The sequence below is a fragment of the Saccostrea echinata genome, unplaced genomic scaffold, assembly GCF_033153115.1.
Source record: "Saccostrea echinata isolate AGI-Se365-2 ecotype Australia unplaced genomic scaffold, CSIRO_AGI_Sech_v1 ptg000009l, whole genome shotgun sequence".
NCBI lineage: Eukaryota > Metazoa > Mollusca > Bivalvia > Ostreida > Ostreidae > Saccostrea > Saccostrea echinata.
In genome coordinates, this window is record NW_026889758.1 from 22,779,024 (window position 1) to 22,851,112 (window position 72,089).

At 34.6% G+C, this 72,089-nt stretch overlaps 2 protein-coding genes and 1 pseudogene across 2 annotated transcripts; 2 read left to right on the plus strand and 1 right to left on the minus strand.

Moving 5' to 3' along the window:
- The first annotated feature begins 3,939 nt into the window (after positions 1-3,939).
- LOC133182541 (uncharacterized) lies at positions 3,940-15,330 on the plus strand (annotated as a pseudogene).
- Positions 15,331-22,182: 6,852 nt separating this feature from the next.
- Positions 22,183-46,908, plus strand: LOC133182542 (phospholipid phosphatase 3-like). Its single transcript, XM_061317389.1, has 6 exons — positions 22,183-22,285; positions 30,621-30,784; positions 30,988-31,253; positions 45,114-45,171; positions 45,260-45,442; positions 46,804-46,908. The coding sequence occupies exons 1-6, from the start codon at positions 22,183-22,185 to the stop codon at positions 46,906-46,908; spliced, it is 879 nt and encodes a 292-aa protein (XP_061173373.1).
- Positions 46,909-48,295: 1,387 nt separating this feature from the next.
- On the minus strand, positions 48,296-54,975 carry LOC133183466 (uncharacterized). Its single transcript, XM_061318426.1, has 5 exons — positions 54,830-54,975; positions 54,567-54,752; positions 51,702-51,786; positions 50,482-50,760; positions 48,296-48,971 (listed from the first exon to the last, which is right to left on the minus strand). The coding sequence occupies exons 1-5, from the start codon at positions 54,971-54,973 to the stop codon at positions 48,742-48,744; spliced, it is 924 nt and encodes a 307-aa protein (XP_061174410.1). The 5' UTR covers positions 54,974-54,975; the 3' UTR covers positions 48,296-48,741.
- Between the last annotated feature and the right edge of the window lie 17,114 nt (positions 54,976-72,089).

Here is a 72,089-nt window from a genome sequence, read left to right on the forward strand (position 1 = left end):
AAGCTTGGATCACCGACACTCCCCTGTATTTTGTATAGAATCGTGCTGTTATGATTCTCTTGTTGATCGATGTCCATTCCATGAGTGATTTCACTGCCTGCTGACTGATCATTATGGCGACTCCTCCCTAATGCAATTCTTCATCCCCGCTGTATATGACGGTCTGGCCTGAGACCAGTCTCATCCTCCCAGCTCCTGTCCATCTGCATTCACTGATTCCAAGAATGTCCAGCTGGTATCCTTCCATTTCTCTCGCAATCTGTGCTGAAGCCCTTCCTCTGTACATTGTTCGCACATTCCAGTGTCCGATGGTGAGTGTTTGTTTGGGTGTCACAAGGGATCTAGTCGGACGCTGGGCTTCCCTAAGGCTTTCACCCCTCGTCGTCCTACTGCCACTGTTGGTGGTCCCCGCTTCATCCAGTCTTCTTTGCTCTTTGATGTCCATTGTTTCTGAAACTGTGTTTTTTTTCCGGGAGGAGGTAGTCGGCCTCCTGCCCAACCCCCAAACTTGGAGAACCAGTGGTTTTCTGTCAGGGTGTCCTTCCCTTATGCTGCGTTGGTCCACGGCACCTTCTTCAATTTATCTGGTGCACCCATAAATAAGTGAGGGATCCCCTATCCGCCACCCCAGGGGACGCGCCTCCTAGACGTGCAGCCCCAGCCGAAAGAATCAAGACCAATACCTCAAGGAATTGAAGGAATAACAAGGGAAGTGCTTTAGTATTGCCTGCCCATATACAATGTGTTCTTTTAAAATACTGAAATAAAATTTGCAGTTAATAACAAATCTGAGGCTTAAGAATCAGGTTAAAAGAACAAACTTTATTTATTTCCATAGAAGTTATCACACCCATTCAATAGAACAATCAAAAAAGATAATTTACTTGTGACATTTGGCGCGAAATGATTGTGTCACCCCTTTCGTAGAAGACAAATGGACTGATCCAGTAGTTTAGAAACGCAGAAAAAATGTTACACGGGCATGTCCGTACAAAGAATCGCTAATAATAAACAGGCGCATGCAAGAAAAAAAAAGAAGGAATTAAACACATCATTATTTTGCATCAGTAATATGATTCTTTCTTCTGCAAACTGTATTTGTTTAAATTAATGCAGGTAACAAATTCCGATGTAAATCAGCTTGCACAAAATCTAGCTTATTAAGTATGATCGCTTAGTTTCGGACCATGGAAAAATTGATCCTTACACTGCCTGACGCACGGAGTCAGCACATTTTCTGGATAGGTATATTCCTGTTTGGAGTTAAGATAACAGCTTCATGCGATTAGTAAAAGCAAATCACACCGAGTAAGAGTGGTAGCCCATAGATTCTTTCCATCAACTGCAAGAAATCTCTCTCTCTCTCTCTCTCTCTCTCTCTCTCTCTCTCTCTCTCTCTCTGAGAGGTATTTTATTTTGCAAAATGTTTGGACGCTACGAAATAGATTAAGATGGACGGAATTTTTGGCACTTTGAATAGAATTTCAAGTCCAGAAGATTCTCCAATGAGAAAGTATTTCTGAAGAATTTTGTTGGCAGTAAAGTTCCTATACATTTATTCAGACTTTCTCTCTCCTAAAAATGGATGGAAAAGTAATGAACGTCAATTAGAAACAAAACACGGTAAAGAAAATATCTGCGTTTAATTGGATATTGTCATGTTATTTTAGGATTTATCGGATGGCAGTAAATACTGGATATTGTCATGCTGTAATTGTTTTATAATATTATAATTTTTGGATTAACATGTGGCAGTTAATACTAAATTTTATAATGTAATTTTTGGATTTACCGGGTGGCAGTAAATACTGGATATTACAGTATCATGTTGTAATTTTTGGATATATCGGGTGGCAGCAAATACTTAATTTTATAGTGTTGTAATTTTTGGATTTACCAGTGAAAGTAAATACTGGATATTACAGTTTTATGTTGTAATTGTTGGATTTACCGGGTGGCAGTAAATACTGGTTATTGTTGTAATTTTTGGATTTACCGGGTGGCAGTTAATAGAAAAATTACGTTGTCATATAATTTCTAGCTCACGTGAGCCGAAGGCTCAAGTGAGCTTTTCTGATAAAAATTTTGTCCGTTGTCTGTCGTTGTTGTTGGCGTCGTTAACTTTTACAATTTTATCTTCTTCTCCAGAACCACTGGGCCAAATTCAACCAAACTGTGCACAGAGTATCCTTGGGTAAATGGGGTTCAAGTTTGTTCAAATGAGGGGCCACATCCTCTTTCAAGGGGAGATAATTAAGATTTAGTAAAAATTGGGCCGGGTCATTTGAAAATCTTTCTCAAGGATCACTGGGCAAGAAAAAATGAAACTTATATTAAAGCCTCCTGTAGGGTGGGGCCACAATGGGTGATCCAAGTTTTACATAGGAAAATTTTTAAAAAATATTTTCAAGAACAGCAAAGCCATTATTGGTCATATGCATACCGAAACATCTTCAGGTAGTGTGGATTCAAGTTTGTTCAAATCATGACACCCGGGGAAAGGGTTGGGGTACTATGGGTGATCAAAGGTTTATATATGAATATATAAGAAAAAAATCTTTAAAAAGCTTCATTACAAGAATAGCAAAGCCACGATTGTTAATATTCATATTGAAACATCTTCAGGTAGTGAGGTTTATTGTTTGTTCAAAATCATGACCACGGGGGTAGGAAGGGACCACAGTGGGCAATCAAAGTTTTAGATAGGAATACATAGGGAAAAATCTTTAAAAATCTTCTTTTCAAGAACAGCAATGCCACGATTGGTCAATTTATTTCGAAGCATCCTCAGATAGTGTCGATTTAAGTTTATGCAAATCATGACCTCCGAGGTTGGGTGGGGCCACAATGAACGATAAGTTTTACATAAAAGATACTTTCGAAAATCTTTGAAAATCTCCTTCTTAAGAACAGCAAAGTCATGATTTGTCCTCTTCATTTGGAGGCATTCTCAGGTAGAGAAGATTCAAGTTTGTTCAAATCATGACCTCTGGGGGTAGGGTCGAACCACTTATATAATTAAAATTTTCAATACTTATCTAATTTCTGCTTTTCTCTAACCAAAGTGTTCAGGTGAGGGATGTGGCCCATTGACCTCTTGTTTTATATATTACCATCTGGTTTTAAAAAACCCTTACGATAATAGTCAGAGCTTGAGAAAATTCAACAAAATTAAGTTTCTGCTAAATAAGATATGTTGATGTAATAGGTCATACTTATGCTTCTAAAGTCCTCTTGAATCAAAAATCAAAGAATGAAAAAAATAAGGCTGGTTTGATAGGAAAATTTGTAATAAATACATGTACATGTATATGTTTTAGCATTTATAAAACCTGTACATGGTGTGTTAAAAATTTCTATAATATTTTTTCAGTATCCTATGTCCTTAAGGCTGGATACTCTGAGTTAGGATTAAATATTCTGTGTTACAAATCCAACTGGTCCTGTGTTATTGACGTGTATATTTTAAGATCACTTAGGACCTAACTCCAAGAATTCCTGAAAAATTAATATTGTTCTATATCAGATATTTCTAGAAAAGTTCCATGCTGCAGACAAAATATGGAATAAAAAAAAATGGAAGCATTATATTTTGAAATTCTTTCTCTTAAGTTGTTATCGTACAATTCTTATTTGTCTCGTACAAAGAAAATTCCACTGGGCCTCTTATCAATATCAGTATTGCAAGAGTGCGTAAAAGTCGGATATGAACATTATTATTGTTATGAAAAACCTCTTTTGTGAGTTATATGAAAAAAAAATATGCATATTCCGTGGTTTCCTTACGTTTTTCATAAAATCAATATTTTTCTTTTACCTTTCAGTTTGTCTACTCCTTTTCTCCTTCTCCAAAAGATGGACTCAAGGTGAGTGTACTTAAAGACTGACTTGTAAGTAATTCAATGGGACTATTCTATCATCTTATTAGTTAATAATACCATGGGAACAATTCTATTGTCTTACCAGTTACCTGTAGGTGAGTGGTTATGTTCTTATACATAGTTTTAAATAATCAGTGAGACAATTTTATCATCTTACCAGTAACTTTCTCTATAGTAATGAAATATGGAGATAACGAACAGAATTCTAGCTCAATATCCATTTAGATAATACAAATCGAGTGCGGAGCAAACACGGACCTTCAAAAAAACATCAGAGGTGAAAACAGGGGGCCATGGAGGAGTGAGCATCCACTGCCGACCGGTCACACCTGCCGTGTGCTCCTTGTCATGATCGGGAAAAACGGAAAAATCCGTAGACAATTCAGTGTGTAAGTAATGGCCTAACAATTAGTATGAAAAAAGTCAGTCAGCATTTGACTTAATGATAGGTTGTATTTGCTGACAAGGTCATTGTATCGACCATAAAACTTGCAAAATGATGGCTCCAAACGGGACTATTGACATCCTTGTTTCATCAACTGTTTGTCAATAGCTTGCCTCGATTTAAAAATTGTCCATACGTAGAGCATGCTCTTGCGTATCGAATCAACTGGGAGACAAAAACCCCATATGCAGGTGATTTAGGTATAAGAAGGTAAGGAAAGTTGACGTTAGAAAAGTTGAAGTCATCATGTTTATCATAAAGCTTCGTTGTTAGGTTACCATTGAAGTCTTTTTCTAGTAAAATATCCAAATATGAAACAGATGTGTCAGAATCTGTGGTATCTTTTATTTCAAGCTTATTGGGATATATCGAGTCGTAAAAGTTAAAGTTTTGTTTTTTTTTAAAGAAAAATTTTCCTTAATGTTAAGCAGTGAGGGTTTATGTTTGTGTGTCTGTGGAAGGGGGGAGGGGTACTTTTTCATACCATGTTACATTTATTGTTCGATTTCCCTTCAGGTTTGACTTGTCTAAGATGTTCTGACGTCACTGAGCCCAGACTATGCAACAAAATAGAACACTGTAATGACGGAGAGGTATGATCTAATTGCAGAGATGAATTTAATTTTTGAGAATTCATGATGATATGAACTACGACGCTTCACGCCTGTATATTTCATGAAGTGCGTTAGCACTTCATGATAAATATGCAGGCGTGAAGCGTTGTAGTTCATGCACCTCATGAATTCTCAAAAATTAAATTCATATCTTATATTTACATTATTTTTCTGATGACTAGCCACATATTTTTGTCATTCAACGATCATTTTTGAAAAAAAAAGTTTGCACTATATTTTTGACTTCAATCATCACATCACAATGGAAATATTCTTACTCATCCCATGGTAGTTCATGAGAACATGACTAACTTGCAAAGAATCTTAAGGAAAAATATTTGGAAATGTAAATATATCATTGTACGGTAGTCCTGTAATGAAATAGAACACTGTAACCACAGAGAGGGAAGATCTAATACCGGTATCATTATAAGGTAGCCCAGACTCTGTAATAAAATTGAACAATTTAATAAGGGAGAGGTAAGTTCTAATATCAGTTTAAGGTAGCCCAGACTATTTAATAAAATAGAACATTGTAGTAACAGAAAGGTAAGATCTAATATCATTGTAAGGTAGCACAGTCTTTAACATTCTAAACACACTGCTTGACAGGTGTGTGCAGTACAACAGTACCGAGCAGATAATGGTGATATAGGATACTGGACTGGATGTTATCCTCAACAGGTTTGTCTATTTCTCATTTTAAAGACTATATCTTAATACTCGAAGTCAAAATTGGTTTCGTCTGTGAGAAAGACAGAGAAAGAGAGAGTATGTTTTAAGTTGTCTTGGTGTATTTTCTAAGTGAAAGTTGTATACTGTTGGAGGCAGTTTACAAAGATCAGTAATAAAATTCAAATCAAGTCAATGATTTTGAAAAGTCCCTTTTAATATTTAAAAGATGTTTTAGGAATGCACAGCTGTGGATAATAGAACAGTTGTCAGCCGAAAAAGAAGTCAGTACATAGATGGCGTGGTTCAGTGTCGAGACTGCTGTACATCAGATATATGTAACGCCTACGGATGTGGTTCTCCAAGTCAGTACATTTATTTATACACTGTGTATGACAGATTGTCATACGAATTATCATTGAACTGGTATTTCAAAATAACTTGAAAGTAATTTCTCACTTACTTACATGCATGTACTACATTTAACAGATTAGTTATAGACGTGTTTAGATAAAAGGAAACAGCAGTCAAAAATTAATTCAACGGATAAAAATAATCCAGCTGGATTCAAAAATGTGTGAATGTTGTAATGTGAATACACAAAAATCATGATGATTTCTAAAAATTAATGAGAATTTACATATTCAAAGATGTCACTTTTTATAATTGGTCAAGATGCTTAAGAACATTTACTATATATGTAGTGGATAGAGTATACTAAAAATAACCCAAGATATAGTCATTCCATTATCTTTACCACAAACACCTGACGAATGGTTAGTGTATCCCCCCCCCCCACTTCCTTCTGAGTAAGCCCCGCTTCGAGGGAGATTTCAACGTGAATACAGCATAACCAATGAAATTTAAGTGGCAGTTCAGGGGGATATTGTTTTACAAGCCTCTTACGTTTACACCCTATCAAAATCATATATTTGTCCTAATTTCGCGTTTATTTAACCAATTTCCTTTCACTGGCAGCCAGATAGGAGATTTTGATTATCGGTTGTGGAAAACATCCAGGCAAGAAGTTCCGATTAGATATCTCTGGATTTTTCATTACGCTAAATAAAGTAGAACTGACCTCCTGATTGGCATCTGGTAAATAATCCCAAATTTAGGAAAAATACAACATTTTGACCGGGTGTAACTATAAGAGACTTACAAAACAAGATCTTCCTGAACTGCGTCTTGCATTAATTTCATGGGTAATGTTGTATTAACGTTGAAAATCTTCCTCGAGGCGGGGCATCCAGTGTGTTTACAAGATTTTGTTTCTTACCTTTAGTATTTTTATATACCGTAATGGGACAATCTCTAAAACTTGACAAAAACGGAAAATGAATCAAATATCGAAGTATTAGTATGATAAACTATGAATTTTTGTATATTAAATTTGCTAAGTTATCGTGTCTAAAAAATTCTCAGAAGGAAAGGGGGGGGGGTGTTACACCAACCATTCGTCAGGTGCCTGTGATAATAAAAATACCGTTTGATAGAATACCCAGACTCCCGCGGACCTATTTGTTTTGACTGTGAAGATGTGGCGGATCCAGCTGATTGTCACACTGTCACCCCGTGTAACCGTAACCAGGTAAGCTTAATGTTTATATGGAATATATTTATTTAATATTAACCCGTTATGATACACGTATTTAAAGCATAGTAAATTCATTGATTCAGTGCAAAGGATGACTTCACTTAACGCCTGTTTTTGGGTCTTTTTCGGTTGCTTCTGTTGGTTTTATATCTAAACCTTCTCTCACATTTGTATGTTTATGAAAAAATACTGTCAATTTGGAACCACATTTAAATCTTAAAATGATTTTAGACTGTGATACAATAAAATGATTCAATGTTTTTTGTCCTTACTGCTTTCCAAATATAGTGAATTTACACTTACCTGCCCTTGATTGAACATTAGATATGCATGAGAGGTGGAGCTAACTTTGTAAGAATGGCTCTAAAATTAGACTACATAAATAACAATGACATGTTTGGAAAAACGAACGTGATCTCTCTTTCCAATCGCTCCATCTCCATTCTGTATGGCACTAATACACTTCTGACAAAGGTTTCAAAACGAAATTAACAATATGAGCACGTCAATGTAATTAAAGCAGATTTTATATCAATGCCAGATGACTTAACTTGTTCGAACACATATTCCTAGTTAGCACAAAACATGCTTCCTTACAAGTCACGTGACGGAATTTAGTATTCACAAAGTTAACTGAGGTAAGAAATCACGTGGTGAATTATAATATTCAACATGTCACAATCCTTGGTTACAACACAGAGAGCGAATGTAAGAAGAAGCAGTTTTTTTTTCTCTTTTTAACCATGAGCGCATGTTTGCCTATTAATCTCCTTTTGACACATCATTATTTATGCAAATATACAACTACTGTTAAACGTACACGCGCTGACTATGTATAAAGTCAGTAAAAAAAGTGGGCGTCCTCATTATCGAACGGAGATTCAAGAAATTGTGATGACCCCTGCCTTTGAAAACAGATTCGAACTTCGTAAATACACACTTTTATTAAACGTAATTACATAAAGTTGTAGAATGGATGTTGACCATTCTTGCAATGAAAAGAAAAATGCTTGTTTTGAAAGTTTATTTTGTCGCAAATTCTGCATGTCCTTAAGTGCAGTCATCCTTTCCCTGTTGTGTTAGATAATCTATCATTCAAATATCAGCCAAGTACTAAGTACTGAAATGTATTGTAAGCGTCACAAGCCCTTTCTCTAGATTGTGTAGAAAAAAATTATCCAAGTAAACAGATTCTTTGTGAATTTAACATATTGAAAGATATATTGAAACTAGCTAGAAACTTAAGAGGTGCACTCAGTGAATATTTTCTACATTTATTTCCTCAGAAATGTTTCATACTCGAAAGAAACATCTTTGGACAAAAGTATTTCACTTCCAAGTGCGAGTCCCTCATGGTATGTTATTTCATTTGCATCTTTCAAATATATCGAACAATACAACATTATATGTCACAATTGTGAACTTGCGGTTGAATTTAGGGCTGTCTACCACATTTCACGGGACCAATCGTCGGCAGGAAGCGTGATTTGCCGGGACTATGTATGCACTGTTGTGATGGTGATCTCTGTAATGCTGATTGCTCTTCAGCATCAAATGCCACCGTCAATAAACCAACCAGTCCAGGTATCAAACCTTATTAACTAACTTTGAACTAATGTAGAGATATTTCAACAAACAATACTAAATGCAAATAAGAAGAGTCTGAACTTTTATGTCACCCCGAAAAAAAACCAGAGGTCGGGGGATATGTTGTCATTATCATACCTATAATGTTATCCGCAGGCGTTTAATTACGCATTTGATTTGGACAATTTTATTGAAACTTGAAGTACAGATTCCAGCTACTGTTTATAGCATAGTTTCTGTCACTGAAGTAAAATGCAGAATATTCAGCAAAAACAAAGTTCACCTGTAATAAAATAAATATGTTATTTTTTATAATATTTGTTATAACTAATGTCAGAATTGAAAAAGTGTCATTCAGGAGAAAGAACAAGGCTTATAAATCATTTTCTATGCCTGATATGAAAAAAACTAATTCTTTCAATTTGATTTTTTTTCTTGTTGGATATTTGTAGTGCCACTGGGTCCCGTTGCCTTTCATGCGGTTGCTTACAGTGACACAACTGTTGGAGTCATTAGTTTTGATCACGTGATAACAATATTGGTAGCGGATACGACAGTAGCTCCGGAATTTTCACTGTACCGACCACAGGACTGTATGTGTTTTCTTGGAGCATAGAGACTTATGGACAGTTGACAGAAGGTGCTCTTTTAGTGAATGGATTGCAGCAGGGAATGTCAAAGTCCGACCAAGCCTCATCATACTACGACACAACTACCTCTTTCGCCGTCCTTAACCTTACAGTGAATGATAAAGTCTGGGTTAGACTCAAAAGCGGACGTGCAGAAGCAATGCATACCATGTTTTCGGGCTGGATGATAAATAAAACAGGTAGAATAACTGTTTTGAAACTACAATCCATAATTAAAATGTATTATAATTTCCTTATACTGATGATATTTTTTCTGGCAGCTCTCCATATCTATAATTATGTTAATGTGTAATGAATTCTGTTTTTTAAGCTGCTTATAGATCATCATTTTCCTATTTTTTTTCTATGACTATGATTATTTTCTATTTCAGATAACACAGCGTTTTACACTTCCCTTTCACATGATGTAACTGGTTCTCACATTGTCTTTAACAACGAAATCCTAGACACCGATAATGCTTACTCTACATCTACCGGGAACTTTGTTGCGCCTCGTTCTGGACTTTACGTTTTTATGATGTCAGGACTTATCTACGGAAGTTATGAGTTCAGTTGCAAATTTTACTTTAGTAATGGCAATTCTCAGCCGGATGTTTGGGTGGACTCAAGTAGCGGGAAATATGACAGCAGCAGTTATATGACATTTGCCTGGATGAACACGGGTGACTATGTGTATGCCAACGCAAACAGAATGGTGACATCTTCTGTGTTTGCAGGATGGCAGCTGTTGGATGATCCAAGCGGTAAGAAAAATCGTCTGATATTGACCAAATCTTTATCTCTTTACTCTTTAGTTGTGCGTCCTAAGATAACTCGCTCATAGGATAATGCACCCAAGCAAGAACTCGCCCACCGCAAGAGAACTCTTTACATTCACTAAGAAAATTTTACGTGATCAACTTACATGCAATTTACACGCATTTTTATGTTGATAACAACAGATATGATACCGATATATATTTTATTAGCGTATACTACTTCCAAATCTCCACTTGTGCACATATATCTTACTTAGTAAATAAAAGTACATCTTGCTTTTCCACATGTATACTGGTGTCTCATTATATCGCGGTACGTAATTCTTTTGCATAAAAAGTGTAATTCCAAATTTTTACTTTAACCTTTCATTAAATGATATTCATAAACCTAACTATGGCCTAACTTTTTAGTGTCAAATTATTTTCCAAGCTTACATCGTTTAATTTGTAGTCTATTTTTAAAACAGGAAGTCTTGTTTACCTCCTAAATTGGAGAGTCTCATTGTATAGCGGTATGGAAAAGCATAGAAGCTTGTAGTTGACAAGGACTTCAATTTTTATTTTTAAATTTACGATGTAATTCTACATGAAAACTAAACAATAATACAAACTTAAGACTTTCAAAATATGATTTTTATTAAATGGATTTTACAGGTTATGAATTCAATGGTCTAAAACGGGAATGGAAATCTGTAAAATTACGTTTTATTTGAATAAAAATTTTTCCAACGGATGTTCCATACTTTTTAATCATAACAAAAGTCAACATTCAGACGACAGACAATTAAGATAGTCCATCAACAAAAAGGATATGAGCTATGTATCCGATTTTTTGAAATATACCGCGATACAATGGAACCCGCGATATAATGAGAAATGAGGATACTATAGTTTTCTATATGTATAGTAGAAATATTTATATCCACCAATTAAGATGGGGATGCCTATGGTACAAACTTAAAGAGGACCAAGAATGAAGGGGGTCATGGGGGGGGGGCGATATTTGTTCCGATTCCTGACGATCTTATAAAGGCCCAAGGGCCTTAATGGTCACCTGAGTATAATACAACAATTTAGAGGATCCATAGAGTATAAAATTAACTGAAAGGCTTTGTTGCGCAAAAACAAGAAAAATAGGGTGATCAGGATCAACAAAATAATTAGTCTTGTGTTCATTAACAGTTCATAAATTAGGTTCTAATCTGTCCCCCATTTATCACTATCACCATACAGTATATTAAACTATCAGCGCTTCTGTACTTTTTTAATTCCTTGTTTAAATCTCTTACATTGGACTCTCTTGGTCATTGATAAACATTGGATAAGACAAGTTATTTTTGTCTCATTTTTATGTATCTATTACTTACAAGTCTACCTGATCATTAAAACTATGACAGTACTTTTTGTATTATACAATAAAAAATCTTGCATAATTCTCTTATTCTATTAACCTTTCAAGTACATTATTTACAGTGATTAATTATCAAAAGTAAATGGCAAAGGGGAATAACTCCTCTCAGTAGAATACAAATTAATAGAGCCCTGGCCTGGACCAGAACACTTGACCAAATGGTCCAGATGTTCAAAAATCTTTATGAAAACTTTTACTCTTTTTGCCTCTGATATGCCAAGGTGCAGAGAAGATTTTCAAAGAAATAATGCATTTTTACTACAGATTCACTATATTATCAATAGCCCCCCCCCCCCGTCCCCACCGAGAAACACCAGAGCCTCTCACCCTGGGACCAGAAGTTTGCTCATCATACATGTAAGTAATCACTTTGTTTATCTGCTTAACACAAAGGAGCAGACAGGATTATTTAACAGAATTAATGCATTTTCACTATATTATTAAGAGCCCCACCCTTACACCAGCACATCTGACCCAGGGGTGATGCAATTCACTACTCTGGAAGAAGCAATCTTGCTCATCATAACTATACACTTAGCTTCTTTGCTTTTTAACCAGAAGCAGAAAAGAATATTTTCAAAGAAATTTTGCTTTTTCACTATATAATCAATAGAGCCCACCCATCCCCTTTTCACCAGAACCCTTGATCCTGGGGCCATGAATTCACAATTTTGTAGAGGCAATCTTGCCTATCATAACAATGTACTTAGTTTGTTTAAATAATACCCAGGGGCAGAGAAGAAGATTTTCAAGGAATTAATACATTTTCACTATATAATCAATAGAGCCCCGTCCTAACACAAGAACCCCTGACCCTGGGGCCATCAATTTCACAATTTTGAAAGAGGCACTCTTGCTCATCATAACTATGTACTTAGTTTATTTAATACCAAGGAGCACAGAAGAAGATTTTTAAAGAATTAATGCATTTTCACTATATAATCAATAGAGCCCCGCCCTAACACCAAAACCCCTGACCCTGACCAGTGGGACCATGAAATTCACAATTTTGAAAAAGGCTTTCTTACTCATCATAACTATGTACTTAGTTAGTTTATTTAATACCCAGGAGCAGAGAAGTTTTTCAAAGAATTAATGCATTTTCACTATTGATCAATAGAGCCCCGCCCTAACACCAGAACCCCTGACCCTGGGGCCATCAATTTCACAATTTTGGAAGAGGCACTCTTGCTCATCATAACTATGTACTTAGTTACTTTATTTAATACCCAGGGGCAGAGAAGAAGATTTTCAAAGAATTAATGCATTTTCACTATATAATCAATAGAGCCCCGCCCTAACACCAGAACCCCTGACCCTGGGGCTATCAATTTCATAATTTTGGAAGAGGCACTCTTGCTCATCATAACTATATACTTGATAAGTTTATTTAATACCCAGGAACAGAGAAGATTTTCAAAGAATTAATGCATTTTCACTATATAATCAATAGAGCCCCGCCCTAACACCAGAACCCTTGATCCTGGGGCCATGAAATTCACAATTTTGGAAGAAGCACTCTTGCTCTTCATAACTATGTACTTAGTTTATTTGATACCCAGGAGCAAAGAAGATTTTTAAATAATGCACTTTCACTATATGATCTGTATAGCCCCGCCCTAGCACCAGATCCCCTGACCATGGGGCCATGAATTTCACAATTTTGGTAGAGGGTTCAATGCTTATTACAATCATGCCAATAGTTTGACTGCTTGATGTCCAGGAGTAAAGAAGAAGATTTTTAAAGATTACATTAGTTTTGGTTGTTTTAGCCCCACCCCTCAGGCCCCAGGAGAGCAGGGACCATGAAATTCACAATTTTGTTCCCCTTTACCAATAGATGCTTTATGCCAAATTTGGTTGAAATTGGTTAAGCGATTTCAGAGAAGAAGCTAAAAATGTTCAAATGTTAACGCACGACGACGGACAAAAACCTGAGTGACTCAGGTGACCTAAAAATAAGTTCAACATCTACATGTATTATACATGTATCATGATACGTGAAACCATCTTTTAATTATTTTACGTCTCAGCTTGAAGTCTTGCTCTAGGTTGAGACGACATCTTAGGGAAGGTTCACTCTAGAACCATTCTTTCCCCTTCTAGGGGGAAAATTCACTCTAGAACCATTCTTTCCCCTTCTAGGGGGAAGGTTCACTCTAGAGCTATTCTTTCCCCCCGGAAGTTGCGTTCTAGAGGCAGACCTTCCTCCGGTTAACTTTTTTTTTTTGGATAGGAAAAGGGTAAAACAAAATTTGTGGTGTAACTTATCTTTAATAAAGTAGATATGGTCACAGGGTCAAAGATACAGAGTGATCGATCTTACCAGAAGGGATGATATGAAAGGTTCCTTCGAAAACTTACAAAAACAATACGCATGATTAACTCTTTGATATGTGTGTCAAAGTCACAGTGGCAAAGATTTTGGACTAAACATCCAATGGTGAGATTCTTAAAGCTAAGGAAGATATAAACAGAAGCAAATTAGAATTTGACTTATGATTTGATTAATTTCCATTTTTAAATATATTCTCTTGTCTTTGATTAGTGATTTGCCCAAAATCATTATAATCATTATGCATAATACTGCATAAAGTCTTTATCTTGTCAACACACTTCATAAACCGATTGCAGTACTAGTAAGTGCAAGATCAATTGAAGGGGGAAGACCTACTATGTGGGAATTCTGACTCTAAAACTATAAGTAAAGTAAGGTTTCCCCTAGGAAGTGTTGCTCTACCGTGAGATTTTCTCGGTTGTTCTCCTGCTCTTTGCATACGTCATTGGTCGTATGCAGACTTACATTCTGATTCTACACACAAGTACTCCGAGGTTGATATTGAAAAGATAAAGTTTCTCATTGACAATAACTATGTGGTTTTTCGATAAGATGTGATTTTGACTGAGATATTCGTTAAAAAATAATGACATAAAGATTTCTCTCCTTTGATTTTATTCTGTTGATTTATATAACATTATCTTGAACATCTTTACGATAAATTTTGATCCTCTGTTACGCAATTAGGGGCCATAAGTGACCAGAATGCTAAATCTTTGACGCTTTATATCTCAAAAAGGGGAAACATTTTGATAAGCAATACTGAATAAAGATTTTCAAGATAATATCATATAAATCAACAAAATAAAATCAAAGGAGAGAAATCTTGATATCATTATATTTTAACGCATATCTTAGTCAAAATCACATCTCATCTTATCGAAAAATCGGCCGGAAGACCTTCTTGTTGCTCGCAACAAGATCTCATCTAGTTATTATTATTACTATTAATATTAAGTTAAACATATTATAGTGTCCAAATCAACATATCCAGCATTCCTTGCTCATCTCTATGGAGACACTACTCAAACACCTGTGGTTTTCAGTAAAACCCACAATGGATATGATCATGGCTATTCAAGTACTACCGGGATATTCACTGCTGATCGTGACGGAGTTTACCTTTTTCTGTACAACATTGAGGCACAAAAGGAGCGTGTGCGCACTGCACTGAGAGTCAACGGAGTGGAAAATTTTGAAACGATGTCAGATGGCCGCCATTCTGGTTATGACGACACTTCCGCTGTCACTGTGCTTCAGTTATCCTCAAACGACAGAGTAGATATTGCAACTAAATACGGGACTGTTGATGATGGCCAGTCCCTATTCTTTGGCGTCCTTCTCTTTGAATTATAATTTTTAGTGTTTCTTCATTTATTTAAAGACCAATTTTAAAAAATAAATGCATGAAATACATGTATGAATTCAATGTTGTGTATCCTGGTTAATGTTTACAAACTGGAGTATTATTTTCCCTTCACTCCATATTTGGTAAATTGTTCACTTCATGACTTGCTTCATGAGTGATAAATCGTGATCTTGTGGACACTGGGACACTTCTAAACCCTTAAATGGGTGGATCATGAAATCTTGCTTATGAGTAAAATATCAATTGGATATTTTCCATACTGAGTAATTAATATCAATAATACTAAATTATATACATGTATTGTCACCACAGCTTACTGTCTTGCATGAAATGACTTTAATATAAGTGTTCTGTCTAATGCTTAGTAATTAATTTAACCTGGAGAGCATGGCAAGAATTCTATGCATCAATTGATAATCTCTCTGGCTTAAAATTTTCTCCTAATCCTTTTGCTATTTGGACTTTTTTCTGAGACAGTTTGTTGTTTTTAACCAAAGAGATTCCAATTTGCACAATAATTAAATCCAGGCAACAATTCACCCAAAATAATACAGTAAACAATTGTAATTTTGTGCAATATTGATTCAAGGGCATATAGTGTTTGGTCAATCTGGTTGTCCGCAAACCTTTAACCTTGGCCATAATGTTTGAAAGGTCGGTGCCAGGGCTTTCACATTTCACATGTGTATTTCTTGTGCCAAGACCTTCTTTGGCTACCAATATTTTTTACTTCATTACCTTGACCTTGGAGTTTTAAAAAAGCTTTTAAAAATTTTTCTTTGACCATAACTTCTGAATGGTTGGAACTAGGGCTTTTATATATCATATAATTATTCACTGTGACAAAAACCGTTTTTGGGTACCAAATTTTTTTTTTACTTCTTGGCCTTTGAGTCTGAACTACTTTTGAAAAACTTCAACCTTGTCCATGAGCTGTCATACGGGAGCATCAGTGTTTCGCACTTGTTTTTAATCAAAATGTGTTAATATCCACTCTTTCCAAAAACAAAACAAAAAAAAACAAACAAATTCGCTTCTTAATCGACTACGTTAAGTTGAAAATATAGATGTTTAAAGAGCGTGTACTTGTGTAGATGAACAGAAAAGTTCCTTCAGCTGATAATTTATTGACTCTTATTCTTATCCTCCACAACTGTCATACCTCTCTATCTATTCACATAGCGATTTTAAATACGTTCAGTGTTGAATATATATACATGTATTTACATCCACTGAATATTATCTCCTTTATTTCTTTAGAAAACCGTGGTCGTTTTTCAATCAGTAAACACCACTATGCATACATGTATCCCCTATACAGATTTCTGGAGCAATGGCTCTTCCATCAAGCTGATTCTCAAAGTATAGTCTCACTTTAAATAATGTACCGTGTTTCAAGGAATATATCATTTTAAATAAATTTTATTTTCTGCTAGTCATATGAACCATTGTTTGTTGTTGATTAAAATACAAAAATTGTTTGTTTAAGTTTAACGATTGTCGAAGGAGAAAATCACATTTTATAGCAAAAATCGATATTTCCGCTACTGTCGCCGATCATTGTGTTGTTTTTATTTTATCCACCAATAAACAAAAACCATTGAAAAGAAGCTTGAAATCGTTACAGATCTTTTTCTTAGTTACATTGTCTTACATTTGAGCTATATTATCTGAATATCACATCTTTCACACATATGCGTGTCACAATTTTTAAAAAAAATAGTAATCGAATTTTGGTGTCACCGCAAAACAAATACTTTTCCATACGCATACATGGACTTGTAGCCTTGCTGAAATGATGCAATATGATTAAGTTTTAACTTTTTAACTTTTTGAACATTTCTGCTATCATAACGTATGTAATGTTATAAAAGACCCTGTTATCTGTATTTATCAAATATAGCTCCCCTTTTATTATAAATCCAGTGGTAAAAAAAATTCGTTGACATTTACGTGTTAATATTTATTCACAAATTAAGTAAGAGAACAACATTGTTTCTTATGGTTCAAATTGACCTACACTCAAGCAATAGAATATGCCTTTAATTAACAGTGGAATAATTAAACAACAACATTAAATACGATAAAGCTCATAAAAATGTTTACGTTACCGATATTTACGTTACTACGGAAGCCCGTAGGTGCCAGGTAGAAAAAAAAATTATTTTAATTCTTTTGGTTTCCAATTATGGTCCATCGACATCATGTATATATTTTTTTAAATAAATATCTTGGTGAAAAATTAGCTTTCTAACCGCATTCAACAAAACATAGCATGAAATATGTAATTCAAATTGCGACTTTTAATAATTATACACTACCGTGTTTCAAATGACATATAGTAATGTTAGTTTCGATTCACATTTTCTTTTAACTTTTCCACAGGCCGATCGCGATTTTGCACTGTAAATTGCGTGATCAATGAAACCTACATTGACGCATATATTAATAATACAATATTTAATCTACTTGATCCTACTTTAGACGATTATTTGTGCAGATATAAATATAAACAATTAAATGTCTTTCTTTGTTAGTTTAAACAATGAAATGCTTTCTTTGGTTGTTAGAACGGGAATTTTAAAATGTTGCAGCTGGATTTAGTAGATGAAATAGTGTATTATTGATATGTACGTCATTGTACGTTTCATTGATTGAACAGCCTCTTCTCAAGAAATTAGCGGTGTTTACTGACTAATAAATGGCAGTGGTTTTCTTAAGAAATAAAGGAGATAATATTCAGTGGATGTATATATATATATAAATATATATAAGTGGATGTATATATAAACTGGTATTTCCATCCTCCTCTGATGTCATAGGGTTTTGCAAAAAAACCTGTTATTAATCTGAATTCATACCCAATAGAAAAATATTTTTGGAAGTATGCTTTTCAATAGATGTAATGCAAAAAAATTGTTAAGTGAAAGAAATATAAATAGAGGATATTCGATGTTTTGTAGTTGGATATGGAATTTATTTCTAGAGTGGGACAGGATTTTTTGATATTTTCACGAGTGCAAAGCACGAGTGAAAATATATAGAAATCCTGTCTCAAGAGTGAAATAAATTCCATATTCAACTACAAAACATTGAATTTTCTTTTTATTACATTTTCTTTGATTTTCCTTTGCCTCTGTCTTTTCTTATAACACAGTGTTCTTACCACAGAGGCTGTGATGTCTTGGTTGAGCAGTTGAAACGTCATAGATTAGCAAATTGTGAGATTGAAAACATTGTAACATGGGTTTTAGCTACATATTTGGGAAGAAATTGGCATTTTTAGTCTCTATATTATGATGTTTAGTTACTAAATTTATCTTATGAAAGGCCAGAAGTTATGTTTTACTCATTTTGATATCCTTTCACACTGCGACAGAATATCACTTTGGTATCCTTTCACACTGTGACAGAATATTACTTTTATTCAATAAATAAATCACAGTATTTCACTGTTGAAAATTTATTTAAAATGTATATTTCTTAATTTAATCAATTATTTAAGCTTGAAAAAATGTTGCTAAGGGGAATAACTCCTTCTCAAGTATCTTCATTCAGATATTTTCTTTATTGTACTTAAAAATAAAATGGTTTTCCCGAAATTCACAATTCAAACATATTTATAAAGAATCAATTATTTTGGAACTTTCAACATTAGAATTATGTATTTGAACCAGTTTTTACATAATTTATAAAATACTGTTCACTATAAATATGTATGATTTTCACTTCTGTTTAATTATACCTAACATCTTAAAAAATATGGCAACCTATACATTTTTTGCTATCATTAGTTAATTTAAACTATATATATTCATTGAAAATAAATGCAGTTTTTCTACTTTGAACCATTAAAATTTTGAGGGTGGAAATACCTTAAAACCCTTTGTGAAATATAGAGATTTCCATAGATTGTGTGTTTGAAGTTTCAGATTCCAAACAGGATTAGATTAACCTCTGGTTTTGACGAAATGTCACACACGACCTGTTGTAATGACAGTACAATAGGAATCCATGCATAACATTCCCCGTCTGTTACACCTTTACTATGTTTCAGTAACCGACAATAATACCCCTCTACCTATTCACAGTCCTCTTCAATCTCTAAATCCCTCCTTTTATACCAGGATATCTTTAAAAAAAATTACAAACATCTGTAACTGGAAGGCTGATATAAAGCAGGGAAGGTGGGTCTCTCTCTCTCTCTCTCTCTGAATTATTTTTTTTTATGTATATAAAATTGGATCTGATTTATTCCAATACACTTATTAAGTTTCATGTTCAGAAAAATTTATTCAGGTATTTACATTTTCACAAAACAATGACAAAGCACAAAATCTGCTGAAATTCTATTTTTTACAAAGTATGGTAGCTGTGATCTGTCAAATTTGACCGCCAACAGGTGGCCTTGAAATTTTTAAGGTGAAATACCAAAGACAGAGTTATCTGATGAATCTTTATAGAACATATAACTCATCGTTGAATATAATAAGTCTTTAATCTATAATCTTGGTTTATACTAGTATTTCCCCCCAGAAAAAATGGAAGTTCTGTTTCAGATAAGTCACTTTAGAGCTTGAATGTTTTACTATAATGAATGTTTGGCATTTCCTTGAATAATTATAAAAATACTAGTAAATAATGAAATGAAATCTAAAAAAATATTTAAATTTATTGGTTAACAAGAAAATATAAGGATTGAATGTACTTTAATCGACACGTTGCTCACTCAAAAAGGATTTATTTCATTGGCCACTGACCGTGACATTGTCCTTTGAGATCTATATGACATTAAGTCACACTTTTAGGAGTCAAAGTCATGTCATCACACCTTAAAGTCATCAGAAACAAATTGTAAAGATGTACAACATATTTGGGGGATTCTTGTGACTTCAATTGTTAAGGTTAAAATGACGAGCGATACGATCCCGGTGTATTTGAAAGGAAAAAAATGGAACTGGGGGCTTCGGTTATTGTTTCTTCATGTATACGATATTGATAATTTGCGTATTTGAATTAACCCCCCACTCCCTTTTCCATAAAAAAGGATGAAAAAGAAAGATTATTCCTTAAATTCCATTAATTCCATATATAGTATTCGTGAACACACCATTAAAAATCTTTATGGTACGTTGTTGCTTTCCCCATTAAAATTTGGCTACATAATATTTATATAACTGGTCTTTCTTATGATTATGCAAATAAATATTATTTTGCTTTTATTTTATAAAAAAAAAATTTAAATAATTAACTTTTTTCAATTTATCGATCCCATTTTCACAAGTTCACTGATCAAAGAGGAACAACTCTGAAAATGTAGGAGGTGTGTGTTTATTTTCCCTCCCCTTAGTTGAGTTGTTCCTCCTGTTTTCCAAGCTGCATTTTAGGTCAACTCGACGAAGTCGATTTGAGCTTATGCTATACCCCGATATCGGCGTCCCGGTTAAAGATTACGGAGCAAGTTCATTCTCAAGTAACTATAAGCCCTACCTGGACCAAACTTGCATGAATGATGAATGTAGGGATGGACACTACAAGACTTGCTTCGAATGCTGGATTTGACCTACATTTTCCAGATGATTGACCAGGTTAAAGTTTTTTGGAGTAAGTTCATTCCCAGTAACTACATGTAAAAGCCCTACCTGGAGCAAACTGACATGGATGATGCATCTATGGATGGATACTACCAAACTTACTTCATATGCTGGATCTGACCTACATTTTTCAGATGCGAGAAAAGGTTAAAGTTTTGAAACAGGTCCATTCCCAAGTAATATAAGCCCTACCTGGACCAAATTTGCATGAATGACGCATCTAGGGATGGACACTACAAGACTTGCTTCGGATGCTGGATCTGACCTACATTTTCCGATGATTGCCCAGGTTAAAGTTTCTGGAGCAGGTCCATTCCCAAGTAACTACAAGTCCTGCTCAGACCAAACTTGTTTGGATGATGCATCTAAGAAAGGACACTACCAGACTTCTTCGGATGCTGGATCTGACCTACGTTTTTCAGATGAGTGAACAGGTTAAAGCTTTTGGAGCAGGTCCATTCCCAAGTAACTATAAGTCCTTCCTGGATCAAACTTGTATGGATGATGCATCTTGGAATGAACACATCCAGAATTGCTTCGGATGCTGGATCTGATCTACATTTTGGGGATGAGTGACTAGGTTAAAATTTTTAGAGCAGGTCTATTCCTAAGTAACTAAAAGCCCTACCTGGATCAATCAAATACTTATAGCAAATTTGCATGGATGATGCTTTTAGGGATGTTTCGGATTCTGGATCTGACCTATATTTTTCAGTTGAGTGAATATTAGCCTTACAAGAACCAAAGTAGTATGTATGATGTAACTATTAGTCCTATGTAAACCAAACTTGCATGGATATTGATGCACACCAACTAAAAAATGACGTTAGATTTTAATCTTTGATTACCTGCATGTTTTTTTAACGGATGTACAGATACATTTACAAGGGAAAATGTTTTTTTAAATTCAAAGTTTTCTCCTCTTTGGTAAAACTAAGGCTAATAGTTACTTTGGAATGGACCTTCTCCAAATCTTTAACCTGGTCACTCATCTAGAAAATGTAAGTCAGATCCAGGATCCGAAGTTAGTCTGGTATCATCCCTAGATACATCCGATTGATCTCTTTCATGTCATGCACTGTTATTTACCAGCATTTTCAACAGGACAAGATATCATATATATATATATATATATATATATATATATATATATATATATATATATATATATATATATATATAAAATCATCTTCAACTTTTTTCTGCAAATTGCAAATATGGGATTAAAATGTTAAAGTGTTAAAATATTTATAAAACTGAAGGTCAATGGAGACAAACAAGCACAACATCGTTGAAAAACTTCAAAAGGAGACGACTTTGAGGTCTACTGTTGTGAAAGTTGTTATTGAAGTTGGATTATACGTCATTCGTAAGTCTTTCTTATTTTTCCCTGAAGAATTTGCCTATTCCCGAATTCCCAAAAATACGTTTTTCAATTTCATCTAACTCATATTTTACTTTACTGAAGAAAAATCATCATTTGTTATTAATGGTTCTTTTTTTTATTATAAGATATCAAAACATTCAATACTAAATTATTTATTTTAAACGTCATTATAATTATTTTATACAACGCGTTTTCCGATTAGTTCTACACAGTCACGTGACAGGGATATAAAACTTCATTTTCCTGTCCTTTTTATTTTTAATAAAAATTATGATTATATCTCTGATACTTATTACTCGAGGTAAAAATTTTTTGTTATTATTTATCTGTGATGATACAAAATTATTGTGTTCATAATTAAATATTAATTTTAGTTGTTTTTATTACTTGTTGCATGTTGTAGAAAATATAACAGGTTGATAATTGTAGCCAGGTATTGTTTCGGTATAATAGTGTTAATAATACACAATTTAAAGCATGAATGTTTGGGAGCTATCAATAAAAACCATATTCCTGTCGGGGATTGCCCTCGGGAAATATGATTTTTCTTGGTGAATAAACCTTCATATCTCCCATACTTGAAAATCATGCAATAAATGCAAAGTATACATGTATACAAAAATATCAATCTGTATAATACAAAATACATGTTCTTCATATCTCCCACAGCATTATATGCAACTTTTGCTATTTTCATATAAAAGATTGTTCTTTATATCATTTATATTTACAGACAAATGTATCGAAGGGATTGTTACCATCTGATATGGCATGTAACGTGTTAAAAATATTCAATAAGGCTGTTGTATAAAAATATTTAACGTACTTCTTCAAAATATTTTTAATGTGCAGAACCTTTAAATAAAATAAATCTGAGGGCGGTCAGCTATTATTATAGCAAAGAAAAACAAGATGTGTTTGTAAAACACTGATGCCCCTGTCTGGCAGCTGAAGGCCAAGGTTTAAGTTTTTTTTTTAAAAGGTTAAACTCCAAGGTCAAGTTCTTGCGGTCATAAATTGGTACCCAAAGAAAGGACTTATTACAAGGAATATAACACAAGTGAACTTGTGATGAAATTTATTAAAAGATAATTTACGAAATATAAATGTAGAAGTTTGTATATCCGAAAATAAATCGAGTAAAGTTACATAAAACAAGGACGATTTGAAATGCTCACACACGGACACACACACAAACGTTTTGGTAACTCGGAATAGTCCAGAGTAAAATTGTATTTTCTTGATGACGGAATGTCCAGTACATCTAATATTCACGTCCGGGGTTGTCCACGGCGGTTCTAAAACTGCCTCTCTCACACAACACATGGCATTCACTCAAACTTCAATTAACACATTTACACAATTATCACACATACGAGTCGGGCGCTCTTTGAGGCAAAGGATTGACACTAATTCCTTAAATAAATATTGAGTGACATTTTCCTTTTTACTGTCTAAATATTAATTGTTAGATAGATAATTTTAAGCATATGTCAAAAAGTAAGTATTTAAAATGATTCTTTTTATAAAATCAAATTGTAAAACATTGTAAATTAATTTTGTAAAATTTACTATGTGACAAATACATATGTGAAATATGAAAGCCCAAGCACCAACCATTCAGAAAATATGGCCAAGGTTAAAGTTTTTCAAAGTAGCTCATACTCCTTGATCAAGGTCTTGAGGTACCAAAGAAAAGGTCTTTTCACAAGACTTACATAAGTGGAATAGGAAAGCCCCAGCACCAACGAAAATTATAGGCAAGGTTAAAAGTATTTTCAAATATAGGTTAACTACTCCATGATCAAGGTCTTGAGTTCAAAAAATATTGATACCCAAAGAAAGATCTTGTCACAAGGAATACACATGTGAAATATGAAAGCCCCAACCATTCATTATGGGAAAGGATAAACTTTTCGCGGACGATCAGATTAACAGAGAAACAGACAAACAGAGGGGCGGACAGACCAAAAACTATATGCCCCAATCTTCGATTACGAGGGCTTAAAATTCCACGGATAGTAAGACTGATAGAATAGCATTTATCATATAAAATCTGACATTCAAATAGAAATATGATTCCCCAACCGTTGAAGCTAAATGAGTGATGAAATTGTTAGAAATAATTATATATAATATTGTATTATTTATAATGATCGCTGCTCGCGAAGCGAGCTCAATAGACTAACGTGTAAGAACAGAGGAAATTCGGAATTACATATACGTCAGGCAAATTTTGGTGTGAAACCTTCCCAGAGTTCCCTCACTACCAGGATTCCATGCGATAATGGCGAATATAAAAAATAATATGAAATAAAAGGCCTGCAGTTTGCAGAGAGCTTAAAGGCAACAAAAAATAATTACATCTGCTCTACAATGTTTTTCATTAAAAATTGCACTAGGTCTGTAGTCTATGGCATGTCAAACGTTGCAATATTCGATCTTTTCCATTTGTATTGTATAACTTTCCATTTGTATTGTATAATTTTTATTTGTATTGTATAATTTTTCATTTGTATTGTATAATTTTTCATTTGTATTCTATAATTTTCAATTTGTATTGTATAATTTTTGTTTGTATTCTATAATTTTCCATTTGGATTTTATAATTTTCCATTTGGATTGTATAATGTTTATTTGTATTCTATGTTTTCCATTTGTGTTGTAAAAAAAATCATTTGTATTGTATAATTTTTCATTTGTATTCTATATTTTCCATTTGCATTGTATAATTTCTTATTTGTATTGTATAATTTCTTATTTGTATGCGATAATTTTTCATTTGTATTGTATCCGAGGATTGTTTATTTATTTCGTTACGAAGGATGTCATTGGTCATAAAATTTAGTCTGTATAAAGGTCTCAGGTGCCCATCACAAACTTAGTCTGGTACCCTTCCCACAATTCCGATCGCGCACTCTCTACAAACACAAACTCGGCTCCTCTATTTGCGGTGCATGCTAAGGGACGACCATTTGATTCTCGGGGGGTGTCGAATCCGATTATTTATTTTCATTCTCTCGCAGGAGAGAATATTTATTTCCAATATGACCAGAGACAAGGAGAAAAACAAAAAGAAGAAAATCCGCCCAAACCCGAAAACTCAGTTTTTTGGGGGTGGGGGTAGTTACCACCACTCAAGGTCAATTTATTTATTTTCTCAGTCAGCATTCCTAAGGATAGATTATTTATTTGCCATCTACCAGCTCTCCCTTTTTAGAATCCAGTGACCGTCTAACATGCACGCAAATACATATGCCGCCGAAATATGGCTGAAATATTGCCGACTCGGCGTTAAACAATAATCAATCAAGCAAGAAAGCAAATACATATGAGCCCAGTTTGCTTTGAGCATCCGGAACATCTTCAACCCGATACAGGCTGAAACTTGACCAATGAAATCCTTCGTAACGAAACAAATAAACAGTCCGCGGATACAATACAAATGAAAAATTATCGCATACAAATAAGAAATTTTACAATACAAATAAGAAATTATACAATGCAAATGGAAAATTATAGAATACAAATAAAAATTATACAATACAAATGAAAATTATACAATACAAATAGAAAATTATACAATACAAATAAAAATTATACAATGCAAATGGAAAATTATACAATGCAAATGCAAAAGATCGAATATTGCAACGTTTGACATGCCATAGTAGTCTCGTTCAACCAAACGTTCGGCTATCTCCGTAAATTCCAACGTCATGTGACATCACAGTCTAGACTGTGTCTCAAGCGGTTTGAAGTTTGAAGAGGCGGATCGAAGTTACAAGTGTAAACTGTGTAAATGTTTTTGATGGTACAACTGCGCTCGCCCCAACGGTCACAACGTAAAACATATTAATTCATTTTATTAAAGCGTGTTTAATCTAACAATCCTCCAAAAGAGATTTCAGTCTGTCCTTAATGCAATTATCCAATTATCAGTCTACAACGGTCCTTTTTTGGTATATCGATTCCGATGTATTTGCATAGTATCAGTTTGTATGGTAACTGTAGTTTACGGTCTCATTAGCTCATAAACGTGTGATATAAATACTAATTAAAAATTGCCTCTCAAAATTCAAAAGACATAAGTGAAATCAATTTTTTGCCAAGTAGGTCAAAGATCAAGTAGACTGTAACGCTGGTATTTTTCATGATATTTCATGGCAACAATGCACATGCTAAATATCATACACTTACCTCTCAAAGTCAAAAATATGCTGTATGTCGACACAGTGAACTACTAGTATTTTGAAAAGTAGATCAAAGGTCAAGATCAAGGGTCACGAGGTCTGTAACCATGATGGTATTTTGCAAGCCATGTGTGCAAAATATCAAATCCATATCTCTTACAGTTCTTAAGATATTGGTTGTGGCAGACAGGCGGACAGACACACGACGGGTAGAGTGATCCCTAAGTGTCGCTCTATTCTGCAGGCGACACAAACATCAGCTTCCAATACAATTTTATCAGTTGTACATGTATTAAGCCGTTTGAATTCATGGATGTGTATTATTGCAGCCCGGAGGACCGGGCTGCTCTATACATATAAGTTTAAGTTTTGGTGTATGGGATTGAGGTGGGAGAAGTTATTCAGAATTAAAGGTTAACTATACTTAAAAAAGATTATACAGCAAAATGTTCTTTCACTTTATAAATTACGAGATACACAATTTGTTTACTTCCATGAAGTACATCTTTAAAAATTTATATGTTTTTCATATGTTATGTACAAAGTTTCTTATCATTTACTATCGACAAAATGACAGATCCTTTTTTTTTAGAACATTAAATTTTACTTAACGCATAAAAACGTACGGTACACAGTTTGTGTTTTATATTCATTAAGTCAAATATATTTTTGATGATATGTGATACATATGTCTGATTCTAATTTATATTTTATGCAGCCAACAGTTACTTGAAGAAATGATAAAGTTTTTAAAAACGGTATCGTTTTTGTTCGATTTTCATCCAATTAGAAGCTTTCCGTAAATCTCGACTATAGTCTCATTCAGACGTATGCCTTTATACATAAATCAAAGCGGTTTGAGGATCAAGATTTTACTTCATTTATTTCCTGGGCGACAATTTAATGGCAACATCAATGTTTTCTTGTGCTTGTTACAATAATCGCAATCATGTCTGTAATCGCCCGCAAGGTTAGAGCGTTTGCTCTAGATTCGCGGCGTAAGGAGTTGATTCTTACGTCGCTGATTCGAATCTAGTGTAGAAACCGGTCCTTTGGATGAGACCGTACAAACCAAGGTCCCTTGTTGCAGTAGATGCTGGCACTTAAAAGATCCCTCTCTGCTCAAAGGCCGTAAGTGCCGAATAAAGGTCTAAAGCAGCCCTCCACCGGCAAGTGGTGGCGTCTCAATAGGAGTGAAAAATTCGCGAAGGGACGTTAACCAACTAAACAAACAAACAATACCTGTATGTTTTAGTATTTCACAATTAAAACCATTTATGAATTGATGTGAGGAGTTGCTGTGGCCTTGTCACACTTGTCTCTATGTCTTAATAACCTCTATGACATGCAGGAATGTCATGTTTCACCGTAAAAAGACTAGGAAAAGAAATCCTCACGAATTATTTCCCAATTATAAAACACATGCTAGATTACATGTACCTCTGATTTCGTCAAATTATGTGGTTTTAGAATTTTCGGGAGAAAGACCTTAGTATTTACTAACTTTCTGCCTGTGATGCCTTTGGTGTATAGGGCAGTATCAAAGGTTCTCCATCCTAACTTCTGGAGTGTGCATTAAACTTCTCTTTTGTTCCTTTATTTCGGTTTCCACTGCCAAGTGACTTTGGGCCTTCCTCTCTTCCGTTTTCCCTCTGGTGTCCAGAAGTGAGCTGGCTTTATAATACCAGGCGCGGATCCAGGATTTTTTCCGGGGGGGGGGGGGGGGGAGGCACCCCAGTCAGAAAAAAATTCCAACCCCAAAATTACTTGACAAGCAAAAAAACAAAAAACAACAAAAAAAAAAGCAAAAAACTAAATTCCCTTCCCAAACATTCCACATTCCATTTCCCAAACGTGAAAAACACCTATTTTGTGGTGATGATGGTGGGGTCCACGTTCCATGTTTTCTAGAGGGGAGGGGGGGGGCAAAGTCATTGTTTATTTGCTTCAGTATATACTTTTAATAACTCTGCAACGAACTCCCCCCTCCCCACTCCAGATCCGCGCATGAATACTGTCCTAGTCCCTTCTAAGTACATGGCCAAGCCAATTCCAACGTCTGATGATGATGATTGTGGCCATGTCCTCTTGGAATTCGTTCTAGGGATTCGTTAATTTTTCTGGTTACTTACATTTTTTCGGTTGAAAAATCAGAAAGGGACATTGGTATTTTCATTAGGTCTTACGTTCACAACGGAAGACCTATAGTGATTCTACTGTTTCTTCTTCTTATTATTTTTTTGACAATCTAATTTTGTGCACGCGATTTCTCGAAGACTATTGGATGGATTTACATGAAATTTTCAGGAGTAATGTGTTGTAACATTAACTTGATCTATCTGAGAGAAAATTTGGAAATTCACTTCCGGTGCCAAGTTACAGATCATTTTCTGATTTCAAAATGACATTTTTTTGTCCGCGGATAATCTCAAGAACGACAAGAGATATCAATGTCAAACTTTCAGGGATTATAGTTCGTGATAGATACTACTTTGCGTTCGTCGTCGTCACTTCCGGTCGCTTACGGAAGTGATCAAAGAAATCGTAAAATTTCAACTTTCCCTTTTTAAATCAATACTTACATCACATTATTGCATCTGTTTTGTAGTTTCGAAATATGTTGGTCCCACCGGAAACAAAAACGTCAACTTCCGGTTATAAGAGAAAAACTACATAATTTGAGTATTTTTCTTTCCCATTAATATTTTTTGTAGATAAAGTATTTGAAATGATTTTTAAGTGTGTTATTCAGACTGCAAGTGTCTAGAGTAACGTCAAATATCTTTGTAAAATTCACTTCCGGTCGCGTGTTTTTCTGTCCTTAAAATGAGAATTTGTCTGAGCAATATCTCGGAAACGGTACGAGATTAAGACACCAAACTTATAAGAGCAACAGACCTTAAGATGTAGGCAAAACCAGTTGGGTTCAGAGCGTCAGCCGTCACTTCCGGTCGTCATAGGAAGTGATCAAAGAAATCGAAAATTTCAACTTTTCTTTTTTTAATTTAAAATTGCGTCACTTTATTGCATCTTTTTCGCATATTCGAAAGATGTTGGTCCCACCGGAAACAAAAACAACTTCCGGTTATAAGAGAAAAACTACATAATTTGAGTATTTTACTTTCCCATAGATATTCTTTATAGATTAAGTATTTGAAATGAATTTTAAAATATGTTATTCAGAGTGCAAATGTCTTGAGTAATCTTAAATATCTTTTAAAAATGAACTTCCGGTCGCGTGTTTCCCTGTCCTCAAAATGAGAAGTTGTCTGAGCGAGATCTCAAAAACAGGTAAAAGATTAAAACATCAAACTTTTTATGAGTAATAGACCTTGAGGAGTAGGCGAAAACATTTGGGTTAAACGCGTCACTCGTCACTTCCGCTTGTCACAGGAAGTGATCAAAGAAATAAAAAAAAAGTAACTTTTCTTTTTTAATTAAAACTTGCATCAATTTATTGCATCTCTTTCGCTGTTTTGAAATATGTTAGATTCCACCGGAAACAAAAACGTCAACTTCCGGTTTTAGGAGATAAACTACGTTATTTTGATATTTAACTTTCTCATAAATATGCTTATCGATAAAGTACTTGAAATAATTTTATGTATCTTGTAGATACTGCAAATGTCTTGAGAAAAGTCAGAGATTTTCATAAAATTCACTTACGGTCGCGTGTTTACCTGTCCTCAAAATTAGAATTTCTTCTCACAATATTGCTCGGTAACAGTAAACGACCGAAGTTTAAAACTTTCAGGACTGATAGTCAGTCAAGTTTATTTGAATCGTGAGAAAATCTTGTATCGACGTTATATACTTCCGGCCGTGACAGGAAGTGATGCAAAAAAGTGAATGGTTAATGGCTAGCACGTTGGATTTTCACGCTGACGACCAGGGTTAAATCTCCAGAGTGTCTGAATTTCTTTTATCACTTTTTCAGCTGGAATTTTCGTTTTTAATTTCAGAATCGGTCGGAAGACCTCTCATTGCTCGCAATGGGTTTCTAGTTATAATGCTCTTTTGTGACTTTCGGTGAGAGTGTCGATAAGTAAGAAGAATACAGCATACAGTGTTTTCATGTTTTATTTATCTAGATAAACATACACAGTATTATATTCTTTGCATAGTGGCGACCTTTGATGTTCTACTGGCCTACAATAAGGTTGACTTTTTCTTGCCATTTCGACGAGGCTTCTTTTGCAGCGACCTAAATCTGATGTTTCCATATAAGGATCTGTCCGTAAAAGAAAGTCACGTTATACTGATTTCCTTTCTGCCCACAACTTCAATTGTGAGTCACAATTTTTATATAACTGAAACTTTCAAAATAATGTCAGATTTTTAACATTTGAGGTCTGATTTTAAAAATTTATGGAGTCTTTTATACACCATTAAACAGAAGGTATGTTTTTGTCAGTTTTTTTTTTTGTTTTTTTTTTTTTTGTTTTGTTCTGTTTTGTTTTGATTTTTTTTTTTTTTTTTTTATATATATAGATTTTTATCACCGAAATTTTAAGAAATGGTCGCAGATTGAAGAAATATTGCTATATTCAGCTGTATTATAGAATAATTGGCACCATGATGTTTGGCTTTTCTCTGTGCATTCTCTTTGTTGAATTGACTAAATCTTGTGTGGGCAGTCTTCGTCCATATTTCTTTGCTGTGTGTCAACCAAACATGACCCTGACAAACTGCACAGATCATTACATCACCGATTACGTTTGCAGAGGAGTAGATGGCGCTGCCATCATTGATGCAAGGTATTTCAATCGTTGCATAAATGGTAAATTGATACTCAGTATAAGGTTATAGTGTATATTTAGTGATCGAACTCTTTAAAACTCCTTCCTGACCCCTAGTGGTTCTAACCATAGGCGCTTGGGTCAAGGATAATGTATATTTTCTATACAGAGGGCCGACTTCATTTATTACAGATCGGCGTACGCCGAATTGCGCCTGTCATATGACCGGTGTAAAACGCCTAAGTGGCAAATGAAGTAAACCGACGAAAACAAAAAATAATTATAATAAATAATAATCAATTAATTATGATCTGTCACTTTTTACATTACGTCTTAGCGAAAACAATGTTGAATTATTCAAAATTCAATGTAAAAAAAAATCATGGACCTCATGAAAAATTTTAATTTCGAAAATAACAACAGATTTTAAAAATATATGAATGGCGATTTGTTCAAGAAATGCAAACAATTAAAGAACATGCCGAGTTGGTAAAAAGCGTCTGCATTTTATCTTCCCGCCATATTTCTAAGACCGGCGAATCCGTCCGATGCCGGTCATTTCAAACCGGCGAGATCGGCATACGCCGGCTAGCCGGGTACGATATCAAAGGTCAAGCGGCGCATTCGGCGTACGCCTGTTTGACAAATGAAGCTATTTTCGAGGAAATTCGAACTGTATTCGTAACATTTTTTAAGCGCACAGTGGTTATTTTTTGTAAATCTTTCTGCTTGATATACACTAGAATATCACAGAAGTTTGATATTATGCACGTTTTAAGAATTGCATATTCCTACTGTATCCCCTACTACCGGCCAAACTCCGTCACCATATTAAAGCGGAAAACACGCCAGATTACTCTCTGAATTAATTTTTTATTTGTTTTTTGTTTGCTACACTTATAGTAATGAACTTAAACATTGTTTTCAGAACTATTTTAAAAAATTCAGTTATTGGCTTATACAAAAATACTATAAATAGAACGTGTATCACATCCGTGTCAGGCCCGTAGGAAGCAATTTCAGTTTGGGGGGGGGGGGGGGGGCACAGCCATACATTTTTCAGTTGAGAGTTGAGGGGGCACTACTAAAAATTTGCTGACAAGCAAAAAAAAAGGTCATTAACTACCAAAAATTCCTTGACAAGCCAAAAAAAAAAAGAAGGTCATCAGACGTTTTTATTGAGGGGGCACAAGCATATAGTATCTATGTTTACTATAGTAATCTATATGTCGGCAAAATTATTGGGGGGGGGGGGGGCACGGCCCCCCGTGCCCCCCCCCCTCCCGGCCATGCGTGTACATTACGTTCGATGAACCTTAACTCCCTCACCAGGTCCCTCTACAAAATGTCAACATATTGATTATAATTTTTTTTTCAGTGTAGTTTTTTTCTCCCTTCATCTTAAACTTGTAAACATAGAAATTAAATTAGTTTTGAAGATTTAAAATAGTATTAAACTGCATTTTAGGAAAAGTATCAACAACAGAAAAAATAAACGTAAATATGTCGTATTTTATATGTAATAACGTCACGCTACGTTATCTCCAACGTGTAGCATATTAGGGCATATTGAGACGAAAAATAAAATATTTTTAGCCGTATTCAATATGGTATGTCATATTACCGTAATCCTTTGGCAAAGACCTTCATAGATATGACTGACGTAAAAATGAGCATATTGACGCACATGTCGGAGGTATCGATGGAATAGCGCATAAAGAAAAAAGTACTTACTGATTTCACATAAAATATGATAGATACAATAGATCACGTGTCATTGTTATTTATTTTTGACGCATTCTTGAACTGCTCAGTAATGTGTAGATTTATGTCATTGTTCATTAGTTCAGTGCTGATCAATGTTACCTATATGTATTTCATTAATGTTTTATTTACATATTGATATATTGACTAAAGGGGTCTGGACACAGATTTGAAGTTAATATTTTCTCAAATTATTGATTATTGAAATTATTGAAACTACGAATTTAAGTACACATTTCATTGACACATCCTTGCATTTTCACAAAGTAAACTTTATCCTTAATACTTAAGAAAAGTAGAAATTTTGTTGTGTATTAATGAAAAATATTAAAATTATAATCCAGAAAATTCAGAGTAGATTGCCCTTTGTGGCCCACCCTTTAAAGAGAGACAGAAATTTGATTGAAAAGGAATCATTTACTCTACCAGAAGATGCTTCCACATTCATATGATTCAACGACTTTGCTGTTCTTGAGAATAAGAGTTTTAAAGATTTTTCCCAATATAATCCCCACCCTACCCCCTGGGACCATAATCTGAACAATTTAGAATCTACACTACCTCAGTCAGCTGTCAAATAAATTTCAGCTTTTCTGGCCAAATGGTTCTGGAGATTTTTTCCAGATTTTTCCTTAATATTTTAATTTAAACTTTGATCCCCTATTGTGGCCCAATCCTACCCAAGGGGTAATTATCTGTACAGTTTAGAATCTACTTTACCTTAGGAAACTTCCACATAAGTTTCAGCTTTTCTGGCCAAATGGTTCTTTAGGTTTTTCCAGAATTTTCCTTTATATTTAAATGTAAACTTTGGTCCACTATTGTGGCCCAATCCTAACCCGGGGCCGTGATCTGAACAATTTAGAATCTACACTACATTAGGAAATTTTTTTCTACGTATGTCAATGTAAAACTTTAATCCCCTAATGTGGCCCCAACCTACCTCCCGAGGTGGAAGGGGGGGGGGGGTTTTGAACAATTTAGAATCTACACTACCTTAGAAAGCTTCCATGTAAGTTTCAGCTTTTCTGGCCTGGTTGTTCTTGTGAAGATTTTTAATGACCCAATCCTGTTTTTGCCTTTTCATGAAAATCTCCCCTGGGAAGGAGATTTGGCCTTTCATTTCAAATATTTAGAATCCCTTTTACCCAGGGATGCTTTGTATGGACTTTTGATTAAAATTGGCCCAGTGGTTCTTGAGAAGTTGAAAATGTGAAAAATTTACAGATGGGAGTGACGCCAGACAACGGGTGATCAGTAAAGTTCACTTGAGCTTTCAGCTCAGGTGAGCAAAAAATACAAGAGGCCCATAGGCCACAATGCTCACCTGAGTAACTTTGGCACTGCTGTTCTTTACCAGATTCCCCCCCCCCCCCTTATGATACTTACTGTGGCCCCACCCTACTCCCGGGGGTCATGATTTGAACAATTTAAAATCTACACTACATTAAGAAGCTTCCACATAATTTTAAACTTTTCTGGCACAGTGGTTCTTGAGAAGAAGATTTTTAAAGATTATTCCTATATATTTCTACGTAAAACTTTGATTCCTTATTGTGGCCCTACCCTACCCCCGGGGGCATTGAATTGAACAATTTAGAATCTACACAACCTAAGGATGCTCTCATATAATATTCAGCTTTTCTGGCCCAGTGGTTCTTAAGAAGATTTTTAAAAAATGTTCTTATATATTTCAATGTTAAACCTTGATTCCCTATTGTGGCCCCACCCTACCCCCAGGGGCCATGAATTGAATAATTTAGAATCTACCCCAGAGTGCTTACATATAAGTTTCAGCTTTTCTGGCCCAGTGGTTCTTGGGAAGAAGATTTATATGGATTTTTCCTATATATCAGTGCATATTTCAATGTAAAACTTTCATTCCCTTTTGTGGCCCCACCCTTCCCCCGGGGGCCATGATTTGAACAATTTAGAATCTACACTACCCCAGGATGCTTTCACATAAGTTTCAGTTTTTCTGGCCCAGTGGTTCTTGAGAAGAAAAATTTTAAAGATTATTCATATATATTTCCATGTAAAACTTTGATTCCCTTATGTGACCCCCCCCATAGCCCCTGGGGCCATGAATTGAACAATTTAGAATATACACTATCCAAGGATGTTCTCATATAAGTTTCACCTTTTCTGGTCCTGTGGTTCTTGTGAAGAAGATTTATACAGATTTTTCCAATATATTTCAATGTAAAACTTTGATTTCCAATTGTGGCCCCACCCTACCCCAAGGGGCCATGATTGGAACAATTTAGAATCTACACTATCTAGGGAAGCTTCCATATAAATTAGTCAAAAATTTTCCTTGATTAAAATCCATTTCAGAATGTCCAATCTATGGTTTTACTTGTATATTAAAAAAATCTCAATGTATTTTTAGGGCAAAAGGTTACCGGTAATATTGTTATCATGCACGATAAAATACCTGATGAAAATATATTTTTTTAAATATATTTTTTATATACATTTTTAAATATTAGCTTTGGGTGCAAATGATCCCTTGGATTAAATAACTAAAAGTAACCAAAGAATTTTAGCCCAACTCAAGATTTAAAATAGTTCGATAATTTGTACCTTTATTAATAAATTGTACAGTATGTATCAAGTTATTTCATGAACATGATGCAAAAGCTTTTCTACCAAGAGTCCTATAATACATGTCCAGGTCATCATGCTTAATATTCTATATCCAAGCTACAATCAACATGTTCAATAAAATTACCAGCATATGAACAATTATGTAGGATTATTATATACATATAGTGCAGCTTAGTAATAACAAATTCCTTAAATCAACTTTAATATTTCTTCCTTCTACATTCTAGACTTTCTGGTCAACTGTAAATAAAAGTTATGCAAGAGACTATTAGACTGCAAGAGTTCTTGAAGACAACTTGAAGTTTCCTCATACAAGTTTAAGCTACACTTTGTTAATGGATATGCAAGTGCATCACCTCTTGCAATAATTATAACAACATGAATAGTAACAGTCATATCTGAAAACACATTTTTTACAACATCTAAAGCTCGGCCAATCGCGAGTAGCCTCAGTAGCAACTTGGATAAGATAAAGAACAGAGCTTTTGCTGGGTCGTGACATCTTAGCAGGGGTGCATGCCTCCGTTTCATCTTTAACAGTAACAAATACAAAGTAATCAATTCCCAAAAAATTTTGGATCTCTGGGTACACAACAAACCTGCCAGTTAAAGATATCAGTTTTCTAATATACAAAGCTACCATAAACATTTTTTTCATGGCCCTTCAGATTTGTAGGAACATTTTGTACAAAGTCATCTATGCTCTGTTTATCTGGATGGAAAAATCTTTCAGAAGGAATCCTGAGAAGAAGCCAATCGTCAGATTTTGTTTGTGAAACGTAAAACAGTTTCACAGGGCTGATATGACGTTTCCATTGTATGGTATATGAATGGCAGCAAAACATTATACCTTTGACCTCTTGGGCATGAACCAATAATTTTTCAAACTTATTTCCAGCCCCACCATTTTGGAACATAATAGTAAAAATTTCATCACTACCAGCACTTTGTAAGACCTTCTCAAGACTATAAGGCAATCTTTCTCGCCATTCACGTGCAAAATATGGTTGAAGATGTTGTACCATCACAACTATATCTCCTTCCTTTATACCCAGTTCAATAATTCTAGAATTGTTTTCCAAATCCTCTTGTGTAACCCTGTGAAGGTCCGTATGAAAGATATTGATAGCTATCATGATTTGTCTAACTTGTGTTATGGTAAAGATATATTCTCCCTCATCAGGAATATGTCGACGTAAAATAGTCGTATGAAGTATAAATTTGTCATACACTGCATTGTTTCCACTTCCCTTAAAATTAGCAATTTCCACTTGGACCTTTTTTGTATAATGTACCCATGCTTGCTCAACTGTTTTTCCAAAAGCATACATGTACTCTAAGACAGTATGAAGTAAATTAGGAGTAATTATGAAGTCTTTTGAAAACATATCATATACATCTTTCCCTTTCATCCTTGCAGTCCAATGCTTTTAAAGACCCACTCCAGATTTTCAAAAAATATTCTTCATCTAGTTGTAATTCTTTTCCGCAGTCAATTTCACCTTTATGTAGACTGGCAGTAAATCCCGTCTGGATCAAAATAAATTTGATGCCCTTACCCTTAAGGATGCTTTTGATTTTGTCCGTATAGTGGGAGTTAAATAATGTCATATGATCTATGACAAGACAATCTTCAGCTTGAAAATTCTTTGAGAAGGAGGAGAAATTTTCTAAATTCTCATCCCTTTCGTCAATTTCATTAAGATCTACATAATGAATTATCTTGTCTTTTTTACTCCTGCAGTCTAAAACATAATACAAAACTGTAGAAGTTTTTCCTAATCCCTGTATTCCTGTAACACAATTCCAAAGTTTTCTACACTTCTTGTAAATACGATCTATCACTTTGATGAAAACATCATGAAATTTTGTTTTTATAAAGCATCTTCCAGCTTTAAAATCAATTATATTGGCAAAAAGTTTCATCTCCTCATCTTCAGTTACATGTTGTAGAATACTTGTTTCAAACTCATTCAAATAACATGGAATCTGAAGACAAAAAAAATAGAATATGAGAATATTTTGATTAAGTTCATGCAGTAAACATTGAATTACATGTAGCTGTATTGATGAAATTAATTTGCTAGTGTTAAACTTTGATAAATTTTTATTATGTGAATACCATTTATTAATTGACCATTAATTGTAAAACCAAAGTATGACATTATTCATATTAGTCATGTCATATTTTGAAAATTTTAGGGGGGGGGGTGCGTCCCCACGCCCCCCTTAAATCCGCCAGTGTGTACTGAGGGTGTTCAAAGATGTTAGAAACCTGTCCCAAGTTGTAACCGCACTATCGATATTATTGCCCATTTTGATTTGATTTGATTTGAACATATTTTATTATGTAGAAACATAAATGGACTGGGCAGCAGGCATAGCCTATATAAGCCCTCTCCACAGGTACAAGGTTCATTTAAATTATACATAATACTACATGAAATAGTTACAGGTTCATATAACAAAATTGATTGGAAATTAAGCAGAAAAAAAGTGGGGGGGGGGGTAGAAAGTTGTAAATGATTACCCGTTTTATGAGAAAAATGAGGTAAAAAAAATAATTAGTGAGAAATACAGCAAATAAAGATAAATTATATGAAATACAATGAATGTGTATTTGAATAATTTAATTTCGTTTGTATTCTAGCCTCTGATTGGTTAATATCCAAAAAGGAACACAAATTATTTCTGTATAACCTGGTTTGGTATGGGGACACACCCCCCTGACAACCAGCTGAATCATCTGTATCCATACAATCCTCTCATTTCCAGTCCTCGGGATTCATGGAAAATTCCAGATTTAATCAAATGTACCTTTAACTTCAAACAACAATTCGATCTTACCACATGCAAACAAACAACATGGCTGCTAGGCCTATGTATCAGTTTTTACCTCCCCTCGCTTCCCATCACTTCCGTAACTACGGTTGTATTATTGAGCGGCAAATTTGAACTAATGAAAAGCAACGAAATTTTAAACCCCTAGTTATTTAATGATTTTAAAATTAAATTATAAGGAATGACTCTAATTCTTGGCCATATTATTCGAGTATAACCTGGTTTGGGTCAGTTTACGCTGTTTTATAATCCGCTTCGCGGATTATAAAGCGTAAACTGACCCAAACCAGGTTATACTCGAATAATTTGGCCAAGAATTAGAGTCATTCCTAAAATAATAAAATTACATAATTCATATCATCAATGAAACCTCTTAGTTTGTAAAATATATTCATGAACACAATCAAATAATTTAACATTTTTAGCATAGGAATATTACTATTACCAAATGACAATAGAGTTAGAGATAGAGGATGTTGCAGGTCTATACTAGATATACAATTCAATCGACATAACATGGACACTCAAAGAAAAAATGATACACATTTTCAGTATGAGAACCACAGTTTTCACATTTGGAACTTTCACTAATAAAATCTTTCTTTAAATCAGCATTTAAACTACAAGCATTATTTCTAAATTGACAGTGAATAATATTTTGAGTACGATTACCATGATTAAAAAGCTCATTGGGAGTTCTGTAATAAGCCTTTTTAATAGCATTAGTGAAAGAAGCTATAGTTGGTAGATTTCTAATATGATATGGTAAGTTATTCCATAATTTAATTGTAGATGGGAAATAACTATTCATATATGATGTGGTTCTAGCTTGAGGGATAAGAAAAGACCATCATTATTTTAGGAATGACTCTAATTCTTGGCCAAATTATTCGAGTATAACCTGGTTTGGGTCAGTTTACGCTTTATAATCCGCGAAGCGGATTATAAACCAGCGTAAACTGACCCAAACCAGGTTATACTCGAATAATTTGGCCAAGAATTAGAGTCATTCCTTATAATTTAATTTTAAAGTCATTAAATAAATATGGGTGTAAAATTTCGTTGCTTTTTATTACTTCAAATTTGCCGCTCAATAATACAACCGTAGTAACGGAAGTGATGGGAAGCGAGGGGAGGTAAAAACTGATACATAGGCCTAGCAGCTTGTTTACATGTGGTAAGATCGAATTATTGTTTGAAGTTAAAGGTATATTTATTAAATCTGGAATTTTCCATGAATCCCGAGGACTGGAAATGAGAGGATTGTATGCATACAGATGATTCAGCTGGTTGTCAGGGGGGGGGGGTGTCCCCATACCAAACCAGGTTATACAGAAATAATTTGTGTTCCTTTTTGGATATTAACCAATCAGAGGCTAGAATACAAACAAAATTAAATTATTTCTTAATGAATATGGGGTATGGGGTGGAATACAAGGTCTTAAGAAATCTTGGAGATATTGTGGTGCTGTCCTATACACTATCTTGTAAAATAATATTAATTTATGCACTTTCCTTCTGACAGATAATGTATCCCACCCCGGTTCATCATATAAAAGTGTTCTTGATGAATTCACTCTCATTCCTGTAATAATTCTTGCAGCAGTGATTTGAACTTCTTCTAATAAAGATGATTCCCTTTCATTACAATTATCCCAAACAACATCACCATATTCTAAGACTGGTCTAATGAATGACATATGTATTTTTATTTACGCATTTCGACAAAGAGAACGTTTTTACATTCGTAAAACATTTAAACGTTTACATGCTTTTTCATATATGATTTGTATATGAGATTGCCCATTTTACTTCGGATGCTCTGTTTCCATTTACATCAAGGATAAAAAAAAAAAGCAAATATGTACATTTAACTAAATTTGTCAGTATTTAAAATAAAAATATAATTTAGCTTACTTTTCACCCCATAAATATACAGGCCTAAAAGGTATTTAATACAGAAGACTGTATATGTAGAAAAACCACTGAAAAAATGACGTCACAATCGCATTCGTTTACAAACAGCGCGGATTTTCCCGAAAGTGACGGAGTTAGGCAGTGACGGAGTTAGGGTGTTTGGCCCACAGGTGCTTGAGGACAGGACCCCGGGCCTGTTCGACTTTTTTCTCATAAATTATACATGGATGATACATCTGTGATATAATCTCAATATCATCAATTCGGAAAATTGACTTAAACAAACATTTTATAAAAGTTACTACCCTACCGTATACACATGTAAGTTGATTTATATAGAGTGAGGTCGATTTTATAAAATGTTTGTTTTAGGTAATTTTTCGAATTGTTGGTATATATGTCACAAATATATCATTTAAAGATAATGTATGAGAAAAAAATCGAAAAGGCCCGGGGTCTATATCGGGGGGGGGGGGGGGGGGGGTTCCTGTCCTCAAGCACCTGTGGTTTGGCGATATACTAATTTAGTATAACATTACAGTAGGAATATGTCATTCTTGAAACGTGTATAATATCAAAATTTTGTAATATTCTAGTGTATATCAAGCAGAAAGATTTACAAAAAACTAAAATTAACCAATGTGCGCTTTAAAAAAAAGTTACGAATACAGTTCGAATTTCCTCGACAATACATTATATAGAAAATATACATTATCCTTGACCCAAGCGCCTATGGTTTTGACTGAGTGCTAATTTTGATTTATTTTGCTACTGATTCTTGAGAAATAAAACATATAATCAGAATGTTCTTAATATCTAGATATATTCGAATAATGTCAACTTTTTAAACTTTATTTTATTTTTTATGTTTATAAATACCAATTCGTATGGAAGCATTATTTGGAATCCATGCTATTTTGGCTAAGTGAGCATAAAAATACCATGAATGCTACGTACAAAATTAATTTAATTCGTAGTGTATTTTTCTCTTACCATTTCTCTGGAGCGCCAAATAATATTATATGATTGAATAATTTCCCTCTTTCTGATTGGCTGAGATCCAACAATGTTAGAAAAATACTACGTTATATTGACCTACACGTGACCTTCCAGGTCAATATAAGGAATTATTGCAGGTCAATATAATGAATCACGTGACCTTCCAGGTCAATATAAGGAATTATTGCAGGTCAATATAATGAATTATTCCTGTTCCATTTTTTCATGTTACAATGTGTTCTTGTTGAAATTTCTCGTTAAAACTTTCAATTAAAGCAAAAAAAAAAAAAAAAAAAAAAAAAAAAAAAAAAAACAGTCTTGTAGGAGTTTGCTATCATTTAATCATATAATAAAACAGTTATTGCTGTTTTTTGAGGTCAATACGATGATTTAGACACCTTCGAAGTACAATATTCACCTCGCCCTTCGGGCTCGGTGAATATTGTACTTCTCAGGTGTCTAAATCATCGTATTGACCTCAAAAACCAGCAATAAGTGTCTATTATACATAAATTATTGAGGGTACATAAAAACATCATCAATTTCATTATTGTGCACAATAATTGAATTGATGCGTGCATCAAACTAATTGTTGCTCTCATCAATGGAATCGATGTGTGCATCAGTTCAGTTCAGTTCAGTTCTTTATTAACTCTGTTATCTTGCACAAATGCCTGGTAGGATACCTCCATTTTTTTGTGAGGAAACCTAGCTGTAAAAGTAGAAATACTTCAATGACAAATTCTTGAGAAAAATTATATCTTATTGAGGAACTTATTGTCTGACCTTAAGCTCAAGTTTTGCTCACAAAAATTAATTCAAACCTTGATATGAATGGTTTATTGATCTTTTTATTTCAATTGAAGATATCTTCAATTATTTTACAAAGATTTTGTAAAATCTTTGTGAGTTAATGTGCGCATCAGTTCTTTTAAAGAGAGCATTGACGGATCCAGAGGGGGGCTTTGAACCACCCTTTATTTTTCAAAATGGAGAGAGAGAGAGGGGGGATAAAACAAGTTTTCTGGAAAATATATTTTTATGTTTAATAGCTTTGAATAAAAAACAAAACAAAAATGCAATCTTTCTCCATTCCACTACTCTCCTATTTACTTTCATCCGTTTACTTTCTCTAATCCCCACTACACCCCGATGCTTACAATCTTTTTTAAAGATTGCATGGACCCTTCATATTCTGAGGATGTTTCAGAAAATATTTTAACCGATGAATCTGAATGAACTCCAAATGGTGACAGCATTAATAGATATGTTCTAGTCTTAAGCGAATGCAGATTAGAAAAATGTTGGATTATGTTGATCGAACATTAAACTTTTTCTGGTGTAGTTTTTATTGCATTGGATGATGTACATCATATCAAAAATGGTTAGTCTAAGTTCTGTTTTAAAATATTCTTGCTTTGGCAATAGCAGCGTTGTATATCTAAATAAGCCATTAAAGGGAGTATGCATAAGAGCATTTTTCTGTGTATGTGAGTCTATGAGTGGGGGGGGGGGCACCTGAAACCCCCTTCCCTTTGAAAAAATATGTTTACTCGGAGATATAACTAATTAAACAGATGTTTTATCTAAAAGAATTGTTGTGCGCATTAATTGAATTGGTGTCTTTAACCTATTCCCAGTTTAAAAAAATCAATATTCAACCTATTTCCATTTGCAAATAACAATAAATTCATTTATAGTCCATTTGTTTTTATAGCAATTAGGTCAAGTACATGTCACATTAAAATTACCTGTATTTTGTACTCTTTGATACACCTTAAGACCAAAAAAAAAAATACATTAAATAGATTTAAGAAAAAATATTATTCAATTCACTTAATTTTGTACACTTTCAATATACACTTTAATACAGAAAATAAATTAATTAATTAAATAGATTTAAGAAAAATATGAATTATTCGTATTAAATCAATTGTTGATATTATTATATGATTTTCTGAACTAATGCACGCATTAATTGAATCATTGCTTCATTTGAATTATTGCGTTCATCAATTCAATCGTTTTTTCATCATTTCATTTGAAGAGAGAATTATTGTGCTTATCAGTTCAGCAAATGAATAAATGATATCAACTATTGCATTAATGCGCGCAATAATTCAGAAATGAAAATATCATTTATTATTTATTTATGAGATCTTGAATTGTTGAGCGCATCAAATGAATTGATGATATTGATAAATAATAAAAGACATTTTCCATTATGCTAATTTAGCGGTCCATATACAGTGTATTTCTTCCAAAGACCAAATAAAGCGCTCAATGGATTAAAATGTGTTAGGTCTTCAGCCCCATAGGAAACAATTTCATTTGAAGAGAGCAAAAAGGGGGGGGGTACAGAAATGCATTCACAATCAAAAAAAAAAAGGGGGGGGGGGCGGGAGACTCAGACGTTATTATTGAAGAGGCACACTGTAAATTGACTTTTTTTTCTATTGCAATATATATATATATATATATATATATATATATATATATATATATATATATATATATATATATATATATATATATATATATATATATATGCTGGTAAAATTTCTACGGGCCTGGTCTTACTCATAGGGCCAAACGAAATGATAGTTTCTACAGTATAGAATAAAAAAGATAGTCTTTGGTAGGGAAAGGGATATTGAAAAAATGATAAACCAAATTAGAGGAAGGCACTTTATTCATAGCGCTTTTGCCCTTGGCTGTTCAGGAGATTTTTGAATTATCCAATAAATGTATACATTGTTAGTTTCAACAAGATGTGTTTGTGAAACACTGATCCTTCCGTATGACAACTCCAGGCAAAGGTTAGATTTCATGTAAGTCGAACTCCAAGGTCAAGGTCAAGAGTTCAAAAGTGTTGATAAAGGTCTTGCCACAAAGAAAACACACATGTGAAAAGCCTTGGTACCAACTGTTCAGAAAATATGGCCAAGGTTAAAGTTTTTCAAAAACTAGGTCATACTCCAAGGTCAATGTCATAAGGACAAAAAGAAATGGTATTAAAGGAAAGGTCTTGTCACAAGGAATGCATAAGTGAAATATGAAAGCCTTATCAGCAACCATTCAAAAGTAATAGGCAAGGTTAAAGTTTTTTTTATCGAATGTAGGTCAAACACCAAGGTCATGAAGTCATGAGGTAAAATGTTGATACCAAAGAAAGGTATTGTTAGTCCTAGCACCAACCATTCAGAAAATATGGCCAAGGTTTAAGTTTTTCGAAGGTAGGTCAAACTCAGAAGTCAAGGTTGAAGGGTCAGAAATGTTAGTACCCGAAGAAAGATCTGGGCACGTTGAGTACACATGTAAAATATAAAATAACTAGCTCCAACCGTTGAAAAGTTATGGCCATTGTTAAAGTTTGGTATTTCTTTTGCAAAAGAGGTCAAACTCCAAGGTTAAGATCAAGAGGTCGCATACATGTATGTTGGTAGCCAAAGAAAGATCTTGTCACAAGGAATACACTTGCGAAATATGAAAGCCCTAGAACCAACCATTCAAAAGTTATGAAGATTTAAGTTTTCGAGGACAAACAGGTTAACAGACAAACAGATAAAAACTATATACCCCCAAGTCTTCGATCAAGGAGGGAAAAAAGAAAAAAAAATTAGGACCAAGAGGCGAAAAGGCTATGGATTAAAATACCATCGTTAACCGATATTATATAATGACAACATAACCGTACATAAGTACAAACACCTAGTATGCATATTGTGTTGGCAATTTTATTTGCAGAAAATCTTTTCCCTCTGGCCATGCTGCCAGTGTTTGGTATGGAGTGACTTTTCTTGTGGTAAGTAAAAACCTGTAGGCGATAACAAGTAATGTAAGAAATATGACTGAAATTTATAAACATAAACAATCTTGTTGTCCGTTATCAGATCTACATGCACTTACGCATATATCGTCGATGGAAGAGATCACGTGCATTCTGTCCAATAATACAAACTTTGGCAGCAGCTTCCGCTTTGTATGTCGGTGTGAGCCGTATCCAGGACAACGCTCATCGTCCAGTAGACATCTTTGCTGGGGCGACAGTGGGAATCATCTTTGCTATAATAACGGTAATTATATACTTAATCTTATTTTGCCTCGAAAAACGAGAATTTTGGGTCAAAGACACACAACCAATTGTAGTATTGTATTCCTAATACATAATAATATTATGTTATCTAGTACTGCCTGCTATCCTCCCTACAATGAAATGTGATTGATTGATTGTACATGTATGTTGTTTTACGTCCCATTCGAGAATTTTTCACTCATATAGAGACGTCACCATATACCGATGAAGGGCTTCAAATTTTGACCTTTACTCGGCACTCAGGGCCATTGAGCAGTGAGGGATCTTTATCGTGCCAACGCCTGTCGTGACACGGTGCCTCGGTTTTTAAGGTAACGAACAGTGATCATGAATCAACCGTCCATTTAAACAATGCAAATTGTGAGCAAAGCCGACACGGACCCCTGAGAAAGGGGTGGAATCACGACCAGGTGGCCACACCCGCCGTGTGCCCCTTGTCATGATCGGGCAAACAGAAAAAATCTGTTAGACAATTCAGTTTGAAAATAATGGCTTAATAATTTGTTTGACAGACGTCGAATTAAAGACCGATTGTATTTGCAAACAAAGTCATTGTATCGACCATAGAATTTGCGAAATATTGACTTTAAACGAGATTGTTTATATCCTTGTATCATCAACTTATTTGTCAATAACCCACCTCATTTTAGAAATTGTTCATAGGAACGTGCTCTTGCGTATCGAATCAACTGAGAGATATAAACTCCATTTGCAAATGATTAGTGGTGCAGGTGACAATTCCTTTTGCGCACTCTCTATAACATCTGAAACGAAACTGTGGGAAGGGGACCACACTATACCCTATCACAGTGCCAACATCATCACTTTTTGCATATTTTAAAGTTACAAAGTAACAGGGCTTTCAAACTAGGTTCGATCAATGGAGTACATGTACTTTTCTTCCAAACTTTCTGATTGAAATAAAATCTCAAGTTCTACTTGTACGTTGGCATGGCAACCAATTCAAACTCTACGGGTTTTCACATTATAAAAATGGTCGCAACTTCGGAAATGGTGTCCATTATTTTTCGTATTTTTTCGTTACTTGCTTTCAATACGTTCAGGTCACATTCAGGCAATAGAGACAATTCCCTCGTGTGCTTGACAGCAATGGCCGAAATTTCTCTGTAAAGTTTGAGAAATCGTATCCTGTGGTTTGTTTCAAGTTCTATGTATTCAATTAAGAATGGAAAGATAAAACCCTTCATTCTACTGATATTTTCATTCAAACAATTTCAAATTTACTTCCTATCGTGATCATCGTCGAAAATGACGTGAAAGCGCTCATCATGTGGAATAATTACAGTAAACTAGTCCTGGTTTGACTTTTATATATTCCAGATTTACTCATCCTCTGTGTTGTTCACAGAAAAAAGAACATACACTCACTGCGCTGCTGTAAACAGCGAGGAGGAGAGGCAGTTCACGATGGAGAACGAGACATAACTCGTGCCTTCTTACGTTGAAGGACAGGCCATCCGAGTCTCTGGGAGATTTTGCAAATTTCGGACAGACGAAAAAGTAATAACAGAAGCCTTGAGTGTCTATGTGACAATTTTTAAAAAAAAATTCCCTTGAGAAATATTTTTTTTAGCTTTTAAAGGTAAATTAAGATGAAATCTCACGCAAATGTATTCTGCTCAAGCATGTTTCACATTATCCAACTACATGTATAGTAATATGTAAAGTACATGAATCCTTCAGTTCCTTTTACCTTAATAACTAGAGGGGAAATTTTAGAAAACTTTTATATATTCATGCCTCTACGTTTTGTTTTAATCACTTTACGTGATATTATTATCCTTAGAATTTCTGGTTAACCAAAACATATGATCGACAGAGGCATGCCATTTCGTAAACCCTTTATGATCAAAGAGCAAAGTTAACGAGACCCACTTTGTATTTATATCAGGTTTATTAAAAAAGGAATAAAGAAAATAAGGACTCTGTGAAATTTTTTGGCTTTTATATGACCTACAAAATCAAGCATTCTTGTTTGTAGATGAATCCTTAGCCAAAAAAAAAAAAAAAAAAAAAAAAAAAAAAAAAAAAAAAAAAAAAATGACGAACATGCAGGCATCGGGGACCTTTGTAGCTTCTTTGATAGCGTGAAGCAAATCTTTCATGGTCTAGGGGGAACATGGTTCTTTGAGACATTTGATTGATAGAATAATGAAACGTAAATTATTAGGGATATTTGTAATTTTCGGTAGCACATTTGCTATTTATGAATCGGATACCTGATATGAGGTACGGCTTTGTTCTTGACCTACGTACAAAAGTCCGGGGAAAGGAGAACCAGTGCATGGCTTTTAAAAGTGCAATAATTCCAACTCAGTTGAAAATTGAGTAACGAGTGAACTAATTGTGAAATGATAAGAAGTGAACCCATAGCACGATTATTTGAAAATCTTATATTTTTGTGAGGAAAATATTTTCGATTACAGATATTTACAATATATCTATTACAAATTCGTTGATGCAAAAGCAATTCATCTCCAGTTTCTATGTATATGGAATCTAAACACTATAGATATGTGTATGCCTTTCTTCGTCCTCCCGTGCACCTCCGGTCACGACCTATACAGAACCCTGTCACAAAGTGTCACTGTCTTTTCACCCCAGCCACCACGTGTAATCATCTCATTTTTACATAATACACAATAGCAGTTTTGCTTGTTTTGGACGGAAATACGATTCTAATTGGCATCATTGTCGGATGACAGGAAGAATCATTCTCTTTTAACTGACATATTTAAACGTGTTCCAATGTAGTTAACATTTCACCCGTGTGAACATGAAGTTTAAACGGTCATAAATACGAACGTAAAGAAAGGTTCTTGTTCATTTTATTGTCAACAATTTAAAAAAAACTATATAAAACATAAATCATTTAAAAAATAACATCACTGTAACTGGAAAATCCCATCCTTTTTAAATACAGTCATGAAAAACAACCTTAAGTATTACACAGTATATACTTCATTATATAGTTTAAACGTAGAATCCGGAAGATTCCGTGTCAATCTTGGCGGTCCTGCCGCCATTCTTTCTCGAAACGCTCCTGAACAGTTGACGTCACAGGACGGTGGGTGGGAAAATTTCTTCGGGGCATTGTTTCTTGTAGAAGCTCGAGAAACACTTTTTCTGCAACAATAAATTGCAAAACCGATCGATTAACGTTCTTGCCAGAGATCTTTATATTCTGTCGCAGCTCGGTAATAAGGTTACAGTATCTACCGTACCTAGGGTTAACACTGTACATTGGATGTTGAAATTTCAACCCCTTTTCTTCCATTTCCTTCGGCGCACGCATTGCAATTTACATTCTAACCGTTTTTGGAAATTATTTCCGGGTCGTGGACATCCCTTGATTTTAATACACTTATTTCTCAGAACGTCAAATACCCATCGTCGTCGGAGTTTTCCGGAACAAACAACGTGCATGTTCTCAACGGGAAATTTACATCTCACATTTCTTGGTCTAAATCGGTTCTTATGCATTTTGCCTGCAAAGAAGAAAAACACACTCATATACTTTGCAAGTTTTCTATAAATAATTAAATAATTCATACTTAAAGCACACGCGCTAACCGGCGATATTTTAAATTACAGTTGTATATCTCTCGTAAATGCTAAACCTGCATACAAAATAAATCTTATGAAAGAGAAAAAAAAATTACGTTTTTAATAAGGGAAATGACACACTAATGCATGGGAACGTACAAGGTTCTGCGTTCACCATTTTAAGATTATAAATCAAATAAGAACCAATATGGCTAGAATTCTGTTGAAACTTGCAGCAAAAAGTGTTCCAATACGTTAATAAAACAGGGGAATGATCACGAGAAAAAAGTGGCATCAGTGGGACTATCGGAGAACTGGTACCGTCCTTTCGGTACTATAGATAGCAAGCAATATTTTTTTTCAGAGCAGATAAATCTTTTCAAGGTAAAAAGCCTTTTTTTCCTTCAGCACTTACATAAAATACACTTGTCTACGAGGTGCGATTAGATCTTTAATTTTCTGCTCAAATTTATGTCTCCTTAAACTGTAATAGATGTGCAACTATGTTTCACCCAATAATTAACAACTGGCGATGTGCGGAACAGAGCTGGTATTTCGATTTTTTTTTTTTAATTATAGAAATATAGATTTACAACAAATTATCGAAACACAGTCCACAGTCTCCGTGGTATTAAAATTCTTTCTTTGAACCATTTGTAAAGAGGAGAAAATAATCAAAACAATTAATGATAGGTATTGCTTTTGCAGATACTCTTTTATATGGGTATAATGTAAGCATGATTTGGCAATTGCAAAATGCGAACAAGAGGAAAATATTGCGTAATATAGAATATGAACGGAGTAAATTTTTGATTTATCTTAACAATTTCTCGCATAATAGAAGAAAAATGTCCGAGGTAATTTTGTAAAGTGGGCAGAGATTTAGACGATAAGAGGTTGTCCTTTGTTCATCAACATTCTTGTCCGAACCCCAGGACTGAAACATTTTGTATTCCTAGTTATTGTATAGTGAAAGCATGTGGGTGTAAGGGGAAAATCAAAGTATACATAGCTCGGCCTTGATACTTGTTTACGATTTAACATTATTATCTCGTTTTTCGCTGAGATAACATTTAAGTTTATTTAGAAGGACATTCGATCTTCATCAAGATAGACACTAGCGAAGAAAAACAGCTGGCTGAAGCAGAAAGATACCCAGCAGTTTAGTCACTTATATAAGTTTGCACCGATTCCACTTCGGGCTCAAACTCACTTTTACTTTTAAAGATGTGATGTATTGCAGGATTGCATAAAATCCGTTTGGTGCAGGAAAGTGATCAAAGGACGGTTTTCAAAAAATTATAAATGTAAAACAACTGCATGTCACTGTGCAATACAAAGAAATGATCAGAAACGAATCCATGATGTGGACAGGAAAGGCGTGCAATTGTACCCTTATGTACAAAAACTTGAATACAAATGCGCACTATCCAACTTAAAAATAGAAATTACCCTTATATGGTGTGATGCATGTTTCTTTGCAAGTTCTTCTTTTATCGAAGTTGTTTCCGGGTTTTCTGCAGCCCCAGAATCGAACGCACCTTCCTTTTGTTGCGTCATACATATAACGTCGCATTCTCTTTGGGCAGTTGAACACATCGAAGGACAAAGGCTGACTGCAAATTGTGTTTGCATTCGTTCGAACGAAGTTTGCAGTATCAAAGAAAACACCTACATAACCCTGGCTCTTCAGTGGTGAAGTTAAGCCGGTGTCTTTCTGTCGTCTTAAATCTAAAATAATAAATATTGACAGTAATGTTTAGAACTAATATGGAATCAAGACAGAAGGGGGTGTATGTAAAATAAATACATGTAGATGGATATTAGTAAGTACTGACCATAAATATCATAAGGTTAGTTAAATGCATTTTATGTACTGCAATTATTTAAATAGAACTTTGTAATTCAATAATATGACACTAGCCAACAGAATTTTATATGTATATTACAAGTACCTTTGTCACATATTGTATCTAATCATTCAATTATCTCGACATAACATTTGTATGAATAAAAGTGCAAAATAATGATTGTCGAAAACATTCTTTAAATACTGTCAGTTGATCTCGATAGGATTCCAAGGAATATTGCGGTTTTCGAATTTTTGCTTTCATAACAGGATAATTGGAATCAGTAATTCTACTGAATGGATAGTGTTGTAAAGTTACCGATCTGAATTAGCCCCACGTGAAGTTCTATATTTATGTAGATAATGTTCCTGTTTGCTATGATTATACAAGACAGGTTGAAAACATTAGTACATTATTGATGAATAAAGCACGTATGACCTAATTTTGGTCTTCCTTTTTAAACTTTATAGAGATGTATATTGGGTATTTCAGTTTAAAGGTGTTGATCTTAAAGCAAGATGAGCTTATTATGGCCAAGATTAAAAATAAATATTTAAGAATATTCTATTTTCATACACGTGCTTGTAAATGCAAAAGACAATAATAGGTGACTGAAGGCGCCCTAATATTGCCTCTCGTGCGATCAGTCCAACAACACATTACAGAGGGCATACTAAGCAAGTCCTACATTACAGAGGGCATATTAAGCAAGTCCTACATTACAGAGGGCATACTAAGCAAGTCCTACAATCAGGTAGACATTTTATACTATGGAGAATTTTGATCTTATTATATTTTTCATTTGACTGAATAATCACATACCCTTGCAAGAAGCATCGAGTTTGCATGCTCCTCGTTCGCAAGACTTGGAAATAACACACGATGTTCCACCAAAACAGTATACATTCTGGAATGAGAGAAGCGTTATTTTAATGTTTAGCCGTGCACACTATAAGACTGTGCATTTCATTACCAGAACCTTAACAGAAGGCAGTGCAGCAATCATTGAGAAACTTTTATGTTTATTTACCACATCTGTTTGCCTCTTTTTTCAAATTTTGCAGATCCATGAATTTAGCGTTAAGTTATTTTGCGGTCAGAAATATTGGGTAATTCTTTAAAAATTCTTAAGCTTGTCAGAATCATTTATTCCAAATACGATGGCGGTCAGTTTGATCGAAACGCACAAAAAGGACACCATCTATTTGTCCTCATCTAAAGACTTAGCCTGATACTTCGGTGGAAATCAAACTCAGCATCGATAATACAAGTATTTATCTCTAAGATGATTAATGAACCCATTTTAGAATTAGACAGACACTTCTACTTGAAAGGGGTACTTCAAAAATCATTTAGTTTTTGGATATAAATAGTAACGTGAATGTCAAAAAATGGTTACATTGTGTCTCATCCTATAGACTATCACATTTATCACTGAACCATTCTAATAGCTACTTTGAAGAGATTTTCTATTATAGTTGTATGCGTTATGGCCTTGAGAGGAAGATAATAGACCTATAATTGTCATTTTCCAGCTGCGTAGCGCGGAAGTATTTTTCGCACTAACCGCAGAATGTGTGACACGTTTATTAACGTTTTGCCACAATCATGAATTTGGGCAGTAAACAATTTTTTTTTCAAAATACCATCGCTTGGCATTTTTATGGAAACTCCACGGAAGGGGGATGACCATAGCATAGACACTGTTCATATATTGTGGGTCTTATTTACGCTCTCTACGGATCGGTCTGGCGTTCATTATCACGTAAAAAAGACGTTCTTAGGAATGTAGCCAGGCGCCAAAAGTCGTGTCGCGCGACTAAATTATGATCATAATCTGGTGTCCACTTTTTTGGTCCCCAAATGACTAGATAGTAAATGATTTAATATAGCAATAAAAAATGTAATGGTTGCCTATATTGATCAATTCATAATAAAGATCTCAAGTCTGCATTTTTTGCAGTTTTGCTTATTTTGCGTGTGTGCTACAAGTTCCAATGTGTTAATCCTAGATCATATGCATGCTGCCCGATTAGAGATAAAGAATATAAAATTATTTCCTTCAAAAGTCTCACAGGTTGAACTGTACGTGGCATTGACCTTAGAGATGAGGTAAACAATAACAGAGGCACACAAGGCCAGGGGAGGCCGGCTGAAATATGAGATGTTTGTTTGGAGATTTTTTCGGTCAGGGCACAAAGCTCCCCATTTGCCATTAATTACAGAGTTTCCAAAACATTTCGTGGGTCATCTGTCCCCAGTGGTCAGCTGCGTCATTTATTCAGAGATAGGGTTTTCTGCGATTTAACTTTAAAACGTCTAACATAATTTTACTATCAACTGACTTTAAAATTAGCTGTTCGAGTGACACTGCAAAAAGCACTAGTCTTTCTTTTGTTGTCGACATCTTTTGAGAATTAAGAAATAGTTCAATTCCACATACCAAGGAATACTTCATCCTAATTACTGAATTTTAAAAATAATGTAGAGGGTTATTATGGATTTGACTAGAGTTGATCAATATATCCAGTCTATCTTGTCCTTGCATTTGATTGACTGGCTTTTATCATTAGCAAAGTTCAGTCGATGAAACTGAATGAAAATCTTATCAGAGAGCCGTGTCTGCTTTTTATTCATGATTGGTCACTTCCTATACATCTCTCCACACTGCAACAATTTTTCTGACTCAGAGTCATTTGGAAGCCGAGAGGATAAAAAGGAAAACATCGCGGGGGCGACCGAATCTAAAATGAGTAATAATACAAATTCCTCAATTAAAGCCATCGCCGAGGATTTCGCAAAACGCATCGGAATTCCCAACTTTGTTTTGATACCCTTAATTTAGCGAGTTATTTGTTTAATGTAATTCATTTGAATGAATTCCAACCTATAAATATTCTCCAGATTCGATCTACGTTTTGTTATTCTAAGCACAGGGATCTATCGTGATTTGGGTGTTACTCATTTAGGGCGAGGGATGATTTGTAACATAAATTCTTTATGAGCAAAGGTTAAAAAATAACTCGAACAATTAGACAACACCCTGTCACAAAAAGATATTTAAAAGATTGTAGATTGTCGAAGCAATAAACTTAAACATACTCTTAACTAGTATCAAAAACCCGGGTGGGACTTCTATTGGAATGTTCAAGTACTATATATTACATATTTTTCCAGTGATTCAATGCAATTAAAGAAAATTTCGTAGTATACACAAATTGCTTGAAGCTGCTTTAGATAAACTCGACCGCGCGATTGTGTAATTTTTTTCTTCAATTTTTCTCCACGTGCAAATGTCAAACCACGGCGCCAGTAGCAATTCTTCTAACCAATAGCACCAATGGAACTCGCCATTGTACATCAAAATAACATAATTTGAGGCTTGTTTAAAATTTACTGTATCTTAGAAGTCGATGAACCGGTATAGTTGAAAAAACTATACCAATCAATAAACTGTTAAAAAAAAAGCACAAGGATTATCTGTGTCCATTTAATAAGGTAAAGTTACAGAGAATTAAAGTAAGACAGAACTGCATTTTATTTAAGGATTTCATGTTTTCCATTCGGGATTAATTAGAATCGCAGCTATAATTAACACATTGCAAAATTACATCTGTTGTTCAAGATATGAATATTTCTACAGGTACAAAGAATGGCACTACAAATAGATGAAATAGCCCAACTTACCTGGCAAGGATTGTTACATTTACAAATAAAGTTCCCCTCGATATCTGTATCGTATCCGTAATCACACTTCCTATTGCAGGGGGGCCGTGGTCCCTCTATGAGAGGTCTGTGGCTTTTCATAGGTCCCCAGATTGAGTCTTCTAAGGGTACAGTAACGACAGACGTCCCTAGGGCTCGAATGACCGCCTGTTATATATAATACCGGTATATAGTAACACTTATACATTGAACAATTTCTAAACGAGGAAGTGAATATTACTTACCAATGCACAGTTCAGTAGGAGTACAATGCTAAAATCTTTGATACAAATCATTTTATACTTTTGTTTTGGAGACAAAACTACGAACTGAAAAATATTTTTGTGTATTACAGCTGTAGTAATTTTTTTCTTATAAATACTAGGCATTAGTCTTGTGACACCTTGACCGCACAAACCCCGCCTCCTGCAAGAAAACTAATTCATAAAATGCTGGCATCACACAATTTTCTCACATAAGCCACACCCCCTGTTCTCTGATTGGTCAGATCAAGTACTGACTCATGATTAATACTGCTTTTCGTTGATTCATAGTAACACGGTAGTAAATAGTGATTTGGATGCTTAGAATAGATCGGGAATTTGTAACATTCCTAAGAATGCACAGAAGTTTAACTGCCGACATCTGTAGATAAATTAGTGCGCTGGTAAAGGTAATCAATGCCACAAGGGTCAGAAATTTACTGCACCCAGATCATACCGCAAATATCTAACGTTAAAGAAAAGTAATTAGTTTTAGTTGCTGTTTTTTCCCCAGTGGGCATCAGATTATGGGTTTTTTTTTCTGCAGGCAGTATACCGTATATACTCGCATATAAGTCGGATTTTTATGCCCCTGGGTCGAAAGATCCCGGGGGTATATTGTTTTTGTCCTGTCTGTCTATTTGTCTGTTTGTCTGTCTGTCTGTTGTCAGCTTTAACCTTGCCCATAACTTTTGATTGGTGGAGCTATGACGTTCATATTTCACATGTGTATTCCTTGTGACAAGACCTTTCTTTGGGTACCTTCATATTTGACCTTTTGACCTTGACCTTGGAGTTTGACCCACTTTTGCAAAATTTTATGAGACTTTAACCTTGGCCATAACTTCTGAACAGTTGGTGCCTGGGGTTTCAAACTTCACGTGTATTCTTTGTGACTAGGCCTTCCTTTGGATACCAACCACTTTGACCTTGACCTTGGAGTTTGACCTATTTTGAAAAACTTTAACCTTGGCCATAACATTTGAACAGTTGGTGCTTGGGGTTTCAAACTTCACATTTGTATTCCTTGTGACAAGACCTTCCTCTGGATATCAACCTCTTTGACCCTTTGACCTTGACCTAGGAGTTTTACCTACTTTTGAGAAACTTTAACCTTGGCAATAACTTTTGAACAGTTGGAGCTAGGGCTTTCATACTTCACATATGTAATCCTTGTGACAAGACCTTCCCTTGGATACCAACCACTTTGACCTTTTGACTTTGACCTAGGAGTTTGACCTGCTTTTGAAAAACTTTAACCTTGGCCATAACTTTTGAATGGTTGATGCTAGGACTTTCAAACTTCACATATGTAATCCTTGTGACATTACTTTCTTTGGGATACCAACCACTTTGACCCTTTGACCTTGACATAGGAGTTTGACCTACATTTGAAAAACTTTAACCTTGGTCATAACTTTTGAATGTTTGGTACTAGGGCTTTCATACTTAACATATGTAATCCTTGTGACAGGACCTTCCTATGGATATCAACAACTTTGACCTTGGCTTTGACGTTTTACTTACTTTTAAAAAACTTTAACCTTCGCCATAACTTTTGAACAGTTGCAGCTAGGGCTTTCAAATTTCACAGGTATATTCCTCGAGACAAGACCTTCCTTTGGGTACCAACATTTTTTATCTTTTGGCCTGGATTTTGACTTGCATTTGAGAAACTTTAACCTTCGCCATAAGCTGTCATATGGGGGCATCAGTGTTTCACAAACACATCTTGTTGGAAGTTAAATTTCGTCTAAAACTCAATGTCTGGCTGACAAGTGAGTCCTAGAAACATCGGCACTTTTTTGAACGACGAAATGTAGTATTTTCTCAACTCGGACGATTAATCGTAGATTAAAGTCGGGGCATACTTTTAAGATACTTTCATGCAAGAAAGAAACGTCTAAGGTACTACATGCATAAAATACAAGTGCTCACAGATTTTAATGATTTTATTTTTGTTGCGGCATAAAAGATCAAATATCGATGTAACACCCTAAGACATACTTCGAAATACAGGTAAATAAAACTGTATATTGAATCTGGAATTAGCAACCAATTCTGATCAAAAAATTAAAAATATCGTTCCAACTAATAATAGGGTCAATTAATCTGAACAAATATAACCGACAGACTTAACCGACTTATATGCAAGCATACGGTACGTAACTTTTTTATGTTTGTAGATACATACGGAAAGGTGGCCGATATTGAAGAGGATAAAAAAGGTACACTTCTAACTAGCTAGGACGATATTTCTCAGTCAACTTAAATCATAGCTTCTTAGTTGTTTGCTTCTATCACTCTTTTAACAAGCTTTTTTTCAAGGTAAAGTCATTAACCGGCCATTTTTTTCCCCATTTTTATATACATTCATAAACCCCTCATTTATTTGAACTACTTCATTATAGGAGTCATTAACCGAGATTACACTGTATCACCTTTTTTACACACTGAGTAAAAAAAGTATTATAAAGTAATTCTTTTTCTTCTTTCAGCAATTGTATATCCTCGAGGAGAGAGACAAAAAGTGATTAATTCTTGAAAAGATTTTTTAATCCTGATAAGAGACTAATCTGTGAAAGATATGTACATAATTGACTCAATGTCCCCTGCAGTAACTCTCCCAGTAACTACGTGAACTAGGACAAGGCTACGTGTGCAGTACCGATTGGGACTATTAGAGGGGACCCCCTCAAAGCTTCAGAAAAGAAAGCGGTAGTGGGGGTATCCTCACATCAGATAGACTAGGATGTGGAGGAATATTAAGTTATCATGGTATATAATCAGAAGAAACTTTCGGAATAAAGGGAAAACTTTTTCAAGAGAAAACTTTGCAGAATAAATCTTTGCAACTTTTAACTGCATGGTTTTTTGTGTGAATAAAATGGAATATGACCATGTGTGTCTTAAAAAGTTAACGATGTTGATGATGTTGAAGTGTATGTATGTGTTTTTATTTTGAATTATTTACAGAGAGAAAATGTCTCTGAACACACAGTATAAGCAGAATCGATGCATCAGCTGATGAAATTTTGCGAGAAAATTGACATATTAATTGCGTTGGCGTATGAATACAATAGTATCTTTGTGTCCCATGAGTATCCCTTATGTAACACCAATAATCACACTCGGAAATATCAACTCGAGCTGCATGTATTATTCTTCTATATATATAGACGTAATTTGGTGTTCCGAAATTTGACACCAATTAAGTCCATACACGCCCTACGAAAAACTGGACCGTTGTATTTCAGCACATCTGGGCTCTAGGCGAAAGTATTCATCTTAATGGACAGGTTCCGAACATTTGAAAAATGCCATAAAGCTGAATTTGTGCACTTTAAAGATATTTCAAAGGCCATACCCGGTACTACTGATCGACTTTAATTGTGAAATTACAAACAGATATCTGAATCCTTCTACACTAACAATTACAGAACTGTTTTTTTTTTTAAGTCTGAAAGTGCTTGAAGCTAAGAAAGGAAGCTAATACATATATTATAGAACTAATAACTGTTAAACGAATATATGCTTACACCAAGCACTTCCATTTCCCCAGTGAAGTATAGTTCTCTGAGAAAGAAAGTAAAAGGCTATAACCACTATCGATTTATACATCATTGTTATTTTACCCATTCTTTCTAAAAAGAAAAAAAAAATGCAATTTCATTAACAAACACTTTGTTTAATAACGATTCAAATTTAATTGTTTAAAAGTCATTTGTTTTTTTTTCAGGTAAAATTTACTTGGCATAATGAAATTTTAAAATTTGCCCTCTTACGTTATAAATATAAGTACGGTAAATGATGTTTTATTTAAACTTTAAGTGTATAACCATTTTTAAGTTGATGATACATTATCAGATCAAACAAGCAAAAATGCAAACTCTTTAAGCACATACAGTAACTGTTTTGTTTCATATTCAAGATACAAATGGTAACGTAAATACTCTGCACTTAAAACTGTACAAAGTGAAGAAAATGGAAACATTTAGTTTTTATCTGTGAATAATATTACTTCTATTCAAATTATATAGTTGCAAACAAGTATATTGAGTAAAAATCCCTCACTTTTGTACATCCATTTGCACCTCTGCACATCTGTTCCAGAAAAAAGCAAATGTCAGTACAAGAAAACAATACAGTGTATATGTATAAATTTCTCTTTTCGACATAATAAAGTTCACGTCAGGTTCCTTTACTGTATCGTTGTCAGAGCCCTTTAAAACTAATAATAAGTTTTATTTCAGTTTTAAATTGTTTTTATTGATTACATTCTCTCAAATTGCAATTAATGTGGAACAGAACTGACATTATTAGTCCCCTACCGGTGAAACCGGAGGGGACTATAGGTTTCCTCTGCGTGTGTCTGTCTGTCCAGCTGTCCCTCTGTCTGTCTGTCAGTCAGTCACACTTGGTTTTCCGCACTTTTTTCCTAAACGCTTGCAGATATTGAGCTGATTTTTGTTATGTGAGTGTATCTTGATGAGTTAATTTGCATTTCATTCCGCTTCATTGATTTTCGACGGAATTACGACCTTTTCAATTTTTAAGGGCTGAAAAGCTGAAATTCATGTGAAAGCACATTGGGGTAGTGTAGATTCTAAATTAAAATCACGACCCCCGGGGGTAGGGCGGGGTCACAATAGGGAATCTAATTTTTACTTTGAAATATATAAAAATCCTTTAAGATCTCCTTTTTCAAGAACCACTGGGCCAGGTATGCTGAAATTCATGTGGAAGCATTCTGGAGTAGTGAAGATTACAAATTATTAAAATCATGACCCCTGGGGTAGGGCGGGGCCACAATAGGTATTACATTGGGAAAAGTCTGGTGAAGAACAGCAGGGCCAAAGTTACTCAGGAGAGCGTTGTGGTCCATGGGCCTCTTGTTTAATTTAGCACGCATATCATGCCACCTTTTGGTTACAACACGGAAATGTTTAACTTTTCTCAAGCTAAGAGACAATTAAACGAATTTTAACTCTTGATACATATAATCATCAAAAAGGGTAAGTCTCTAGTATGGAACCAAAGCCTTCAAGATCAAGGTAGAAATCTGTGAACATTTTGTATAAATCAATGGGCGGAGTCGGGACGACTTAATGACACAGGAATTAAGATCTAACGAGCTTTAAAGTTTGACTTTTATGGGGTATGAACACTTTATCAGTACATAAATAGCAATGCAGTGGTTATAAAATATCGATCTAATGTGGCGGAGTAAGAGAATATGATCCTTATACTTACGTCGCAGGTTCGAATCTCAGTGCGGAACGTGGAAACCTGTATAAGTCCCGTGCCGCAGTAGATAGATGCTGGAAATAGATCGAAATCGAAGTAATCGAAATAGATCCTTCTCTGCTCATTGGCCACAAGTGCCGAGTACGAGTCTAAATTTGCATCCCTCAATAGGCAGTCGGTGGTGTCCCAAGAACATGAAGCAAGCAACCGACTTTAGAAGAGTGTATAACTGACAATATTTCTCTTTATAACTAAAAAAAAATTATCTAAATCTGAAGGATGTATAATATGAAAACAACCCTGAAAATGGCATACATGGAGACGAAAAAATCTAATCAAATAAGCTAGACTTGACTTTTTTTATATCAAAAAGTTATAACCTTATCATATTGCGTCATTTCAGCAAAGCTATAAGTTTATTTCAGTACACAGATGGGAAAATATTTGTTTATTACATATTTGCGTTTTACATATTGGGCTAAACTTTTGATGCCTCATGAATGTATTGTTTTTTTTCTATAAATGTTTTTTTCTGAAGATTTACTTATGCAATGTGTAAGAGCTACGGTATTCTGAATTCATGTGATCTGTCCTATGTATGGAGGAATCAAAGTTTAAATCAATTTTTTTTTTTACAAGATTGGTTTAGGAGTATATAAAATTCATCTAAATGTTTAAAATACAGGATTTTTAAGAAGAGTTTTGGAAAAGAAATATACCTTAGTAAACTCCCAGAAGACGTGAGAATTATATTAACAAAATTTAGAACTTGTAACCACAGACCTCTAATGACTGGCAAAAAATAAATCTTTGAAATGGTATATTCCTTAAACACGGTATGTTAATATTTACACCCACTGAATTTCTTAAGAAAACCATTGTCGTTTATCAATCAGTTTACACCGCTAAGCATATCCTTAAGCAGTGGCTGTTCCATCAATGAAAGGGCACAATGACGTACATATCAATAATAAAATGTTTAATCTACTCAATCCTACTTTAGATGATTATTTTTACAGATATAAATATAAACAATAAAATGTCTTTCTTTGTTTGTTAGTATGGAAATAAACATTGCAGTTATTGCAGGGAAAAAATTACATCAGCCGCTTATACGCATTTTTTCTGCAATAGCTGTAATATTAATTCCCGTACTAACAATCAAAGAAAGCATTCAATTTAAAGCTTATTGAGACTATACTTTGAGAAGCTGTGGTAATGCATCTTGACCAACCGTTTTAGGGCCTAGTCCCATACAGAGAACACGAATTTCATACTTTTTGTAGAGGGTTATCAGCTCATTATAATCAAACAGTTTACTTGAGTAAAGTGATGTTATTGTTTTGACCTTGAACCAAGCTATAGTAAGTCTAAGACTGGGCATCGCAGGGGAGCACTTCATTTGTTGTGAGCCCTCCATGTCTTATCTCAAGTACCAGTTTTATCACACATTTTTGAGAAAAGTTTTGGACATAAAATATAACAAGTCACCCTGTATATTGATTTACACATATCTCAATTTGTTTTAGTTTTTTGTTGACAATTTCTGGGATAAAACATTTTGATAAAAAAAAGAAAACAAATGTCACGATTTCCAACCAGGCACAATAAAGCTGAAAAATTCCTACTTAAAAAACACATAATACTGGCTTTAGCAATGGTGCATATAATATTCAGGAAAAATGATTAATATGTACTTTTGAAACGTACAAAAGGTATTTCTTGCCATCTAAAAATGCAGCCGATTTCTTTATAAAGTGTATTAAGACAACAGCATTAATGCATCTTACATAATTAGTTTCCTGTGAACCGGAATGTGTAAATCCAATATGTAAAGCCAACAGTAAATCAGACAGAAATAAGAGTAAATTCATTAAAAGAATATTAAAACGTTAGTGTTATTTTCGAGTGTTTAGAATATTTATATTTGCATTAGTGTTTCAACCACTTACTTCTAATTATAGCTGATTATCGCACTGCGTAAAAACTTGTACGGCGCAAGTATATTTGGAATCTTTATGATGCACATCTTTCAGAAATGATTAGCGAAAATGAAATGATTAAAGACTTATGAGATAGAATATTTATATAAAAAGAAACCTAATTTTCTACCACACATATCAAATTCATCAATTGAAAGCACGTTCATTCATTTTTCTCGACATTAAAAGGCAAGAAATCTTCAGCTGTTTTGAATGGGAAGAGGCTCCGGGACCTTTGACCTTGTAATTGAATTTTAAAAAATGTTGACAAACTAGAATGCTGCAGTTGAAAAAGTGCTTAAGACTTTCTTCAAGCATTAATTGTCTCCTTATCACTTCAAAAAAAAAAAAACCTCTTAAATAGAATTATGGTCAGTGGTCATAACGACTTGTTACTGTGTTTAAATCTTTATGAAAGGTGATGCTATTTTTCGGGCATAATTAAGTAGTTTCTTGACCATTTTAAAAGATTCCCATGCGACAAATACATGAACAAAAGGTAGAATAGGCCTGGGGTCTATACTGGGGGTTTGGGAAAGGGAGTTCCTGTCATTAGTGACGAATTCTGGATATTCTTTTATTTTTAAACGGAGCCTTAAATTAGGCTCAAAGATTCGGGGGCGTATAATTTTTGGACTGTCCGTCCGTCTTTTTTTCCCAGAAGCAGGCACGTAGCATCGTTTTTCAAAGTTTGGGTGGGGCAACTAGAAAATAATTGACAAGTAAAAATAATAATAAAAGGGGGTGTCTGAATACCAGAATGATTGGTGTGAACCTTTGCATTGAACTTTAGCCCGACAAAATTGGTAATTTATCCATCGTTATGACAAGTATCAGCTCCATAGTCTATAACGATAATAGACGTCAAAATATTCATTTAGAAAATATCGTTATATAACTTTTCTTATCTTTCAAAATAATTTCTAACAACAAAGTTGATTCTTTATGAATTTCTTTATTATTTGAATAATATTAATCTGTAGGCACCCCATTCTCTTAGCTAAAATCAAACGCATCCGAATTTTTTTTTCTTGTTTTTATACATGTTCTCTCGTCGATTTCACTTCCATCCTCATCGTCGCAAACCACGGCCAAAATGTACGATCCTCTCCCATTCTACAGTTCTAGGAGAGAGCGGACTCCGGACCGTGGCTTGAGACGATGTTCCATCCTTTGAGGTATAATATGTGTATAATATGTATGCTGTTTTGGATCTCGTAACCAGCCTCTATAACCAGACAGAGCGCATGCGTGAAATAAATTTCCATCGAGATCGGAAAACAGCAGAGAGGAAATTCGGAATATGTATTGGAAACTAGTAATGCGGAATGATACTATAGTCAGATGCAGAAATTTTTGCATGATTCGATCAACTTTTATTTAAGAAAGCAGAAGAATAAATGAATCAACTTTACAGTTAGTTTTTATTTATTTATTTATTTATTTATTTATTTATCATTCTTATAATTAATTAACTAAGTAACTGATTAATTTATTAAAAAATATATATTTGTATTTTTTTTAAAAAATTCATTTATAACATTCTTTCCTTCATTTATTAATTATTCCATCCATTAATTAATTATCTATTAATTAATTCATTGATTTATTAATTTGTATGCATGTTTGTTTACTTATTTATTATTCTAATAATTAATTGATTAATTCATTAAGAAGTTCATTTATTTGTTTGTTTATTTATTTATTATATTCATTCCTTCATTTATCTCGTATTCTATTAATTAATTAATTTATTTATTTATCTATTTATTTATGCATTCATTTATTCGTATTTTTCTTTATTTCTTTATTTTTTATTTCTTTATTGATTGATTGATTTTTGCATTTATTTATTGATTTATTTATGCATTTATCATATATTTCTTTTATAAATTAATTATTTTTACAGGGTTTGTATACTTATTACCAGGGTCTGTTTATGTATTGCCATAGTTTGTATACCATCACCAGGGTCTATATACTTATCACCAGGGTCTGTATACCTATCACCAGGGTCTGTATACTTATCACCAGGGTCTATGTACCTATCACCAGGGTCTATATACCCATCACCAGGGTCTGTATACCTAGGGGTGCAACGATACACTAACTTCACGATACGATACGTATCACGGTATTCAGTTCACGATACGATACGTATCACGATACATGACAAGGTTAAAAAGTCTTTCAAGTTTGTCACCTTTTTTTTTAAACTTGACAGGGTTATACAAAATGTTCATATTTTTTGATAATAATTAAAATAACATTTTGTTAACTTGAATTGGATTGTTAGGTAGATCTTTGAGTTGTGACAACATTCAAAACCAATAATGAACATTTACAGGAACTACGGGGACCTTTCCTAATAATCTTCCTTTTAAATTGGAATGAAAAAGGATGACATTCATTCTTTTATTCCTTTTATTTACGTAGAAACCAGTTGTCATATTTCTCGTGTTAATACGTTTTAGTCAACAAGACAGCGAATTTTCATCGAAATACACACCCTGATGAAATATCGTGTATTAATACGTTTAGATCTAAAGGGTTTATCATTTAACACCTATAACTTATAGTCACATTAAGTCCTTCTCCGTGTTAAATCTGAGGTCTGTAAGATGCTGGAGATGAGTTTAACTGCCGTAAATGCGTTATCGGCGACATTACCATCACCAGGGTATGTATACCTATCACCCGGGTCTGTATTATCTATCACCAGGGTCTGTATACCCATCACCAGGGTCTGTATATCCATCACCAGGTACTGTATTATCTATCACCAGGAACTGTATATCTATCACCAGGGTCTATATACCTATTACCAGGGTCTGTATACCTATCACAAGGGTGTGTATGCCCATCACCAGAGTCAATATACCCATCACCAGGGTCTGTATTATCTATCACCAGGGTCTGTATACCCATCACCAGGGTCTGTATACCTATCACCAGGGTCTGTATACCCATCACCAGGGTCTGTATACCTATCACCAGGGTCTGTATTATCTATCACCAGGGTCTGTATACCTATCACCAGGGTCTGTATACTTATCACCAGGGTCTATGTACCTATCACCAGATTCTATATACCCATCACCAGGGTCTGTATACCCAACACCAGGGTCTGTATACCCATCACCAGGGTCTATAAACCTATCACCAGGGTCTATATACCAATCACCAGGGTTTGTATACCCATCACCAGGGTCTGTATACCTATCACTAGGGTCTGTATACCTATCACCCGAGTCTCTTTACTTATCACCAGGGTCTGTATACCTATCACCAGATTCTGTATACCTATCACCAGCGTCTACATACCCATCACCAGTGTCTGTATTATCTATCACCAGGGTCTGTATACCCATCACCAGGGTCTGTATACCTATCACCAGAGTCTATATACCAATCACCAGGGTCTATAACCCTATCACCAGGGTCTATATACCCATCACCAGGGTTTGTATACCTTTCACCAGGGTCTGTATACCTATCACCCGGGTCTCTTTACTTATCACCAAGGTCTGTATACCTATCACCAGATTCTGTATACCTATCACCAGGGTCTCTTGACCCATCATTCGGGTCAGTTTATCTATCACCAGGTTCTGTATACCAATCACCAGGGTCTCTTGACCCATTACCAGGGTCAGTTTATCTATCACCAGGTACTGTATACCAATCACCAGGGTCTCTTGACCCATCATTCGGGTCAGTTTATCTATCACCAGGTTCTGTATACCAATCACCAGGGTCTCTTGACCCCTTACCAGGTTCAGTTTATCTATCACCAGGTACTGTATACCAATCACCAGGGTCTCTTGACCCATCATTCGGGTCAGTTTATCTATCACCAGGTTCTGTATACCAATCACCAGGGTCTCTTGACCCATTACCAGGGTCAGTTTATCTATCACCAGGTACTGTATACCAATCACCAGGGTCTCTTGACCCATCACTCGGGTCAGTTTATCTATCACCAGGTTCTGTATACCAATCACCAGGGTCTCTTGACCCATTACCAGGGTCAGTTTATCTATCACCAGGTACTGTATACCAATCACCAGGGTCTCTTGACCCATCACTCGGGTCAGTTTATCTATCACCAGGTTCTGTATACCAATCACCAGGGTCTCTTGACCCATTACCAGGGTCAGTTTATCTATCACCAGGTACTGTATACCAATCACCAGGGTCTCTTGACCCATCATTCGGGTCAGTTTATCTATCACCAGGTTCTGTATACCAATCACCAGGGTCTCTTGACCCATTACCAGGGTCAGTTTATCTATCACCAGGTACTGTATACCAATCACCAGGGTCTCTTGACCCATCATTCGGGTCAGTTTATCTATCACCAGGTTCTGTATACCAATCACCAGGGTCTCTTGACCTATTACCAGGGTCAGTTTATCTATCACCAGGTACTGTATACCAATCACCAGGGTCTCTTGACCCATCACTCGGGTCAGTTTATCTATCACCAGGTTCTGTATACCAATCACCAGGGTCTCTTGACCCATTACCAGGGTCAGTTTATCTATCACCAGGTACTGTATACCAATCACCAGGGTCTCTTGACCCATCACTCGGGTCAGTTTATCTATCACCAGGTTCTGTATACCAATCACCAGGGTCTATATACCCTTCATCACGGTTTTGTCTTCCCTCGTGCAGGGTCTAGTTCCCATCTTTTTAGTAGGGTGACCTTCAACATAGTTTGCATTCTGAAAATGAATCCAATTACTTTTTAGGGTGTCTTCATAAACGTAACATCTTGTGGAGAACGTATGAGTTGTTTAATGAACTATAATGATTGTATTGTGATTAAGATGCCTTGACTCTAATGTTATATTGATCTTATTTACTTTTTATTTTGTAGTGTAAGCCTGTCAAGGTGGAAGCAAAGGATATAGAAACTTAACAATGGACAAAGATTTATATTTGTGTGGAACTATCTTTACATTGTAAATGCCAATGTATCCTGATTCCTCTATTGCATAAATCGAGAGAAATCTAAAAATTCCATTATGTTGTTTACTTGTTCCAGAGAAAATGTGAAGATATACATATCTACATAATTAATCAATAAAGTATCACCGAGCAGAATTAACCCTTTTTACCAATTTTCTTTTGAACTTTTATTTTGCACTTAAATATGTTTTATCACTTATTTTCATTGAAATTAGTTCTGAATCTTTATTCATTGTTGGACCATGAAACACCGAATTATTTACTTAATTGCATAGTGACACTCTTTGGACAATTGCTGAGAACTACAAAGGGACAGAATGTTAATACAACCACTCATTTCTAATACCTTATAAAAACATTCATGTAATTATTTTATTTATCTTTCTTTCATGTCTATCTTATCAAAACTCCTCACAGATTGTAATTTGCTCAGCATATGTCATTTTGTCACTCAATTTGCTAATTGTTGTCAAAGAACTCTTTTATATACCAGTATCTGAATTGTATGTGGCAGTTCGGAGGCCTGACGCAATACTGGCCACTTCCGTCTGTGTTCCCCGCATGTATTTCTTGAATGTTAAAATTGTTGTCCATCATTAAATTAAATGCTTTTATTAATAAACTCGGAAACTAAATTACCCGTTACTTTGGATTTATAATATGTGATTTCGGGAAGAGCCCTAGGAATACGGCACTACTTCTTCCGGCCCACAGCGCCACTCGTTTTACGCCAACATTCCCTCTTACCCGATCAACGACATATAATATTTTTGACCCAAACTACGTGGTCATAAATGGTGGATGAATCCTAAGGGTAAAACAACGCCCGGGGCTACTGCATATATTTTGCAGTAGTTTGATCCCGTACCTAAACCAAGCGAGTTTCTCCCACATTACGTGGACTTCTCTGCATGATGATGGACAACTACCAATTTCGACCATCTTGGACGTCATGGACCTTTCCCACAACGATTAATGGACAAGTTCTACATCGTTTCACCAAGTGTTTTAGATGTCACAGACCTGGACACTTCGCCAAGAACTGCAATTTTCGCAGCGCACTAAAATCAAAGTCGAACCAGGTACGTGATCAGCGCAGAATTCAAGAATATTTTGGACAAAAAGAACTTCTAAAGGAACTTCCGTTTAACAACATTAGAAATTCGGCTTTACGTAATTTTATGGACTTTTCATCTGTTCTTAAACACGAGCTTGCCAAAACAAAACAAACTGTGAAAGACTCCCGGGACAAACTGTTAGAAATAATTTCAAAACTTCGTAAAACAGAAAATGAATTGAAGTCGACCAAAAATCAAAATTCCGTGCTTCAAGAGACTTCGCAACAGAAAATCTCGGAACTTCAATCCAAACTGAAAACAAGCACACAAGAAATTAGTTTGCAACGGCAAGTCGGAGACCTGAAGAGACAACTCGACGCATCCCAACAAGTTATCAAAATGGCTTCGGAGCGGATTCACGACCTAACTCATAAAAATCTTCACCAAGTGGAAATAATTCAAGATCAGAAAGAGGAAATAACTCATTTAAATTCTCGCAATTCTGCTTTGGAAGATGCCAGGTCTAAGCATTGTCAGGTTATAGATGACCTACGCGAGGATAATCATCGGCATATTCGAAAAATAAAACATCAAAAGGAGGAAATTGAAGACTTACATCAAGAAACTTATGATTTAGAACATGCCATAAAACAACATCGTGAAGTTATCGATGATTTACGTAATGAACTCTATCCAAATTGCAGAAGACACCACAGATGCAAACAGAACAAAGACCGACGCTACTACCGGTGACCGACCGAGTCCATTCCAAACACGAGGACGTGTTTTCCCCGGAGCGGTGGGAAACTATCACCGAGCAGAATTAACCCTTTTTACCAATTTTCTTTTGAACTTTTATTTTGCACTTAAATATGTTTTATCACTTATTTTCATTGAAATTAGTTCTGAATCTTTATTCATTGTTGGACCATGAAACACCGAATTATTTACTTAATTGCATAGTGACACTCTTTGGACAATTGCTGAGAACTACAAAGGGACAGAATGTTAATACAACCACTCATTTCTAATACCTTATAAAAACATTCATGTAATTATTTTATTTATCTTTCTTTCATGTCTATCTTATCAAAACTCCTCACAGATTGTAATTTGCTCAGCATATGTCATTTTGTCACTCAATTTGCTAATTGTTGTCAAAGAACTCTTTTATATACCAGTATCTGAATTGTATGTGGCAGTTCGGAGGCCTGACGCAATACTGGCCACTTCCGTCTGTGTTCCCCGCATGTATTTCTTGAATGTTAAAATTGTTGTCCATCATTAAATTAAATGCTTTTATTAATAAACTCGGAAACTAAATTACCCGTTACTTTGGATTTATAATATGTGATTTCGGGAAGAGCCCTAGGAATACGGCACTACTTCTTCCGGCCCACAGCGCCACTCGTTTTACGCCAACATTCCCTCTTACCCGATCAACGACATATAATATTTTTGACCCAAACTACGTGGTCATAAAAGTGTGAAATGGTAAAAATTATCATAAAAGAAGAGCAACCAACACAAAGTTCAAATTTCTTCTATGTTCATGACAAGAGAACAGTAGGATAATAGTGCCAAAATTTGTGTTCTACAAAGCCTAGCTGTCATGTTGTCAAGAAGGAGACCCAGTGTATTTTCACTGCACGGAAATGATATGGAATGTCTTTAATCGTTTTTTTGTTTTTTGTTTTTTTTTTCTTTTTGGTTGGGATGCAATCGTCTATGGCATATTGTGACTGTCGTGGCGGCTCATCATATTTAAAATTATTATATATTTTTAAAGTGGGATGTTCTGTTTAAAAGCTTAGGACCAAGGATCGAGTTATGATTTGAAAGTAGATCAAACTTCAATGTCAAGTTTATGAGGTTAAAAATCAAAGTATATTTGGAAGGTCTTGTTACAGCTATGTTCATGTACAAGAAAATATTAAAGTCCTGTCTCATCAGGTGCAAAGCTTTGGCCAGGATTAAAAGTTTTGTAAAAAGAAAGTCAAATGCCAAGGTCAAAGATCTTAGGCTATATACATTCCAGTGACTTGTTATAATTTTGTCACGGGTATTGCACAGGTCAATTATGAAAACATATATCGCATTCCATACTAAGCTTGGGTCAGGGTTATTTTTTTTTATAAGTATATCAAATTTCACTGACAAGGCCATAAGATAAAAAAAATAAATTCAGAAAGATTTTGTAATTCGTAATTCATATGTGGAATATGAGAGTCCGATCTTCTCAAAATTATTATATATTTTTTATTAGATGAATATTTCTTGAAATTGATAAACTAAACAAAAAATTATGACCAATGTTCAAATTTTTGTGATGAACAAACACATACACTGTCCCGGCGTATTTGCTTTAGCAATGGAGAATAATTGAATAAAATTAATTCCATGAAAGATAAAATGATAATTATGATAAAATGTTTTATTTGAAGTAGTGATATGTATATCTTTCCGAATTAATTTTATTAGCAATACATATATTCAAAGAGTAAGGCGAAGATAGTGTATTAACCCCCCCCCCCCCCCCCTCCATTTATTTTTGTAAACTTTAACATATCATGCTGGCAATTTTTTTATGCTTGCTAAAATAAAAACTGATATATGAATAATTTACGGTCTAAAATTATTTCATATAAACACACTGCCCACACGTTAGGTGCCTGCAAACATCTATGTGCAACAGAGGCAATTTATGTTACTTTTTTGTTTATACATGTATGAGGTAAAAAGTTTTTTTTTTTGTTATAAATACCTCCTGCATTTACAAGTGAGGTTTGAAATATTAAAATTTTATTTTAAGAAAATGTTCCGAATATTCGACTATCGTTCGAATAATGTTATCGAATAGTCGACTAAGGAAAATAAATATTTTGACATCCCTAAAAATACACAGTAACAAGATTTCGAATATGAACTTTTCGCATAATTAAATATGAATCACAGGGATTTTTTAAATATAATTATGAAGTATACACAATTTCAAAAATAAATCACAAGGTAATCGAATATGAATTACAAAATGGAGTGTGTTTGTTTCTTATCTGAATATATCTTTGCGATTTCAAATAATTCTCCCATGTATCGTACATTTTTGGGCAATTTCATAGAAAGTCAGTTTTTCTAATCATGTGCAGGCAAACACAATCTGTGATTAATGTGTTAACTGTTGATTCTACTTGTTTTATAAACAAAATATTTCATAGAATTTTCCTACTAGATGTACAATTTGCAACCAGTTTAAGTGTTCTCAATTCTTTAATTTATTGGATAAGATAGATTAATCGAACGCTTTATTCGCATTTTTATGCCCCCGTATCGAAGATTCGGGGGTATGTAGTTTTGCCCTGTCCGTCCGTCTGTCTGTTTGTCCGCAAAAACTTTAACCTTGCCCATAACTTTTGATTGGTTGGAGCTATGACTTTCATATTTTACATGTGTATTTCTTGTGACAAGACCTTTCTCTGGGTACCACCATATTTGACCTTGACCTTGGAGTTTGACCCAGTTTTGCAAAATTTTATCAAACTTTAACCTTGGTCATAACTTTTGAAAGGTCGGTGCTTTGGCTTTCATATTTCACAGGTATATTTCTTGGGAGAAGGCCTTTCCTTGGGCACCATTAATTTTGACCATTTGACCTTGACCTTGATTTTTGACATACTTTTGAAAAAAAAATTAACCTTGTCCATATCTATTCAATCGTTGCTACCGGGGCTTTCATATTTCACAGGTTTATTCCTCGGGACAAGACCTTACTTTGGGTACCAACATATTTGATTTGCGTTTGAGAAAGTTTAACCTTTGCTATAAGTTGCCATACGGGGGCATCAGTGTTTCACAAACAAATCTTGTTTTCCGTAACGGTGATTTTTGTACATCAGTATTGGGGGAATTCAAATTCATACTTTAACATAAACTCAGTAGGAAGGAAAATATTTATACAACAAATCAAATAATTTGCAATCA

Bases quoted from the DNA above. Each gene is read 5' to 3' on its own strand.
- LOC133182542 (XM_061317389.1), top strand. From the start codon at position 22,183: ATGGAGACAAACAAGCACAACATCGTTGAAAAACTTCAAAAGGAGACG. The intron at 22,286-30,620 runs GTAAGTCTTTCT...TTCTTTGCATAG, and splicing joins AGTTGGATTATACGTCATTC to TGGCGACCTTTGATGTTCTA. The intron at 45,443-46,803 runs GTAATTATATAC...TATATATTCCAG, and splicing joins TCATCTTTGCTATAATAACG to ATTTACTCATCCTCTGTGTT.
- LOC133183466 (XM_061318426.1), bottom strand. From the start codon at position 54,973: ATGCCTAGTATTTATAAGAAAAAAATTACTACAGCTGTAATACACAAA. The intron at 54,753-54,829 runs GTAAGTAATATT...TATATATAACAG, and splicing joins TCCTACTGAACTGTGCATTG to GCGGTCATTCGAGCCCTAGG. The intron at 48,972-50,481 runs GTAATTTCTATT...TCTTCTTTGCAG, and splicing joins ATGCATCACACCATATAAGG to GCAAAATGCATAAGAACCGA.